Source organism: Marmota flaviventris, chromosome 17 (genome assembly GCF_047511675.1).
Source record: "Marmota flaviventris isolate mMarFla1 chromosome 17, mMarFla1.hap1, whole genome shotgun sequence".
In the NCBI taxonomy this organism is placed as follows: domain Eukaryota; kingdom Metazoa; phylum Chordata; class Mammalia; order Rodentia; family Sciuridae; genus Marmota; species Marmota flaviventris.
In genome coordinates, this window is record NC_092514.1 from 52,931,165 (window position 1) to 53,001,180 (window position 70,016).

At 53.5% G+C, this 70,016-nt stretch overlaps 1 protein-coding gene and 1 non-coding gene across 2 annotated transcripts; both read right to left on the bottom strand.

Annotated features, from left to right (window-relative positions):
• Positions 1–2,390: 2,390 nt before the first annotated feature.
• Positions 2,391–2,463, bottom strand: Trnaa-agc (transfer RNA alanine (anticodon AGC)). Its single transcript has one exon. It is a non-coding gene; the product is annotated as a tRNA-Ala (tRNA).
• Positions 2,464–8,014: 5,551 nt separating this feature from the next.
• On the bottom strand, positions 8,015–27,062 carry Ngfr (nerve growth factor receptor). The gene is made up of 6 exons (XM_027924814.2): positions 26,920–27,062; positions 20,068–20,209; positions 16,463–16,822; positions 12,637–12,889; positions 10,821–10,981; positions 8,015–10,208 (listed from the first exon to the last, which is right to left on the bottom strand). The coding sequence occupies exons 1-6, from the start codon at positions 26,983–26,985 to the stop codon at positions 9,907–9,909; spliced, it is 1,284 nt and encodes a 427-aa protein (XP_027780615.2). The 5' UTR covers positions 26,986–27,062; the 3' UTR covers positions 8,015–9,906.
• Between the last annotated feature and the right edge of the window lie 42,954 nt (positions 27,063–70,016).

Genomic DNA, 70,016 nt, shown 5'->3' on the forward strand with positions numbered 1-70,016 from the left:
ATGTTAATTCCCGTCCCTGGGTCTTCAGGCCCCTTCCCTTCCCTTCCCTTGAAGCCAGACTCTGGTAACTGCCCTTTTGTTCTCTATAGAGGGTCTTCATTGATAGAGGGCTGCCTGACATTGAGCCATCAGCTGCATTTTGGGCTTGCATGGGACAGCCTCTATGCCAGTCTGCCAAGATGACTTTGCTCCTGTCACTCTTCCAGATAGGTAAGCCAAGCCTCTGCCCCATGGAAGGTACCTGCCCACCATGTTCCTTCCCCTGTCCTTTGGTTAGCCAGGCACTTGGTGGGGTGGGTGCCACAATCTGGCCTGGCTCAGAGCCTTCCCTCCCCTCCCCTCCTCCACCCTTCCCTGAGTCACTCTTCTGGGTTTGCCCAGCTCCAGGGCTTCTGGCAGCCTCCCTGGAGAAGCGTGAGGCAGGCCCTGGCCTGACAGGCATGTGGCACTCTCTGGACACGTGCTCAACCCATGTGTTACCCCAGGCAGGGGGAGCTTGGTGCCCAGAGCTGCTGAGGTGGCTTCTGCATGAACCTGTGATCCTGGCAGCTTTTTCAGTCCTGCACTGGCTTCCGGCCAATCATCCACCCAGAAGAGATGGCATGAACACCTCCCGGGCTGGCAGGGCCTGATGGCTGCTTATTCAACCTCAAGTCAAGTCTCTCTCTTTTTTTCAAATTTGGTGCTTGAGATTGAACCCAGGGCCTCATGCATGCTAGGCAAGTGCTCTATCACTGAGCTACATCCCCAGGCCAAAGAGGTAGGCATTTTGACAGGAGATCTAGACCATGGTTTTCTTGGCAGACCTTTAGGTGATTTTTCTCTGTTTTAAGTGAACTTGGAGCTCATTGCTGCAGCAACAGCTGTGAGATGGACTTGAGGGAGGAGCGGGCAGGGTGTGGTGGCTGGGCAATAAGAGGGGTAGGATCCTGAGGACCAAAGCCACCTGCTTCCACTAGCTGAGACCTTGAGGCTGTGGAATTTCATAGACTGCAGAGCCAAAAAGAGAGGGTGTGGCTCAAGGTGGCCCCACTTTACAACCAGAAGTTCCCCGATTATCAATCCCATTCTCAAGGCTCTCCATAGTGAGGTCCCTCCTCCTCCTCCCAGGGAAAGCCCTACCTCTCTCCTTCTCAACAAAGCTTCCAGAGGGAGACTTATACAGGCATGCCTCCACTGTCTCACCAGTCACTCTGTCCCTGGCTCCAATATCCTCTTCACAGGACAACCAGTGGGCTCATGAAGCTCTCTCCCTCCTGGGCCCCTGTCTTCCTGCACTGAGGATTGCCCTCTACCTCCCTTAGAAACTTCTCCTTTGCTGCAAGATCCAACTACTGCCCAGCACTTTGTGGTCACCTGCCCTGTCTTTTTCCTCTGGTTACCTAAGCAGGCCTATCCTAATGTAACAGTATGGAGGTGACATTTGTTGCTTGTGGGGGGACCCCTTTTGGTAACCTTACCTCCTCTGTCACATGGAAACCTCACCCAGTGGCTGGAAGATGATTCAAAACTGTTCCACTGGAACCCTGGAACTCCCCCTGAGCTCCTGACAAGGCCTCCTGCCCTTGTCCCCTGCACGGCCCCCCAGGCCCCTCCACCCCAAATTGGAATTCCTAGTCTTCCCTGAAAGCCTGCTCCTCCCCAGGGCACCCTGTCTCTCTGAACAGCTCCTCTATCCCCTCCATTGCCAAGGTTGGAACCTTTGCTGCTTCCCATTGGAGCGGGTGCCAAGGCTAGTTCATTGCCTCCTCTTAATGTTTCCTGAATGGCTTCCCTGCCCTCCTCCCCACTGCTGGCTCCTGCGCCTGAAGCACCAACCTCACAGCTGGTTTCCTGCCTCTGCTCCTTCCACGCTCTCTTGTTCAGACAACCTCAACAGCTCCCATTCCTGTCTGAATTTCCCAGCCAGGCTGGCTAAACCTGGCCCCGTTCCCGCCCCATTCTCTCAGGACTCTTTCTGGGGGTCAAAGCTAGCCCCTTCCTTCTCCCTTCTCCTGCCTTTGTTCCAGCTGTTTCCTCTGCCTGCTGTCTTCTCCCGACTCTTGCACTGCACAATCCAAGCCCTGACCAACCCTGAAGGCTCGATTCAAGTGCATCCCCTGCAGGATCCTCCCTGGGTCCCCCCAGCCGTGACTTCCTCCGTCCTTGGAGCCCCTGTGCCCCCTCGGTGCTCTTGCACCACTGTATCCATGAGGTTTCCTGGTGATTCTGATTAGAAATTTGCCTGGTGAGGAGGAAGAAGTCCAAGTGTTCAGCTAGGATGGGGGCTACCCTTGTGGTTTTGGGGAACCCCTTTTGGTAACCTTACCACAGCTTCTCCTTTTTTAAAATACATTTTTAAAAATTTTAGTTATGGGTGGACACAATATCTTTATTATTTTTTTTCTTTTTGGTGGTGCTAGGGATTGAACCCAGGACCTTGTGCATGCTAGGCAAGCACTCTACCAACTGAGCTATACCCCCAGCCTTTTATTTTGTTTATTTATTTTTATGTGGTGCTGAGGATCAAACCCAGTGCCTCACATGTGTGAAGCAAGCATTCTGCCACCGAGCACAACCCCGGCCGTTTCTCCTCCTTGCAGTTCTCAAGCTGTGGGTGTGATGACATCCCAGATTCAGGGATGGAGTGTGTGATTGCCACCTTCACAAATTGGTGATCACCTTCTCTGGTCCCAGGGATGGGCCAATCAGAACCAAGCACACATGGGTATTTTGCTGGGATTATTAGGACCAACCCAGTCTCTTCCCCACAGCCTAGAATTTGAAGCCCAGCAGCCTTCTTGCCTCTAAAAGGGAGGAGCCTCTATGAGGAAAGGGAGGCTAAAGATGGAGAAAACCCCATGGAGTGAGAGAAACTGGGTCCTGGGGATGCTGTTTGACCCAGCCTGCCCTGGACTTTCCACTTCTAATGAGCAGTAGATTCCTTCAATTGCCCTGGGTTGGGTTTCCTCCTGTTGCAACAGGAAGAGTCCTAACTAGCATGCACGGTGAGGGGAGGGAAGCGCCCCAGCTTCTGGGCTCTCCACAAGAGGTTCATGGAGTGGCCTCCCTTGGCTCCAGGACTGAAAAATGGAAGCCAAGCTGCTCTGTGCCCTGGCCTGCACATCCTATGAGGACAATGGCATCCCAAGGTCAGTCGGAACCGAATGAGAACCATCTGGTCTGCTGAGGGTAGGCCTGGGGCCCCAGAATGTGGACGCTGAGCCCCAAGCCAAAGGCTTCTCGGGCCCTTGAATGCTGCGTGACTCAAGAGGACCCTTAAATTCTGAGAGTTACCAGAATGTGATGGGGGGTGGGTGGGAAAATTCCTAGACTTTTCCGAAGGGAGCACTCCCAGTCAAGGGAGGAGACCCAAACCCACTTCTCTCAGGCGCCCCTTGGGGATGTTGCTGGAAACAGTTGGAACAAAGATTTCTGGGAAGGGAGCACCAGGATTGGAAAGTGCCCAGATGTGGTGGGAAGAGGGCAACACCGAGTGTCCTGGGAGAGAGAAAGGGGATGTGAACTGGAATGTTCCTGAACGTTCTTCCAGGAAGGAAACTCTGGGAAAATGTTCCTGGCCTCACCTCTTGGGTGGTCGTGGGGATAGAAGAAGCAGATGCCCCAGCTAGAGCACCGCAGAGAACGGGGATCACTGTGTAAAAGCTGTTGGGCCTGGGGAGACACCCTGTGTGGGGGCTGGTGAGGACCCCTCGGGGGCTGAGCGGGGTACCGCACTGGGGTGCAGTAGGCTGTGTGCTGAGGCTGCTGGGCCTGATCTGTGGAAGATGGAGGGCAATCTGGGTCCAAGGTGCAGACTGCAGAGGGGAGTCTGGTGTAGCTGGGAGGGGTCAGCAGGAGGGCAGTGGTATTGGGAGGAGCTGGGGGAGGCGTAGGGACAGGCGGCTGAAGAAGCTTTCTTTGCCTCAGCTCTTCTATAGCCAGACGCCTGGAGGCCCAGCCTTGTCCCCTGGCCTTCTGCCCACCAGCTGCCACAAAGCTGGGGAGGAATCTGCTTTGAATTATCAGAAGAGCTGCCTCCCCCAGGCATATGGTCGGCAGACCCTCAGTGCAGAGCATCATGGGAGATGTCATCTCTTGACCCCAGCTCTGGCCCAGCTCCTTCTTCCCCTGGAGCACAGGCTAGGGTCCCTGGGCCCCCCACCATGGCCCTCCCCTCTGGATGCGGAGGCCATTCACACTGTTCCAAAGCTCATCTCAGCTCCATCTTCCTGACTGAGGGGAGAAGGCACGGGAAGGGATGGGGCCCGGCGACCAGCAGAGATGAAGAGCTTTGGCCTCCAGCCCAGAGAATGACAGAGGCAGAGAGCCAGGGGAGAGGTACCTTGTGGGTGGCGGGCAGGAGGCAGGGAAGCCAGAGGAGAGGACTATTGGCCTGAGGCCTGGGGACCCTGATGACACAGGAGGAAGCAAGGGAGTCTCCATCTGTTCACTGAGTGCCCTGAGGGCTCAGAATAAGTCCCTGTCCTGGGAGGGACCAAATCAAACCCTAGAGCTGAGCTGCCCAGTATGGTAGCCACCATGAGATGTGGTTGGTGCAAATTGAGATGTATTTTCAGAATCAACACACAGAGCACTTTGATGACTTGTGGGACAAAATAAATATCTATGGCATTTCATGAATGATTTTAAAATATTGATTATATGTTAAAACAATACTTTAGATCTATTAGGTTAAATTTATTAGTAAGTTCATCTGTTTCTTTTTACTTGTGTAATGTGGTTATGAAAAAAGAATTTTTAAAAAAAATTACATGTCATTTGCATTATATTTCTACTGGACAAAACTGCTTCAGAGCACACTCATTCATTTTTTTCAGCCTAATTGTATGGAGTGCCAGCTGAATGCCAGGTAAGGTGCAGAGGACTCAAATGTGAGCAAAACCAGAGCTTGTCTCTGGTTTCCTGGAGTTTGCAGTAATCAAATAATCACTCAGAAGGGTGCCTGATTACAAAGAGTGAGTGGAACACAGTATTCTCTGAAGCTGGAATCAAGGAACATGATTTGGGCCTAGGAAGCGCTGGACTGGGCAATTTGGGGGAGAGTTTTAGACAGAAGGGCAGCATGGGCAAAGGTCCTGTGGCTAGAAGGAATAGTAAAGTTTTTAGATTATATGAAAACTGGTTTGGGGGCTGGGGTTGTGGTTCAGTGGTAGAGTATTCACCTAGCATGTGCGAGGCCCTGGGTTTGATCCTCAGCACCACATAAAAATAAATAAATAAAAATAAAGGTATTAAAAAAAAACTTAAAAAAGAAGAAGGAGGAGGAGGAGGAGGAGGAGGAGGAGGAGGAGGCTGGTTTGAGCCAGGCACAGTGACGCATGCTTGCAATCCCAGCGGCTTGGGAGGCTGAGGCAGGAGGATTGTGTGAGTTCAAAGCCAGCCTCAGCAAAAGTGAGACACTAAACAACTCAGTGAGACCCTGTCTCTAAATAAAATACAAAATAGGGCTGGGGATGGGGTTCAGTGTTCGAGTGACCCTGAATTCAATCCCCAATACCAAAAACAAAGAAGAAGAAGATGACGATGAAGGCTGGTTTGGGGAAGCAGAGAGTGAGGAGGATGGCTGGAGCAAGGCAGTGCTAAGGTTAAATTTATTAGTAAGTTCATCTGGGGAAGTTGGCAGCCCTGAAGACTACAGCAAAGATGGGAAGGTGACAAAGCATTTATCTATTGAGGGGAAACTGAAGGAGGGATGGAGGTGAGGCCGAGATGGGCAAAGAGGGTTTCTTTACATGTTGGGGAAGGGTGAAGAGGGACTGTGGTAAGATGTCTTTAAGAATCTGTCCCATACCCATGAGAGCACTGGGCCAGTGTCAGTCACTTCCTGCCCTCTACCCCTCACTAGCTCAGAGGAGCTGTCACATGAAACCTCTGCTCCTTGACTTCCACTCCCTGGCCTATCTTGACCCACCCCTCCACTCTGCAGCAGCAAAGGTTTCCTGAAATGCAAATCTGGGGACTGGGATATTGCTCAATGGAAGAATCGAGACCCTGGGTTCAATCCCCAGCACCAGAAACCAAAACCAAACCAAAACAAAAAACAACTAAAGAGTGAAAAACAAAACTCAAAAAAAAAAAAAAAAAGGCAAATGTAAGGGCAGCAGCTCACAGCTTGAACCCTTCGTCATTCCCAGTGTTCAAAGAATGCAGTCCAGACCCCTCAGCCAGACTCCTCCTAAGCCCTGGCCCATCTGGCCCGCTGCCCTCCCTCCCTTCACTCTCTGGGCTCCAGACACAGGAGCCTCCCCAGGCCGGCTCTGTCCCCTCCACCTCCAGGGCTCTTGCTCCAGCTGTTTCCAAAGCCAGAAACACTCTCTTCCCCTGGCTTGTTAGCCCACTCATCCTCAGGAGCTCAGCTTCCATGTCCCTTCCCTGACCCTGGGTGTGGGTAGGTCTGGACCGGGACCCCCAATCACCCTAATATGGCAGTGCACATCACCCAGGGCCCGTCTGTTCTCTATCCTCCTAAAGAATGTCCAATCATAATTTGGGCTTGTTGGTGTGTGCCTAGCAACTTGGGAGACCAAGGCAGGAGGATTACTTGAGCCCAGGAGTTCAAGGCCAGCCTGAGCAACATAGCAAGATCCCCATCTCAAAATAAATAAAATAATAAATAAGCTGAGCTGCAGTGCCTTGCCTGTAATCCCAGCAACTGGGGAGGCTGAGGCAGGATGATGATCACAAGTTCAAGGCCAACTTCAGCAACTTGGCGAGGCCCTGAGCAACTTAGCCAAGACCCTGTTTCAAAATTTAAAAATAACAAACAGAGCTGCACATGGATGTAGCTCAGTGATGAGGCACCCCAGGGTTCAATCCTCAGCACTAAAATGGAAAGGTACAGGCAGGGTTTGTATCACTTTACTCCACCAGTCAGCATCTGGCCATTCCTACCAAACAAGAGGCTCCTTCAGGGCGATGACTGTATTTCTTTCATCTGAAAGTGGGTCTCTCTAAGGACAGGAGTTGTGCCGCTCTCATCAGATCAGAAATATCCTCAGGTCTGAGACTGCCTCCTCCATCAGACAGGAGGCTCCCTCAAGACAGAGACTCCCATCACACCAGGGGCTTTCCAAGTACCAGGATCATTTCTCTTCGGTCCTCTGAGTCCCTGCCTGCCACACCCATGTCTTCCTCACCACTGTCTCAGTGTGGCTGAGGTGGGAGACAAAAGCCTTCCCCTCCATCCCTTGGCTGGGCCTTGCTGGCCCCTCTCCTTGGATCTGGAAATCAGGAAGGCTGTGTTGTTCTTCCTGGGAAGAACAAGATTCCTATAGCCTTTCCCTATGACCACAGCCAGTCCCATGAGAGGACCTGGACAAACAACAGCAGAGACCAAGCAGTTCTGACCACCTGCCCAGCCAGCTTCAAGTGGGGCACAGGCCTGGGACCAGGAACCCTATAGCCCCAGGAGCTCCCAGGTCTGAGCCAGGCAGGTCCCACAGCCAGGCAGGCAGCAGCCTGGGGTTAGGACCTGCCCAGGAGAGCCAGGAGGGAGGGACCTGCCTGTCTGACTCCAGGCCAGGCCAGCCAGCCTCCCACCAGGCCATCTGGAGCCAGATTCTGTGTGTGCGTGTCTCACAGGCCACGTGGGTGGCTGGGAGCTGTGAGGTTGTGACCTGGCCTTCTTAGCAAGCCCCTGGCTCTCCTGTGGTCAGTTTCACTTCTGACATCTGGTCAAGTTCACAGCTTGGCCAGCTTCCTGTATGGCCATTTTTACTTTCCCTCTCTACAGTCTGGGGGCGAAGGGCCTCTACTCCTCCCCACCCCCACTTAAATGAGCTTCAGGGCTGTATATGTGAGCTTGCTGGATTCCTGATAAAGCCACCCCCCCGCCCCCGCCCCCAATTTCTTGGAGGAAAAAGTAGGAGAGGAATTCACTGAGTTAGAAATGATGCCCGGGGCCCCAGACATCCCACAGCCCCAACCAACTCAAACCACGGGGATTCCCAGAAAATCTCTTTGCACTATATATATTTTTTTCTCTTTGCTATTTAATGCTCATCACTTATGTTTTAGGTGTAGGTTTCAGGAGGGCCCAAGAAATGATTACACAGGATGCAAAGAGGAGGTGACAGGGAGGGTGACAGGGGGGGTCTGGAGCTCAGTCCCCAGCTGTAGGGTCAAAAGGGTTTAATCCCAGCCCAAAGGGAGGCAGGAGGGGCTCCAGAACCAACACATGCTAAAACATACTCGCGGCTCCCCACCCCCTCCCCTGCCGCTGGGGAGGAAAATAAATACATTCGGACTGTCCCACTCCCCAGGTGCTCAGGTGAGGGGCCAGCAGGTGGGGTCCCTCCTCTCATCGCAGATTAAGGTCGACGAAATGCCATCACGTGCAATGCTCCTAGTCCTTTACGCAGGGTTGGGAGAACCCTGGATGAGGGAGGGGTGGCGGTCCGAGCACACCTTGCCTGGGGCTCCTTCATGCTAAATATAGGGGGAGCCGCACTCATTCCAACAGCAAGCAAAACACAAAAGGCCAGGGAGGGGGTAAGACGTCAGTGAGACCTTGTGGTCCCTTTCTGGCTATGCTAAGGAAAACATTCCCTCACAGGGTCCTCCCGGTCCCACTGTGTCCCTTCTTGTATCCTAACCCCCACTGGCCCACTTTTCTTCACTGCAAGCTTCTGGGCCCAGCCAAACCCGTGCTTTGGAAAGGGGAGGATGGGGTGCATTCCTCCACGCACAGGCCCTTGGCAGACAGACGCCAGCTCAAGCCTCAGCGGTCGGTCGGTCCATGGCCCGCCAAACCTGGGGGCGAAGGAAGACCGCCCCAGCAGAGCTCAGCTCCCTCTCCTGCTTCTCTGGCAATGGTCCTGACAGAATTCAGTCTCGGCCCGAGAGAAAAAACTTGTGGAGAAAAGCAAAATGACCCATCCCCGGTGTGCATGTGCGCGTGCGCATGCGTACTCCTGTGCACACTCACAATGCGAAGTGGGGGGTCCTTAGTCCTTGACCCCTAGGGCTGATTCTAGGGGCCAGTGTTGGCTCCAGGTCTGTGCTAGGGCAGAGGGCACCAATATACTAAGGCCACTTCCCATGGATAAGCCTGAGTGGGAACAGGAAGAGGGAGGTGGAACCCCTTTCCCCAGCCCCAGACCTGACTCCATCAGGATGTCAGTGGGCCAGCTGAGGGCAGGCATCCATCTCCACAGGGGTTAGGGGCCTGGAGATGGTGGAGGCTGGAATGAACTTGGCGTCAAGACATTTCCCTGAAGGTCACCTGATCCCCCTCACCCAGCCTCAAGAAAAACCTAAGGTCCCTCATTTCAAGAGGATAGTGTCAGCCTGTATTTGACCTCACCATTGCTGGGTGCTTTGGGAAGTCTCTGCCTCTCTGGGCCTATGTGTAAAAGGAAGGGGGTGGACTGGCTTTCAAACCTGCTTCCAGCACAGACAGGACTCTCTGATCCTCTTCCTCTTAGGCCAGAAGGGAGGAGCAGGAGGGTTGGAGGGGTTTAGGCCACTAGAATGCTCCCTCGTTCCCCAAGTTCACAGTGTAGAGTCCATGGCTCTGGTTCCTTAGTACCTCTTTCTGAGTCTCTGGGGGCTTGTCACCACTGCCAATACCATCCCTGGCGTCAGACCCCCAGATAGGACACCTGCTAGGTGGGAGGGGCTGGCCCACCCAGCAGTGGGGAGAAGGAAGGAGAAGGCCCAAGATGGCGAGAGGCAGGGGTGGGGAGGCTCCCTTCTCTTGCTTGAGAGGGAATGTGATCAGAAGCGAGGGGGCCACACAGGAGCAGCGACAGGGCTGTGGTTTGGGGGCCTGGGCTCGAGGCCCTGCCCAGAGGAGCTCAGCTCTGCCAGGCTGGCCCACCCCAGGGGGGATGGGCTCCATGGGGGTTGGCTGGAGCATCCATCCTCAGAACGTGGGGGCAGGGCAGGGACTCCCTGGTGGGCTCACACAGGGGACGTGGCCGTGGACTCGCTGCACAGGCTCTCCGCAATGTCGGGTCGCTCGATGCGGTGCAGGGCATCCAAGAGGGCATCGAGCGTCGCGCTGTCCTGGGCGGCCCAGCTGGCAAGCAGGGCACGGACAGGGCAGGCCTCGTGGGTGAAGGAGTCTATGTGCTCAGGCTGGTAGCCCAGCTGGCCTGCCAGGTGCCTCCAGGTGTCCCCAGCAGAGCCGTTGAGCAGCTTCTCCACCTCCTCCCTTTTGGCTGGGGGCAGGCTGCTGTAGAGGCCTCCATCACCCTTGAGTGCTGCCAAGAACCCAGAGAAGTCAGGTCCTGCCCCCGCCCCCGCCCCAGTGGGCCCAAGACATTCTCACCACAATCTGGGGCAAGAGGCAGAGGGATGGCCAAGATGAGTTCGTTGAAGGAGGCAGGACCAGGTGGGGGCTGGGGGATGCTGACTCACCGTCCCTCCCTCACCCATAGCTCCCCTGCCCCCTACACCCCCCCACCCCGCAATTAACCAAAGTAGAGCCCAAGGCAGAGCAGGAGACGGGGCTCCTCAGCTCCAGACAACTGCAGCGAGTGTCCTGGAGTCCAGCTGTGGGCCACTAATTAGGGTACATACTTAACCACTTGTTCCCCAGAAGTCCAGGGCAGGAGGCTAATTGCAGCTACTTTGGGCAGTAATTAGCCCCCAGGGGGGATAATTAGCTTGATGAGTCTGAATGTTCAGCTAGTAAAAGCCTCCATTTCCCAAGATGCCCCGTTGGAAAAGACCTCTCTTTCCCATTCCCCTCTCCCAGCCTCTCCCAGCCTTCTACAAAGGCAGTTTAGCAGTTTAGCCAGCCCCTCCTATAGCTAATCTCCATCATGCCCGGTGTCCTGCCTCAGTTGCGCCTGCCCTGCCCTGACACTTACCAGGGCCTGAGGCCGTCTGCGTGTGGGGCTGCTGGTCATGCAGGCTCTGGCTGTCCACAGAGATGCCACTGTCACTGTGGAGTTTTTCTCCTTCAGGTGGGGGCGTCTGGTTCACAGGCCGGCTGTTAGCACCCTGCTTATTCTGCTTACAGCTGTTCCACCTGGAGCCAGGGAACAGGCCAGGTCTCAGAGTGAGTGGCTGGACTAGCCAGTGCAGCCAAGGTACCCTGATGTGTGGGGAGGGGCCTGGGGGGCATGGAAGGTCCCCACAGTGTCTTGTTGCCTTACATATCTATACCCCCTGCACACAGGAAAAGCTCCGTATGGGTAGGGGACATTTTGCAAGTGGGCAACAAACATTCAGGAATCCATGGGGCTCATAAACAACTTTCCAGAAATTCCACTTTTCCCAATCTACCCTTCTAAAATACTCCCACATGTGAGCAATGATATGTCCAAGGATCTCCTCTGCACTTATAAGCAATAACAAAAACCCGAAAACAAACCCAGTGTCCATCAGGAGGAAAATGACTAAACAATGTCCATCCAGATTATCGGATGTGTGGTTCCAAATGTCCAGATAATCTATGTCCCAAGGAAAGTTCTCCTGAGGAGGACGGAGTGAAAAAGTACCTCATAGACTACGAATAGTGTGATCCCCTGGGGCTTTTTTTTTTTTTTTTAATCAAAAACCCTATGTGTTTACATGCAATTTTAAGAAGTTTTTATATATATATTTATATAAACAAAATGCACAGAAAATGGTTGGGAAGGGTACATTCCAAACAGATTCCAGCGAAGAGAGGAGTAAGATTGGGGGAGATAATGGAGGCGGGGGTTACTCTTTGTTTTAGAACATACTGGTCTGGGGGTGGGGGTTGGGGTTGGGACGGAGCCCAGTGGGGAAAAGCTTGCTGAGCATGAGGGAGGTCCTGGGTTCCAACTCCAGTTCTATGAGGGAAAAAAAAAGATATTGGTCTTTTTTGCAGTTTTGTAAACAAACCTGAAAAAATGGAAAATAGGGCTGGGGTTGTAGCTCTGTGGCAAAGCGCTTGCCTAGTATGCATGGGGCAGGAATCAGGAATCAGGGTTTGATCCTCAGCACCACGTAAAAATTAACAAATAAAATAAAGGCATTCCGTCTATTTACAACTACAAAACAACATTTTTTAAAAATGGAAAATATATTTAATGCTTTCCAGGAGTCCTTGTTCATCCTAGGTTCCTGGATATGGGCCATAGGAGCCCAAGGGTGACATAAGAAAGGGAAGAGACACACACAGGCATACCCAGGTAGCTTTGGGGTGAGCGGGATTGAGAAATAAGGACACAAGCAGTTGGAGTTGAGGGGAGTCAGGGAAGGAAGGGAACAGCTTGGGAGTGGGGTGGGGGTGGTTGGAGCCAGGACAACACAGGGCATATTTTTTCCTCACCCTCCTGACCTACCATGTCCCGTAGTGGGACAGTGGTGGGTGAATAAGGGTGAGCCTGCTTTGGGGTTGAGCCAAAAGGGTTCACGTGCCAGCACCATGGTACATGCCTGTAATCCCAGCGATTTGGGAGGCTGAGAAAGGAGGATCATAAGTTTGAGGCCAGCCTCAGCATCTTAGCAAGGCCTTAAACAACTTAGCAAGACCCTGTCTCAAAAAAAAAAAAAAAAAAACCCTGGGGATGTGGCTCAATGGTTGAGCACACCTGAGTTCAATCCTCAGTTACCCCCCCCTCAAAAGGGTGTGTGTTTTCAGGTCAAGGAAAGGGAAAAGCCCTCCTTGAGGACAAATGTCCTTGCTTTCTGTCCCCTTGGTGCCCCTCTTACCTCTTGAAGGCAATATAGGCCACAAGACCCACAACCACAGCAGCTAGGATGGAGCAATAGACAGGGATGAGCTTGTCAGTGGTGCCTCGGGTCAACACGGGCTGAGAGCTGCCCATCACTGTGGTTGCCACATCTGCCACCGTGCTGGCTATGACGTCTTGTTCTGGAGGGACCTCGGGCTCCTGGGTGCTGGGGGCCATGCTGTCTGAGCCCTCCGGGGGCGGGGACCGTGTAATCCAACGACCAGGGATCTCTAGAGGAAAAGGGCGCAGGATGAAGGCCCTCTCCCCTCCAGACCCTTCCCCTCAGGTCTGGCCCACTCCATTGCTTCTTCCTGAGGTCTCACCCCCAGGTTCTGGGTGCTCGGGCACCAAGCTGTTGTGCTCCAGATTGGGAGCTGGGAGTTGTGCATGATGTCATGCTGGTGGAGGACAGCGAGAGCTACAAGCCAGGAGACCGGGATCCCTATCAGCTCTGTCCCTGGTGGGACCTCAATTTCCCCATCTAGAGTATGGGACTATTATTAGGAATGGTCTCTAAGCTCCCTTCCATCTTGGGCGGTGGACCTAGACCTCTATTCTGCCCCTCCTGAGCACCCTGTAGCCTGGTGTGGGGCAAACATGCAAAGATGCCTGAGCCATAGGGAAACCTCAAGCCGGCCCCAGAGTGTCTAGATGACCACAGCCCTAAGGAGGGACAAGGGCACTCAGGCCTGGTCAGAGAGTTGCACGTCCCAGAGGGGCACGCTCAGCTTCCTGTCTCTCAGGCCTGGACTGGGGGTGGAGTGCAGCTGGCTTGCTTCCCTCCTAGCAGCCCTTTGTCAGTGAGTAGCCTGATTCCTGCCCTGTTCCCATACCACCTGGCCCTGCCACCCAGGGAAGACTGTGTCAGATAGCCAGGACCCTCCTTGGCAGGAAGCAGGCGCTGGTAGATCGAGGCCTGCAAGGCAGGTACTGTCCACTGCTCTAGGGGAGAGAGACTGTGCCCAGCCACCCACTTAGGTCTTCTCATGCCAACTAGGTATTGCCAGCCTCCCTGGCAGGGGCCTTGGCACCTCCTGGCAACAGTGGGTGGGACTTTCCATTCTACCCCCCATCCAGGGGCCGTGCTAGGGGTTGTAGCTCTGAATGGCCTGGGGGTACTTGTCTGGGCGAAGGTACCTACCCCATCCATCCTCACTTCCCACGCCTGGGGCAGGGAACAAAAACAGACAGGGCATGCCAACAAGGTGAAAGCGAGGGCACCTGCTTCCCAGCTCAGCCCCTCCCAGCCCCCAGTGTGCCCACCCAAGTTGGAGTCTAAGCTGTCCGCCAGTCTTCTAGGCCTCCTAGGCTCAAGACCAAGATGCTTCAAAGGTCCTCATTTTCAGCACCTTCTCGGGGGTAAGGCCTCCAGATGTGAGTTTGGGATCCATTTGACTGGCAGTGGGGACAGGGTTGCCATCTGCTGCTCCACCCCACCCCTCCCCCACCCAGTCCTGGGAGTGGGTGGAGGGAGGAGGGGTGGGAAGTGGAGAAGACACAGCCCCTCTTCTGGGAGCCCCAGACAGGGTACTAGACTGGGGAGGGTCTTCTCATAACCTGTTAAGGGACTGGGCAGACTGGGTGGCAGCTGGAACCCAGAGGCTGCAGATCTAGCTCAGCTCGGATGGATACCCGGGACCCAGAGGCTGAAGGGGCATGGGTGGGGCTGGGGGGTGAACCAGGCCCTTACAGAGACAAGAGTAGCCGGGAGGGGGCAGTCAAGGGGCAGGCCAGGCTAAAGACAGAGCTGAATGCCTGGGGCCTTTCCCCTCACCTCTGGGGTCCCTCATGATGGGGGTGGGGGATGAGATCCAGATGTGGCCAGTCCACTAGCATTCTAACCCACAGAGCCCTTGGCAGGTCCTGACAGCCATTTCCGGAATTGAAGCTATCAGACTTGGGGGTGGAAGGAGGGACCAGGTTACCTCTTCCTAAACTTCACAGGGAGACTTCTGCCCTGAGGGTGGGTGAGTCACCTTGTTGATACCTGAAATGTCTAGGCAGGAAAGCGTGGTGTACTGGAGGGGAGGGGGTAACCCAGCCGAGAATCAAGTTCCATTTCCTGAAATGGACCCTCTGCCCTGGAGTTAACATTTAACCCTGTAGAGGCCGGAGCTGAAAGGGGGCCAGGACAGGGGTAAATACACCCCTCAGGGGTACCCGCTCCCTTCAAGGCTGGGAAAGCCAGATGGCATCTGGGAGGACGCTGTGAATGCCCCAAAAGGCAGAGCTCACTCCTCCTCCCACTGTCACCTTTCTTGGCTCTAACCGCACCCTGGACTATCCCCGCTGCTAGCCCAGACTTGCCCATGGAACTGTGCTGCCCAGTGGCCTGCTGCCTGGCTGCAGAAACGCTCCCTGCTCTGCCTGGAGCCAGCTGCCAGCTGCCTGTCTCCTGACCCCTGGCAGTCTCCACCAGAACTACCCTGGGGTCTCCACCCCAATCCTCCTTCACCTGCCTCCCTCATGAAGAAAGCTGCAAACACATTCCCTGCCTCTTCCCATTTTAACTGCTCAGTGAGAAGACTGAGGTCCTTCTCCACCCTCCTCCCTGGGGAGCTCACGAATCCCCGGCAGTCCTCCCAGAGTACTGGGTATGTCCGAGTCCTGGTCAGAATGGAGTCTCCCTGGGGCCAGGGTGCCCAGCTCCCATCTGACTGGGAATTCTGAAGTTGGGACTCTCCTCTGCCCCAGCTGGGAACTTGGTGCTGGGCCCCTGCCTGCCTCATCCAATGGATGGGAGCCCCAGCTAGCTCTCTCCCATCCAGCTGGAGGAGACACTGTGTTGCTGCTCAGAGTGAGGGCAACCTGAGGTTAGCTCTCTAGGGGAAGCAGCTTAATGGGTGCGTGGCCACAGGATGATGGAAACAATGTAAAGGCACTGCCAATCTCTCTTGGCAATGGAAAAGCCTCCCATCTCCCCCTGCGGTGAACGTTACCAACAAAACAGTTCTGCCCTGATTCCCAGGGTGCTTCCTCCTCCTATCTCCTTAAGGCCCCAGACCTGGCCAAGGCGGGCACACCCAGCTCCCCTCTGTTTGTACCCTACCTTGTCCACAGACTTCCACACCCCATGCCTGCCTCAGAACCCTTTTTTCTGCCACAGAACTCCTTCCTCCATGATCTTATTATTCTCTGTATTCAATCTCAACCTTCAGAAAACCGCCACAGGGACTGTTGGGTGCCCCCGGACACAATAAGATGAAGTGGGCCACCCTCACCAAGTGTTCCCTAACCTTCAGTGACCCTGGCAACCATAGGCCAGTGAGAAGACTGAGGTCCAGAGACAGGAGTGACCTCCCTGAGGTGTCAGGGTGAATTCTATCCCAGGTCCCAGAGCCAAAAGCCACCATGGACCTAGCCCAGGACTCACAGCCAAAGGGTCCCAACTCCAGTTTCCAGTTCAGAAAGCCTGCCTCAGCGTGGAACATGCCCTGTTTTGGACTCTGAAGGCGGTGGCCCCCTTCCAGCCACTGTCTGCTGCCCATCCAATTACTGGCCGGCAGCCACAGATGAATGAGGTCCCAGAACACGAGTTACAATGTAGTAACTGCGCCCTAGAAGATGAGAATGCTGGCTTTCCCAACACTGTGCCCAAAGAAGAAAATAGTGAAAGGGGTTCTGCGGTGAGATAGGATCGGAATCACCTCCTCCCTCAGGTCACAGGAGGGACTGAGGCTGGGGAGGGTGCCTGTTGGCTGGAGGTCACAAGCCTGCCCTAGAAGACCAGGCGGGGCCCCTCGCGACCTCCAGAGGGCGCCCTTCTCGAGACTCCCCCAGCACCACTCGCGACCTGCGCTCACCCTCGCACTCGGCGTCTGCCCAGCGCGTGCACTCGCGGACCTGGCGCTCGGTGTCCTCGCACACGGTGCAGGGCAGGCACGGGTCCACGTGGTTGGCCTCGTCGGAGTACGTGCCATCAGGGCACTCCTCGCACACGGTGTTCTGCTTGCCCTGGCAGGAGAACACGAGGCCCGAGCCCGCCTCGCAAACGCTGCACGCCTCGCAGAGGCCGGTGATCTCGTCCTGGTAGTAGCCATAGGCGCAGCGGCACACGGCGTCGTCGGCCTCCACGCACGGCGCCAACATGCTCTGCAGGCCCACGCACTCCGTGCACGGCTTGCACGGCTCGGTGGCACTCGCCACGTCGGAGAACGTCACACCTGAGGGTCGGGGGAACCGGAAGGGAAGCAATGGATACTAAACTTAGTCATCTGCTCTTTGGGCACTTGGGATGCAGGATCTGGAGTCCCTCCCTCTCCATCGCCGGCCAGGTGCTTAACTCTCTAGTTCTGAGTTCTTCCCTTTATCGATTCCCACCCTCTTCCCTAGAGACCCTGATCCTAGCCCTAGAAAGCTGGTGACAAGGACTGGGAAAAGGGCCAGGAGCCCCATCCTCCAGGGCTCAGAAGCGCTGGCCCTGAGGAGTCACCTGGTAACCCAGCTGGTGCCTGTAAATTCCTTGGCAAATCATCTTAGAGAGTTCTCAGCCCTGTATCTCTTCTTCCCAGCATGATTAAAGCATTATCTGAGCCTGGTTCCCACCCAGCCCTCCCCGCAGGCCAGAGTTAGGCTGTGAACCCAGCCCAAGCAGGACAGGCCTTCCACTGGGGAGCCTGTGCTTCAATTGCCCTTCCATCCCTCTCCGCAGGTGGGGGCTCAGGTGTGGCATGCTGGGAGTGACTAGGGTTAGACAGTGGAATTTCCCACCCATGCACGGGCTTGGTTCTTGAGGGTGGGGATGGCACTCTAAGCAAGAAAGTTCAAATACAGCAGGAGGGATTGGAGTTAAAAAGCAAGAAGGACTTGCCTATACGGTCCTCCACCCTTTTAGCTGGCGTAAAGGGAGGTTTCCAAACTCACTCTTGACTAACGCTCACTTAACAAATGGATGTGAGCTTCAGAATAAGAGGAGGTGGGGTGTGCCAGGATACTTGCCTCCTTGTGTGGGGGTAGGGGTGGAGCTGGGTGGAGAACTCTGTGCCAGTTTGAATCCAGGAGCACCTATCCTGATTCCAAGGGTAGGGAGAGCATAGATTGAGGAACCCAGAATCAGGGAGGGACAGAGTCCTCAGAATATGGAAGCAAAAGTAGAAAGGCTATGGGAGGGAAATGGGTACCCGCTGGAGGCCGGGTCTCAATATCACCCAAAGGCATCAAGAGACTGGGTGCAGCGCAGAATCATATCTTAGATCAGGGATGGGGACACAAGAAAAGAAAATCTGGAGAGAAGTGAAACAGACACTTTCACTTGGGACAGGAGAGAGAAGAATGGATGGAGGGAAAGAGTCAGTGGGGATATTTTAGTTTCCAATCAGTTCCCCCAGAGGAACCCTGTGTTTCTCTTCCTGGGAAGCAGGAAGATCTGATTCAAACTTGCTTCCTTCAGTTATTAGCTGTGTGACTCTGGGTGTTTTACTTAACCTCTCTGAGATTTTTTCTTTCTCTATAAAATAGGGAATAATATCTCCATGCAAAGGGTTGTAGTGAGGAATAAATGAAGCCCCATGGTAAAAGCACTTTATACATATAAGGGAGCCTATAAGGTTGGGTCCTGTGGGTGGGCAGTGATAAGTTCAGTGAATTTGGGTGGCAGGTAGCAGAAAGGACTTCTAACCTCAAGGCAGGATGTCCCATGTGTACACATAAGAGGGTCCTATCTGGCAGTAGGTGGGGGCAGGTTCTAGTCACACTGGAGAGGAGGAGGAGAGCCCTGCTCCTGGTAAAACACAGAAATCAGCAGAAAACTCCTGGGAGAGGGCTTTAGGTGGTGTGAAAAATGTGGTCTTTTTTGGCACAGCATGAAGGCAAGGGCTTAATAGGTTTCCTTGTAGAAACGTTTTGAGGGTAGAGGGAAAGTCCACTGGGGTTTCCATCCATAAAGTGGGCTTGTAAAGGCAGCCTGTTAACACAGCTGGAGGAGGCAGGGGGTGGAGGGAGGGGAAGAAGGGCCGGGAGGATGGGAAGGTTCCTGCAATGTCTCTGAACTGCCTGTGCTCCCTTCACAAAGACCCCGGACTTCCCGGTCCTGTCCCCACCTGACCTCTTCTGATCCCCTACAGAAGGAAGTGGGGTCCCATCCTAGGGGATGGGTCCAGAGAGGAGAGCCCTAGGCTGGTGTGTAGGCAATGAGAGAGAGGCAGACTTTGGCTGTTCTAGGACACCCATGTGACTAACCCTGCCCTGGAATGGAGACCCACTGTGTTTGACCAGGCTTAGGGAAGGTGCCAGATGGCAAGGTGGCAAAGCCTTCCCACCCAGGTCGGGTGTCCCTGTGCTGGGGATGGAACTTGAGGATCACAGAATTCATAAGCACAGTAATGGAAAGATAGTGTGTTCAGGGGAACACAGGAGTTGCCTGGAAGATAGACCAGGGGAGGTGGCATCCCAAGGTCAGACTAGCCAGCAGATGGCCTTAGAGGTCCCAGCTCTGTACCCTTGTTCCCAGGGAGTTTAAAAAGTAAGGGGAGGTCCCCTGCAGTGGCACATGCCTGTAATCCCAGTGGCTCAGGAGGCTGAGGCAGGAGGATTATGAGTTCAAAGCCAGCCTCAGCAACTTAGCAAGGCCCTAAATAACTTAGCAAGAACCTGTCTCTAAATAAAACATATATATATTAAAAAAAAAAAAAAGGCTGGGGATGTGGTTCAGTAATTAATGCCAAGAAGACAGGAGGATCTAATTGGCAGCAGATAGGAAATGGTCCTTGAGTCTGTGGGCCCAAGGCAGTCACTGAGCACAGGGGTATCCAATACAGACTCAGACTTCTGACTCAAAATGGCACAGAATTCAGACCCTGGACAAGACTAGGGCCAAGGGACCTAGACCCATTATCCCTCTGTCTCTCTCATCCAGCAGCCCCGGAAAAAAAGGTTCTCTTTCCTCCTGAGGGAAGTTCCAGGAAGGAATGGCCACAGTGCCCTACTCCCCTGCCCCCCCCCCCCAGGCCATCATTGGAGCCTCCAGCCCCCATCCCTGCTGCCTCAGGGAAGCTCTGCTTCCTTGGTCAAAGCTGGAGAAACATTGTGGGGGAGGGAGGCATCACACCTTCCCAGGATCCCCCAAGGTCAGTCTCCAGAGCAGCCAGGATTTGATCCTCCCCCCAACCCCCGTACATGGAGGGTAAGTTGCAGCCATTGATTCTGCAGTGCAGAAGTTATTTTTAGCTGGTCTTAGCATCAGCTTCTCTTGGATGCCTGGCCACACTCTTCTTCCAGCCTCTCTGCTTAGAAGCTGGGAAGGAACACCCCCCGGGGGTCCCCCACCAGGCCTCCCTCCTCCCTCAGTACATTTCCCTCACCCAGTCTCAGCATCTCCTCTCTGCTCTACAGTGGTGGGCAGGGGCCCCCACGAGGAGGCAGAGCGCTCAGACTCCCCTGGGTTGCTCTCCTGGCCACCACCCGTACTCACTGTCCAGGCAGGGCTCACACACAGTCTGGTTGGCTCCGCAGGGCTGGGCCACACCCTCCCCCACATTGCAGGCTTTGCAGCACTCGCCACTGTGGGTGTACAGGCCTGTGGGACATGGCTCCTGGGCACCTCCGAGGGACACCTAGGTTGGGGGAGATCAGAGGGTCAGAATGGCAAGAGAAAGGCGGGTGTCTTCCAAGGGGGGGATCAAACGGCCCCCTCCTAATGCTTTCTATTGGAACCACCTGGGCTGGGATGAGCTCACCAGGGAAGCATTAGGCACATCAAAGCTGGTGGGAAGGAAGGCAGTAGGGGACAACGCTCCCCTACAGGCTGCTGGAGTGTGAGGTCAGAGCCTGGGATAGGAACCTTCTGCAAAGTTCACTTTGGGGTTACAGCCCCACCTGGAATCCTAAAGACACACCACATGGGGAAGGTGGCTGGAGACTCAATGGAGGGCCTTCCGGTAGGGTGTCATGGATGACTGGACAGGTTGCAGCTTGCACAGAAACCCCAGCCATGGGGGTGGGGCAGGGGGAGCAGAGCTGAAATCTGGCCCAGACTCTACTTGCTAAGCTTCACACCTGCAAGGCTGCATTTACCCAGAGGAGGACCTTTTTCTAACAAAGGCTAGAAACACCTTCCTCAGGGTCTGAACTCCACATATTAAATATCAAAGGGGAGGTGTTTGAGCCCAAGAGCAGAAGCCAGAGGTCTAGGGTCTTGGGTTCAAATCCTAACTCTGTACTAGGGAGTTTTGGCCTGGCCGGATCTCCCTCTTGGAGTTATCATCTCTCCATAGATAGAGATGGTGACAGCTTGGTGCCAGGGCAAAGGACCAGCTGACGGGTAGGAGTCTGGCGCCAAGATACAGAGAAAAGGATGCCTGTCATCAATGAGACAGTGACTGCTCTCACCACCCAGCAGCCCTACCCCACCAGGGTTTGATTTCCAGCCAGCAGCCCTCCCCATCTCTATTCCTCCCATGTGACCACTGGGAACAGAGCTGGAACTAGGGGAAAGGGGAGTCAGATTCCTGCCACTGAAGCATCTTTGCTCATGGATGGAACAATTTAGCACTACACTCCCTAGGGGGAGGGGCTGCTGGAGGCTTGCTTTAAATTTCTGTTACTTTAAAACAAAATAAAAAAAGCAACTTATTCCAATAAAATTCCAAAGCCTGCTTTGCTGGCTCCAGACTGGGCAGCCTCCATTTGATGCTGAGAAGCATAGGCTCTTGGATCATGGGACCAGAGGGGAGCTTTACAAGGTCATTTGGGGCATTCCTCTGCTTCCGTGTTGGTCAGATCAAGGTCAAGAAACTCCATGACCTGCAGTCTTTTAAGACATCCTTTGGTCTCACAAGGGTTTGGTAGGAAAGGAAAGAGAAGAGGCAGAGGATGCACAAGCTAATCAGCCTAAGAGGTAGCCATGGTCCCCAGGAGTCTGGCAGTGAGGACACAGGCAGCAGAGAAGGGGACTCATGGGTGCTGCCACCATCTTTCCCCAGGTGTCAGCAGGGGAACAACTGCAGACCTGGAGTCTGGGGTAAGATGCAGGCTCCAGAACAGTCTGTTGTGATTTCATTTCATTGCTTAGGGCTCTGCTTAAATGTCACTTTCTTGAGGAAGAAATGGTTCCATTGGCCCCACACACCTCTCACATGAGGCAGAGCTGCCTTGCTCACTGTGACACTTCACAGACTCCTTTGCTAAACCACCGGCTTCAGGGGATAAGTTTATCCCAGTGCCTGACACAGCTCCTGGCACATTTATAGGTACCCAGTGTATATGTTTATGGAATATAAGAATATGAAAATATCATTTGACTTCAATTCACTAGCACTCGGGGGGAATTCTCAATGGCTGAGTCCCCTCAGGGTTAAGGTTTCTGCTGTAATCACCTGAAGTTTTTCATCCTCACAGTAGCAGCTGCACACTTCTTTGTGTCAGGAGCAAACCTTTATGGTTTCCCCAGGACTCGGGGACTTGATAGCTATTTACACCAGCAGTTATTCTAGGCTTTGGTGCCCATGATGCTCTTTGTGTTCTTTATCCCAAATTGCCACACTTTTGTCTTTTTGAGTTCCCCTGTCAGCTTTTTCATAGTTTTTTTTTTTCTTCCTATCTCTTCCCTTCCTGACAAGGTATCAATTGCACTCCTAGCAGCTACCAGGATGTGACCTGAAACAGCTCCTTCCCACAGGATCCTAACTTGTTAGGCCTAATTGAATTTGTAGAGTCCCTCCACAGGCCTGGGGGAAAAGGTGTGCAGGAGGAACTGAGCAGGGAAGGGCAGTTCTGTGAGCCAAATGTGTGAGCTGTAGGGCCTCCCTCCTCTGCTGTCTCCACGGCTCTGAATCCTAGCTTGTCACTTAGGGGCTTTGTGACAAGGGACAGGTTTTGAATTTCTCTGTGCCTCTGTTTCCACACCGTTTGGTAATCATGACAGCACCCGCCTCATGGGTTGCTGCAAGTAGGAAATGATGAGGTGTCAGTACACTTTGGGACCCCTCTTTTCTCTTTTTGAATGTCTTTCTTGCTGCCTTTTGTAGCCTCTGGCTGTGTTTCAGTTAATTGAGGCCAGTAGGGACCTGGGCTCTGGATAGCTGAGAGAGATCTGTCTATGGTACTTGTGGGTGGTGTGTTAGCTTAAGACAAGCCTTTCTTCCAAGAAGCCTGCTCTCCCTATACTTGGTACTCTCTGTCCTCTCAAGACTTTGGAATGGGCCGCGGGGGGGTGTGTGTGTGTACATAATTAGTGGTTATGTGTTTCCTGTGCTTGTTTTATGTTCCCTATATCATAAAATCCTAGATCTGCTACTTATAGCTCTGTGACTCTGGGTACATTACTTAATCTCCCTAATCTGGGCTTTCCTATCTAAAACACTGGGTTCATGACTACAGCACAGGGTTGCTGAAACATGCTGAAACAATGTATGCAAATATGTCTAGTATATGGTGGGAATTCAGTAAATGCTCCTTATCAAAGAAATAGCTTAGCCAAGCACATTGACACCTGCTTGTATTCCCAGTGGCTTGGGAGGCTGAGGCAAGAGGATTGTGAGTTCAAAGCCAGCCTCAGCAATTTAGTGAGGCCCTAAGCAACTCAGTGAGACCCTGTCTCTAAATAAAATATTAGAAAGGGCTGGGGATGTGGCTCAGTGGTTAATTGCCCCTAGGTTCAATCCCTGGTATCAAAAAAAAAAAAAAAAAAAAGAAAAGAAAAGAAAGAAAAGAAAAGAAAAAGAAAAAGGAAATTAAAAAAGAAACAAAAATCTTATTTTAGTGAGTTGAGTTGCTGACCCTAGGCAGGACACAGTAGGTGGGGGTGTTTCCCAAGCAGGGTGGGGGTGACTAGAGCTAAGACCACGTGCTCCAAAGTCAGATCCAAAATGATTGATTAAAATGACGGACACATTTGTCTGCAATTTGTTTTATGACCCTTATTCATTTCAGAGTTGATGGAAAGATTTACCATTATCCAGAATGTATACAACCTTTCATTTCTGCCATTTCAGGGCATTTTTTTAAAAAAGATTTATTTCTTAGTTCTAGGTGGACACAATGTCTTTACTTTATATTTATGTGGTGCTGAGGATCGAACCCAGTGCCTCATGCATGCTAGGTGAGCACTCTACCACTGAGCCACAACCCCAGTCCCCATGTCAGGGCTTTTGATAACTAAGTTGGAAGTGCCCTTAGATGAATTGGCTTTTAAGAACCTTAATTTTAAAAATTGGATTAAGAGGAAACACAAGAAAACTGTTAAAAGTATATGCATGCCACACCTGTCATCCCAATGGCTGAGACAGGAGGATCGCAAGTTCAAAGTGAGCCTCAGCAAATTTGCTAAGGCTCTAAGCAACTCAGTGAGACCCTGTCTCTAAATAAAATACAAAATAGGGCTGGGGATATGGCTCAGTGTTTGAGTTTCCCTGAGTTAAAAAAAAAAAAAAAAAGTATATGGATGCTTCCTTGTGGTCAGTCCTAATCACCCAAGAGCTCCGCAGTCTAGTGGAGCATAGCTGCTGCCAGGTCTGGGAGAGGTTTTCAATATCTGGAGGTTCTGTAGAAGGGAGGCTCTGGCAGATGCCCCTCATCCTCTGTGCTAGTGGTTGAGCTGTGGGTGGTAGATAAGAGTTAATGGCCTAGGATGACGCTGTGCGGAGACTTGAGGGGGCAGGAGTGCTGCGTGGGGCTCTAAATTCGTGGCACTAAAGACTTAGAGGCTCTCCTCACTAACTGGGGGAGCCTGGTCTCGCCTGAAAGTCTGAGAGGTTCTGCTACCTCAACTGTAAAACGGAAACGACCAAATGTACCTTGCTGGCACCTTCTAAGGATTGAATAACGTAGGACAAAGTATCCAGGGCAGTGCGAGGCACGTAGTAGGCACTCAACACATTTTATTATCCCCACCTCCCCACCTGGACCACTAGGGAGGAAGGAGGCGCTTGAGCCAGACTGGGCTGGCACAGAGGGGTTGGCGTTATTTCTCTCCCAGAGTCGCCTCGCCACCCACCCTCCACCCGAGCCGGGTTACTCACGCCCGCTCATTTGCTGCGCTCCTTGCTGCATCCCTATTAGGCACATTAGCCAGCCCAGCGTCTCCAGTTACAGACGTCTGAATGACAAAGTGCCTCCATTACCGGCGCGGCCGGCCAGCAGACCCGCCGGGACGCGCTCTGGTTTCAGCACTCTCGCCACGGCCCAGGAAGAAACTCGGCTGGCCGCGGTGCGCAGAGCCCGCCCATACACAGCAGCCCGGCGTGGAGGCCAAGGAGACAGCCGCCGGGCCGCAGGTCCTGCGCGTGGTCCACCTTCTCAAGCCCCCAGGACTCCAGCTCCCCTCCCTCTGCGCCTCTTCTTTCCACCAGGGCACTTTCTCCAGCCCGGGTTCACATCCTGCGCCCTCACCCTTCGGAGATCCAGACTACAGGCCGCCCCAGTCCTTCCTCCCTGCCTTTCCACCTGCCGTCCCCGCCTTCGGACAAGAAACACAGCGGCGTTAGTCAGCAAAAGCGCCTACAGTCACTCCCTCATCCCCAGACAAAGCCACAGGTACTGACAGCTCCAGGTAACTGGGGCTGAGCTTTAGGAATAGGGCCAGAGCTGGAAGAGCATCTCTGTCCACCCACTACCACATTCCACCGCCTGGGATGGTGTCAACCCTACCCAGCCATGAAACTCAGCTCTTAGGCAGAGCTGGGACTTCGGGCTGCCTCCTGAGAGGTGGGGGTATCAGGCGAAGAGGAGTCCAGCCATGACTCTAACCCAACTTCCTTTGAGATCTTGGTCAAGTCGTTTAAAGTCTCAGAGCCTCAGCCTCAGTAAAATGGGCACTTGGAGGTACAAGTGCTCAGATAAAAGATGAAGGTGGCAGGGAGAGTGAGGAAGACACTTTGATTGCCAACCTTCCAGGGCATTCAGTTCATGGCTACGCACCCTGTCACATCTCCTGAAGATCTTGTTAGAACTACCCTGAGGGCTCAGGTGCTCCTGAGGAGAAGTTGACAACCTTTGCCAAGTCAACGCCTCCAGACACAGTCGTCGGAGTCCCCCTCCTTGTTAGCGGCTCAGCGGTATCCAAAGCTGCGCAGGGCGCTGTTAGGATCCCGATCCAGCTGTGCTCAAGAACCCAAGAAACCAGGTGGGCGCGGCGCTGTAGTCTTGTAACTTAATGGAAATAGGGGTGCGGTGCGCAGCCCTAGGCGCGCTCACAGCTGCGGATGTCAATCCCCCGCCCCGCAGTGCCCCCTGCGGGCCACCTCCTGTCTGCGCAGCTGGGAACTGCGCGCTCCGGGACCGTCACCGCCTTGTGCTTCCCAGCACTCCGCACCCCAAGATGTGACCGCGGCCAGACCGCGGATAGATAAGGGGGATTACCTCTCCATCCCACCCAGTCCGGCACGCTGCTTCAAACTGCCTACGCGGTCGTCGGAGTCCGCCGGCTGCAGGGGAACGCGGGGAGCGGGATTGCCCAGACGCAGTGGGCGCTCCCTTCCCAGCCCAGGATACCCAGCCGCAATTCCCGTACTGGGCGAGGCCGCGGGAAAGAGCGCTGGAACACGCGGGAAATGTTCGTGCCTCTGCTCTTTTTCTTCCCACTGTCCGTCAGTGGGAAGGCAGCCCGCGACCACTTTAGAGTCCGTGCTCGCTTCTCCCTCCGATTTCCTTTTTGCTTCCATCTCTCTACCTCTCTTTTCGCTGTCCTTTTTCTGCTCTCCTCGATTCACTTCTATTCCTTCTTCAAACCCCTCTCCCGCTCCGCGAACCTCTCCTTCCGACGCCCCTCCCCCCCATTGTCTGGCCGGTCCCCATTGTCCATTCCCTGTCCCCTCTGCTTCCAGTCCCTCTAACCTCCTCCCCCATTGTTCCATCCCTTCGTCTCCGGTCCCCGCCCCAGCCCCGCTCGCCCCTCACATCTCTAGTCCCCGTCTCACTACCCCTCCTCTCGCCTTGGTTTGGTCGCACGACTCCCCAGAGACCTTGATGCCGAGGCGGAAAGACCCTCGGGATCCCAGCATTCAAGTGACTTCTTCCAAAGAACCCAGACATCCGAGAGCCCCATGACTTCCTCCTGAGAGACCCCTCCCAGCTCCCTCAACACCCCCCACACACACACCGCCCACGGTACCCGAGGACCGGCATCCGTGCGCGGGTCTTGCCCTGGGACTCAGGGTCGCCTCTACACTCAGAAGCCATGGGTCCCGGCTTCGGAGCTCCTCCCCCGCCTCCCACTCCCAGCATCTGGGACTCTAAGGTTCTGTTCTGTATCCTGGGTGGTGGCGCATGGCTCCCCTTGGGGTTCCGATGCGGGGAAAGGGAGTTGGCTTCCCTCCGACGCACTCACCCCTAGGAGCAGCAGCAGCAGCAGACGCGGCCAGTCCATGGTGCGGCCGGCAGCACCTGCCTCCATCACCGCCTTTCGGCGGCAGCGCTAGGCTAGCAGCTCAGTTCGCGCTAGCGGATAGGGCTGAGCTGAGCTGCGCTGCGCTCCTGGGCCCGCCGCCTGCCGGAGCTGGACGAGGCTCTACTCGCTCTGGCTGCGAGCGGGAGCCGCTTGGTGAAGCCAATGCCGCGGCCCCGCCTCCTCCCCGCCCAGCCCGCCCACCCCCGGAACCGCGCCCGCCCGCCCAGCAGCCTCCGGGTGGGGAGCCTAGAGGAGGGGAGGGGAGGCTTGCGGAGAACCGCGCCCGCGAGCCCCGCTGCTGCTTCTCCGCGCCCCGGCCCACTTCACCCGGGCGTTCAGTGCCGGGGGTGGGCTACTGAGCATGGGTCTCGGACTCTGTGGGCCCAGGGGCCAGGGCGTCCCCAGTGCGGCTCACATTCCTCTCCCTCTGGCTGCGGCCCGCCACAGGGTTCACTCTCTTACACGTCTCTCCATCTCTGACTTCAGTTTATTCCCGGGTGCCTGGTTCCCTACACAGCCGTCATCAGCAAGAATGTCCACTGACCTCCCTGCCCTTCACATCCAGGTCCACTCTCTACCACGCCCCTCCCATCCCCTTCCCAGGGCAGGGATCTCTGGGCAAAGGCCAAGAGGGAGGGAGGGATGCAGGTGGCCTGACCAGATGATGCGGGGACATTCAAGCTGGAGTCCATCCCAACATCATTTGAATTCTCAAATGATGGGTTTGAAGGGGTCACAGGTGTGCACACAAAATCCAGCAGTATGCACACACTCTCATGCTCACCTGCATATGTGCTATGCACTCACATATGCCCACACTATCCTCATGCACACCTGTAAACCTGCATGTCCTTCATGGGCACCTCCACAGGCATACAGATATGCACGTGTGATGTGTCATTCACATATCTACACACATGTGCACATGTCACATCCACATGAGGTCTCACGTGTACAGTCACATAAGTACACATACATTCATAAACACACCTATACATAATAAACAAATAGATGTATTCTCAATAACAGTCTTCACTAGACTGTTTCCAAGAGTTTTATAAGCTTCCTGTGGGCAGGAACTGTCTTCTTATCTGAAAGCCTGGTACACAGTAGGTGTTCAGTAGTGTTGTGTAGAATGGAATCAATGGGAAAGTGGTTGAATGCATTTATGTCCATGTGCTATGTAGGTATCCCTAGCATTACCCTTGTAATGCTCTAGAAATCTTGGTAGGTTAAATGACATGTCCAGCCAACCTAGTGAGTGTGCCACCAATCTTTTGTGGAAAGCACCCTACCCCCAGAAAGGCACCCTTTGCCTGTTCCCACCCTTTCCTGGTTCTGCCATCAAGGCCCTGAAGCACAGAGCTGGTGGGGTAGGGGGTTTGCAAAGCCCCTACCAAATGATAGAACAAGGGGAAGACCAAGAGCATTTGCAAAGTGGGCCTGCTAGCCATTGGGAGGTGACTTCCTAGATCAGCGGAAGCTATTCATCCACAGGGCCAGGAAGCAGGACTCTGTCTCTTGAATTTTCCATGTGTAACCAGTGAAGTTGAAGGGAAAACACAGGTAGACATCGTTGTGGCTTTGAACGTTCATGTTCACAAGCCGCCATGGCTGGGCAAAAGAGGCCAGGCAGTGAGCACCTCTTCAGAAGTCTCTGAGGATGCCCTCCTCCCGGATGGGGAACTCTTCTAAATGTCTCCTCCTCCCACTGCTTTTATGGACCTGCTTTCCTCTCAGCTGAGTTCATGGAAGGCAGGAAGGGGCAACATTAGTACTAACAGCAGCATTAAGCTGCTTACTACCATGGGTATTGACAGTGTGGCATTAATTTAAATACTCCTGTTATTAATTTATGATCCCAGTTACTATTATTGCCAAGGTTATCCATCTCAACACAATTTAATATGACCCACACCACTATGGCTGGGCCTGGGTTATTAATAATTTCCATGGTCTTGATCATTTAAGCTTTACTTGAACAATTACAAACAGCAATTGTTACTATTATTAGCAATATTTCTATGATTAAGCCAGAGCATAAGACTGAGATGTACTGTTGAGCACTGGTGGGGAGAGTGGCTGGGAAGTGTGTCGAGGAAAGAGCCCTACATTGGAGACCCACAGGCCTCCATAACTTATCCCTGTGTGGTCGTAGGCAGGTGATATCATCTCTCTGGCCTCAGTTTTCTCATCTAGGAGATGAGGATCGTGAAATGGGATGGTAGGCGTCAAATGAGGTAATATAGTGTTCATCGTGGAAGTGACTCAATCCCTTCTTCATTCCACGTGCATGTATTGAGCACCTACTATAGGCCCCGCAATCTTCTAGACACTGGGGATTTAGTGGTGATGAAAAGCAGCTGCCCACGTGGAGCTGATGTCCTGGTGTGTTATTTAATGTGAGGGTTATTTTTAATGGGGCACTTTGTCTTGATTGTAGCATAGCTGTGATCAGGATATGCTTTTTCTGGGACACCCATGTCACCATGACCATGACCTCCTATACTGAAACCAGCATCTCTATGACAACCGTCATCATAATTACTATCATTACTACCACTGTCACCATCACAGTCACCTATATCAACCCCTGCCCCTCCATGGCCACCACCACCCACAATTGCGATGACCATGAGTGCCATCAACATCATCACAACCACCTACCTACACCTACCCCAGCACCACTATGACTACTATCACCGTGCCACCACCCTCAGCATCACTACCAGAATCACCCCAACTACTACTACAACTGCTATGACCATGGTCATACCGTCACTACTCTGACACTTGATCGTTAGTTACTACCATCACCACAATCACCGCCATAATGATGACGACACCTGTTTCCTACATCTGCACCGCCACAAACTACAGGGATTCCTGTTTCTAATGAAAACTGGATGTTTTGGCTCATCCCTTTTCTTGGGATGCATGTTGGAGCCTCACGGAGCCACTGCCTGACGGAGCCTGACTCCCCAGTGTCACGACTTCTGGCTCCAAACAAGTAGTTTTCAAAAATGTCTCCTCTGGCCCAACAAAGGACCCTCTCCTCAGCTCTTTCCCCCCTAATCTTCAGCTTTTGCAGCCACAACTAAGGGATAGGGCAGAGCAAGCAGCCTCTTAGGAGGTAACCAGCAAGTGGGACCAGGCAGGAACACCAAGGGAGCCTAGTTTCCCTGGAGGGTCCCCCAGAACAGACTCCTATAACAGAGCTGCACACAGAGAGGCCCTCTCTCCCCACAAGGGCCCCTCAGTCTTCCTGGACCCACAGGGGCTTTAAGGGAAAAGGGAAGAGAATATCCATGCAGTTCAGCAGGGAGCTGGGAGGGGTCGTGGTGGGTTAGACTACAGCAGTTCAAGTAGGAGGCACAACACCTTCCCTATTCTGCATACCCCACTGTCACCCTGGTACTCCAGGAAGGGAAGCTCCCTAACTCACACTCCCTCTCCTCCCCTTCCATTCCAGCCTCCTCACCTCAGTCCCTAGGCAATGCACAGCTTGCAGCTCCCTGTGCCTGTCACATGTCCCCAGCAGCAACTGGAGAACCAGCCTGCAGCTGCAACCACTTTCCAAGCAGAAATGGAGAAGAGACAAGAGAACTCCTACTTCTAGACCATTCTGTGAGCACAAGATTCACACAACTATCTCCCTCGTCCCCACTGCAATTCCACAAAGGCAGCATTGGGGTCACCATTTTACAGATGAGGAGACTGAGACTTGAAGAGGTTTGCCATCTGCCCAGAAGGAAAACATGGTCCCTGCTTCTGCTGCTGCCCCACTCTTCTATGCATGGCCCTCCAGTGTCCCTTCTCACCAGCACCCCACCATTCCCAAGTGACTCCTGCCCTCCACCCCAGCTCCTTTAGCCTTCTCCCCACTGGACCATGAGCAGTCACTGTGTGGGTCAGGAGAGAGAGAAGCTCATCTCAGAGGGACTGAGCTCCGCCTCCAGCTGCCACTCACAGGTTCCCTTGCACTTGGGGGCCTGGTGGGATGGGTGGAAGCAAGGCAGGAGACTGATCTTTGCCAGCTCTCCCTTCTCCTGCCTTGAGGGGATCACTACTGTCCCCCAATTCCCATGTCCAACCAGAGAGGGAGTGAAGGGAGGGGGGTAAGGTGACAAGGATTTCTAAGGGAGAATAAGAGGGAGAGGGACAGAGGAAGTGCTGGGCCTCCCCAGCTGCCTTCCATCTGCCCTGGGCAGGCGGCCAGGCAAGGTAAGTGAAACCCACTCCCCCTGTCCTCCCCATGAGGAGCCTGCTTGGTGGCTTTGAAGCATGATGCAGAGATTGCTCTGAGCTGCCTCCTTCTGGGCTATAAGGCAGAGGCAGATGTCCAATGAGTGGCCGCGGAGGGGCCAGGGTTGGTTTGGGATCAGCAGGTTTAATTCTGGAGCTGAATTAGTAGTGAGAGGGGTGGGAGGAGTTAGCAATTTTGGAGTTCAGTTAACTTAACTTGAGTGTCAAAGTGGGCCAACTGCGCAGTGCGCTTCTGCACTGTCTGCTCCAGTCTCAGGCCAGTGCCACCTTCCTAGGTCCATTCTGTCCCGCAAGGAGCCCATCCAACCCACATTCCTCGACAACATGTCCTATGTCCATCCTGAAGCTTGCATAACGTACGCCCCCCTGAAATTGACCTCTCTCTTCCAGTGTCATAACAGTAGAATAAGTCAAGGTCTTCCCCTCTACCATTTTTCCTTCAAAGGCCACCTCCTGCCTCCTGCTGTACCCCTGCATACTGCAAAGGAACAGCAAGATCTGATTGAGTCACTCAAATATAGGTGAGAGGGATTCAATTTTCCCCAGACTTGAAGAGGGGGTACCTAGAGTGGGCAGTGCTATCCTGAGGCCTTGAATAGAAAGTTCCAGGGCTTGTGGTAAGGGCACAGGGAAGGGATACAGGGGCCTTGTGGCCCAGACACTCTTTCTTCTCTGAGCACTCATTTCTTCAATAACAGCCCTCTACTAGGGTGTTCCTCCCAACTCTCACCTCTGATCCTTCCCAGCCCCTGAGATCACAGGGTTGCTCCGGAGTTCTGAAGGATTCAGTCCTCTTCCTCGCTTTTTTCCCTACATTCAAGGGCAGGTAAGATGTTTTAAAGACAAACTAGGACTGCCTCATGGTGGAGTCAGCAAGTGGGAAGGTAAGAGGATGAACCATTGGAAAACTCAGCCTTCCATTTATTTGCTATATGGCTTTGGGCTCGGCCCTTCCTTGCCCTGGGCCTCAGTTCCTCATCCATAAAATGGGCCTAAGGTAGGAGCTTCACAGAATAATTCTGAAGAATCAAGTGAGCATTGAGTACAAACGTGTTTTGAAAGTCAGGGAAGCTGGAGAGATGTCAATTAGTCTCATTGTGTTAGATGCTATTACTGATTGGCGGCTTCTGGCCTGCAGGCTGGAGACCGGATGAGGGGTGAGATGACATTTCATCACTGGAGACTGGGCCCAGGGTCCTTCCTGCTGCAGATAAGAACCAGAGCTGTGGCAGGCCTTGGGCTCCAGTGAAATTCCCACGGGAATTTCTGGGGGAGGAGATGTCCCAGGCTCAAGCTTATCACACTCTAGTGTGTCTGGAAAGTGGGGTCAAGTGCAATTGTCTGGGTTGGTTTCCAGCAGGGGAGGGCAGAGGGCATGGATGCAGAGTCTGGACAAAGTCATCTCACCCCTCTCCATTGGAGGGAAGAGCCCTTGGCGGCCGGAAAGGGAGAAACTGAAGGAGGAGAATCACTTCCCAGTCCCACCCATCACAAGGCAGGGTCTGTTCTTCCAGGAGACCTGAGAGGCAGGGCTAGGAACTGCAGAAGAGCAGATTTGAGGCACCAGTTTCTCTTGCATCAGTTCTTTTGGTGTCACTACTGCACATGCTGCCTGGCCACCTTATTGGAGGAGGAAGAAGATGTGTGGCTCTAGCCTGGGGGAAACTTCAGTCTGGGGGCTAGGGGTACAGCTCAGTTAGTAGAGTACTTGCTTTGCATATACAAGGCCCTGGGTTCAATCCCCAACACTGCCAAAAAAAACCCAAAAAACAAAAAACCAGAGCCCTTGCCCGGAGGCTCTGAGGAGGAAGGCACAATCTCTAGGCCCATAGGAGCACAGAGGTGGTCTGGAACATGGAGAAAACTTTAACATCACTGTACTTTCCTCTCTTCTCTCCTCTGCTGGGACAGGACCAGAGCTCATGGCCTTGGGGATCTCCTAGTCTAAGGGGTTCCTAAGTCAAACAGGGGTGTTTCACACCTGGAGGGGGGACACAAGGTTCCCAGTTACACATTCTAGGCCACCGGTTGGATTTCAGAAATGAACAGCCCAGAAGGCTGGAAGTGGTGGTACATGCCTGTAATCCCAGCGGCTTGGGAGGCTGAGACAGGAGGATTGAAAGTTCAAAGCCAGCCTCAGCAATTTAGTGAGGCCCTAAGCAACTCAGCAAGACCCTGTCTCTCTAAATAAAATATAAAAAAGGGGCTGAGGATATAACCTGTGGTTGAGTGCCCCTGGGAGTGCCCCTGGGTTCAACCTCCAGTACCAAAAAAAAAAAAAAAAAAACAGCCCAGAGGTACCTATAGTTGGGGAAACTGAGGCCAGCAGCGTGCACTGTGTATTCCGTCTCTCTTAGAGGAGCAGATGAGGGGAAGGGGCTTGTAGAGCAGTTGCAGCTGTGTGTGGCAAGATGGCCTTGAGTAGGAGGCAGGTGATGGGTTCTCCCTCAGCCTTGCCCCAACTCCCTATATGACAGGGACCACTCCCTGGGCTCCTCCAGGCCTGTTTTTTCACCTGTAACCAGAAAACCATCTTTCCCACACTGGCCCTGTCCTGCTCCTGGGGTCTGAGTCCGGTTCTTGTCCAGCCCACTGGGTGCCCAGGAGGGAGGTGGGGGGCGCCTCCTGGAGGATCCTGCTCGCAGGGGAAGTGCTGTGTCGGCACTCTGAGCCCAGCCACCTCCGCCCCTGCTCCATTATTCATCCCTGCAGAGGCTCCCCCTCCCCCTTCCGGACCCAGGCCCAGATCAGCAATGCCTTGGCCTCCCCTCCCCAGCGCTCCCCCCTCAGCTGGAAACTCTTAAGCAAAAAGGTCGTCAAGATGATTAAATGCGAACAGATTTTCAGCTCTTTTTCCACTTTAATTAAAAATGTGTTCTCCTTTCAAAGGAAGCTGGAGACGGAATAGCGGCTCCCCAAGGTCGCTAGGCTAAAAAGCAGGGGGAAAACACTCGGAGGTGTCTGAGGGTTGTCCCCTGGTGGCCCAGGGTCAAAGGCCTGGTCTAGAGCATTCACATACCCACAGGCCCTGGCCAGAGAAAGAAGCAGGGACCTGGAGGCCACTGGGCACAGAGGATACAGGCAGGTGGGTGGGGCATAGGGCAGGCTGGAGTGAGGAAAAGAAGGAAGGCCATTCACACTCTGACTATTGGGGAGTCCTCCATTTCAGAAGGGAGGGATCAAGTCACTCTCCTTAAGGAGGCCTGAGTCTAACAAAATTCAGGACAGAAAATAGATAAGTAACCCCCTGCACCAACACAGGGGTGGCTCAGGGTACCAATGTGTAGAGGTGGGTGGCTGGAAGAATGGGAGGGCCATGAGGCTGCAGAGTAGGTGTCCCTCAGAAGGACTTTAGATGCAACTGGGGAAGAGGCCAAGTGCCTGCGAGGGCAGGGGGGAGCAGTGTGCAGACACAGCACACTGTGCTAAAAAGATGAGGAGTTGGAGAGCAGGCAGAAGCCAGCAGCAGCAGAAGGCCCCACCTTTCTTCCTCCCCTTTTCCCCCCTAGGAATTAGGAGAGGAGAGAAAAGGGGGGGGCGGGGAGTGGGGGGGCGGGATTTGGTGGAGACACCTGAGAACATCCGCAGGGGACGGAGGGAAGGAGGAGGTGGAGGAGCTGGCACCAGCCACAGGAACAACAGGAGCCTGTGGCCCTTGGTCCTAGATCCCATTTCCGGTCTGGCTTGAGTCCTTGGCAGGCCCTAGAGTGGAGCTTCCCTCTGAGAGTGTGAAACAGGACATTGGCGTTTGAAGTTCCTCTCCATGTTCCGGACCACCTCTGCGCTCCAGTAGGATTATCGGAAGCTGCCCGGGGAGAAAGACCTCCCACCACTTCCTGTACCTGTGCTGGGTGGTCCCACCTGCTCTTCACTTGGGTGGAGAGTTGGTCCTTGTCTCTGCCTGGGGAACCATCCTGCTGTCAGAGGGCTGCCCTGAACCCAACCTACCCACAAGCTCCCCTCCAGGGAAGGTGCCAAACTCCACAGAGAGGTCTTCAGGACCCTTCAGAATCCAGCCCATGTTTCCAGGCACCTCTTTACCCCCAGCTTCCCCCAACACCACAAAGAATTCTGCCAGCCATAGTTAGGGGACACTAAGAAAAGGAGGCCACCAATTCCACAGAGCCCAGAGGAGGTAGCATGAAAACTGGACCTTGAGCAAGGGTGACCCTCAGGAGGGAGTGCAGATGTCCCCAGCAGAGGGGGCCGTTCTGGTGGTGAACATGGCATAGGGGTTCGGGAACATGAACAGGGTGCTGGGGACGGGAATAGCCTAGAGGTGAGGGGAGCAAAAGAAGAACGAGCTGCACAGACATGTTGGGGGCAAACTCTGAAAATCCCTGTCCCTTATAGGTAATGGGTCACTCCTTCCTCTCAAGACTCCCTCCCTACCCCAGGTAGGCAGGAAGTTCTGCATCAAAGCCACCCCCCACCCCACCCTGCTGCAGTCCCTCCTGTTCTATCTTCTTTCTCTTTCCAAACCTGGTAGCTGTCTGTCCACCTTAGTTAGTTTGGCCTTTCTCTCCCTGGCTGTTTTGGCAGAGAGGGCATCTCTGCCCAGACCTCAGGTACAGCTTCTCCAGCACGCCCCAGTTCAGTGGGCTACACTGCAGAATATCCACCCAGACCAGCAACCTAGTCCCTGCTTCTCCAAAAGGACATTTGACCAAAGGAGGAGATGGGCATCAGCCTGATGCTAGACAGGATGGGAGACCTGAGACATGATTCCCCACAAAGCCTGAGTCCCCTAGGGCCCCATGCCTTTGGCCTTCCCTCTTTTGTTCTACTTTTGGAAAACCCAGGGACTCAGGGAGTAGCCTATTTTGACAGAGTCCAAATGGAGCAGCACGGGGCGGGGTAGCCGTCGGGGCGGGAAGCTGTCTCTGTTGGCGGGCACTGAGTTGCCCGGAACTCGCTATTCCTTCCCAGTGTTAATTATCAAAATTAACCGAACACTATAAATAACTCAACTCAGAGACTTGAAGAGCCTCACTTCTAATTAATTCATTTCCAATCAAGACACTTCTACGCCCCCCTACCCTAGAATCCGAGGGATGGGAACCTTATTGTGCAGCTTTTCAAATATCGAATCCCACCGTTCCCCTGGCTGCTCCTGAGCGGGGAAAGCTCAGAGAAAAGAGAGAGAGGAGGAAAAACCAGGCTGCCTTCTTAGAAGGGGGTAGCCTATAAATAACCACATATTGGTGCATTTGATGGACGACATTCGAGTCTAGATTGGCTTTTGTTGGGGATGAGGAGATGTGGAGGGTGGGGGTGGGGTGGCGGAGACTTCCATCTGCTGCCTCCTTTACTGGGCAATAAATTTTAAAGCAAGACTGTGAGCACTGTCCAAGGCCTCGGTGTTGGCTCCGCCGGGGAGACTGATCGATGGAGGAGGAGGAGGAGGAGGAGGAGGAGGAGGAGGAGGAGGAGGAGGAGGAGGGATGGGGCAGTGGAGAAGAGATGGAGAGAGAAAGAGAAAATGCAAGCTCAGGAATAAATGAGGGGGAGGGATGGGGAGGGGCCACGAAGGGAAGTGAAGAAAGAAAGGAGGTAAGGAGGTGAGAAGGGAGGGAGGAGAGGAAGAAAAGAATGACTGGGAGAAGGGAGGGCAGCCATTCCCAGCCTTGCCTTGGACCTGAACTTGCCAGGAGGCCCCTGGGCTGCTCCAGTCTTGTGTCCTGTCTTGTGCCCAGCTGCCCCCATTCAGATCCTCCCTGGGCTGTTGGTGTCCTTTGAAAAGCCAGGTGGCCTCTGTGCCCCACCCTAGTGCCCTGGCAGCCCCTAGCATGCAGGCCCTGGCTCCTGCTCCCAGCCCTGCAGGAAGGGTCTCAGGCCAAGAGCACACAGGTCTCCCAGGGGTCAGCTCCTCTTCTTCCTGGACAAATTGACCTGCTGAGTGTGGACTTTGGGGAAAGAGAGGAGGGGACAGAGACTGAGTGAGAGAAGAAGAGAGGAGGAAGAGACAGGGAAGGAGAAAAGAGAGAGAAGAAAGGGGCCGTGGTCCAGGAGGGAGGAAGGAGAGAAAGACACAGACTGAGCAGAGAAAGGAGGGAGGGGAGGGAAGAGATGGCTCTGGCTCACTGGTCCTTGGTCCTTCTGTATTCAGATCCCAGGCCCAGCTGTTGCCCAGGCCTGGGAGGCCAGTCTTCTGTGGGTTCCCCAAGGGCTATGACCTTGGATGAGTGACTTCCCCTGTAGCATCTTTGACTGACCCTTCTGCAGAGCACTGGGAATGTCGATTCTTCCCTCCTCCTGAGCCGGTTGTAAAGATTAAATGAGGTTAAATGGGTGCAAGACTCTTAACCAGGGGTCTGGCATGAAATGAGCGCTCAGTTCAAGATTGCCATCGTTACTGGCAGTACTGCTAGTTACTAGCAGTACTAGTAGCAGGAGTGCTAATCCCGGTAATAATGGCAGTTTGTCTTCTTAATCTCATTCCTTGTGAGTGCTTCCAGGTGAAAGGCACCCCCATCTCCCTCAGTCAGGTGGACCTTTGTTCACTAGCCTGGTAGGGGGAAATCCCTGAGGTTAGGGTGTGTCCCCCAGCCCAGGATGGGGGCTTCCATCAGGTGAGGATTCCCTGGGGATGCAGCCTAGGTTTTTCTTCTTCCTGTAAGTACCCCGACCCCAGTCTCTGGTCAGAGACTGCATGGGGCAGGCTGCCGATGGACAGACTGAGTGGCCACCTGTGTGGCCTGAGGCCTGTGGGGCTGACTATTAGGCTTCTAAACTCTCCCCACCTCCAGCCTCCTCCGTCCGGGTGCATAGGTCCACCTGCTCCTCCTCCTCCAGCTTCAACTCTCTTGACTCCAGCAGAGATTAAGGGATGGCCCAGGTGGGGAGAGTGGCCCTTTCCCACCTACATCCTGTCCCTGGCCTCTCCTTTCAGCATGTTGGAGAGGGGCTGCTGGGAGCCAGCCCCTGGGCAATCTGATCTCCATTAGCCCCTTTCTGGTTCTCATTACTGCAGCCCAGGCGGCTTCGGAAACATGTCATTTCCCCCAGCAGCTTTTCTCTCCTTCCTCAGCCTTTTGAGGTCCTTGTCCCATCCCCTTCCTCCTTGGAGGCCCCTCCTCCAATGGGCCAGCAACGGGGGTATACAGTCACCCATGCTTTGTGGGGGGCCTATGGTGAGACCATCAGTCTCAGCCCAACTCCATCCCAATACCCAGAATGCCGCCTTTCCTCCAGGGTCGTCGAGAGCGTTCCCCCCACCCTGGCATTCCCCTTGGCCTCCCCTCTTCCTTCCCCACTTTCAGACACACCCTGAGGGAGGGCTTCCCCACAGCACCCACAGCACCCAGCACTGAACTGAACAGGGCAGGGAGGAATGAGTGAGCTGATGGACAGTCAGGCAAACCAATGGACGAAGACGTGTCAACTGGGGGCAGGGAACTCTGCCAAATAGAAAACTCCCAGCCCTATCTGTTCCTCCAGCCATACCACTCACTCGTCTTGCCACCCTGGAGGCTGGCTCCCTCCATCCCTCACAAGGCTGCACTGGGCTCACCCCCTCCAGGAAGTCCTCCATGCTCTCCAACTTGAAGGGCCCATGTGAACCTCAGGAACTCTGCGCTTGTGCCTGTCACCAGCACAGTGGCATGCTCACTGCTTTCCTTTCCTCCCTTCCTGGGTGCTATGAGCCCTCCCCCCCAACCCACCTACCGGGGAAGCGTGGCAGTTGTGTCTGTTCTCTGGTGTCCTCCTGGCCTGGCGCAGGCCTGCAGGGCCAGTGCGCAGTGGCTGTGTGTAGATGAACATGTGGATCAAGGGATGCAAAGGAGCTGATGAACCAAGAGCAGCTTGAACAGCCGCCGGGGAGAGTTGTGGATGCAAAAGACGGTGTACCTCTCTCTGCACTTGGTGCAGCCACAAACTACCATCGGGAAGCAAGTGGCAGTGTGGAGAGAGTAGTCAGAAAGAAAAAAAAAAAAAAGAAAGTGAAATTGCAACTCTATCTAAACTCATTATGCCATGTGCTCAGAGGACCAGGAGGGAGCAATTGTATATTGTTTTTCCTTTTTAAAAAGCTCTCCTTTAATGTTGGATTATTATGTTTACAATTCACAAGTGACTTTTTAAGGACCTCCTGATGTCAATGTGGAGAGGGAGGAGCCCCCAGAGGACTGAGAGAGATTGCCGGCAGGGCCCATCATCCCCTTCTTCTGTCTCTGTCTCTGACTTCTCATTGCTCCCACCTCCTCCCCCTGAACTGGACAGTGGCATGGCCTGGCCTGGCCCAGATCTGCTGGGGAAGGGAGGAAGCACCCTGCTTGCAGGGGAGGGCAGCTACAGAACCCAAACAGCCTTGATTAAATGTCCAAATGGACAGACCTGGGCAGTGCCCAGATGGAGCATGGTAGACATTATCCCTGCCCTCTGGGGCTTCCAGGATGATCCAGCCACACAGCTGGGGACAGACACGGATAAGCAGCCAGAGATGAGGATAAAACAGGATGTGAAATCAGACTCTGTGTGTGTGCACAGGCATGTAAGGTGACCTCTTCTACCTGGTGAACTCCTATTCACCCTTCAAGACCCAATTTATTTATCCAATCATTCATATATTCATTAGTCCTGGCTGTCTGTAGCCCAGCACCACTTTCCTCTTTTTCACTTGTGGGAACCCCCTGCCCCCTGTCCCTTCTCTTTAATGGAAAGCATCCCTTATTTTCACTCAATCTTCATTTCTTTGCCCACTCCAGGTGTGATCATGTGACCAAGTCATATACCCAACCCCTGCCCCCCCCACTGGATGGTTCAAGGATGGGCACATCATTAAATCTACCTAATAAGAGTCAGCCATTAAAAAATCATTCAATGGCTACCCACCCATGCCAGCCTCAGTGGTCCCTCCTATTGTCCTAGACTCTGCCTGTCTCTGCCTCTTAGATTGTGAGCTCTTTGATGATGAGCACCAGGCTGGTGAATCCCAGGGCTTAGGGCAACACCTGACATGGGCTATTTGTTTGTGTCTGTTGAATGAATGAAGGAGCCTGTGTCTGTGTACTCGTGCATGTTGGGGTGAGGGAGTAGACATCCAAGAAAGGCACTATCATGGAGAACTCATAGCACAAAAGAGGGTCCTGGAAGATTCTAGCTAAAGCTCTTCCAGAAAAACCAGCCCACTGCTCTGATCAATTTGCAAAGTCTTCCTGCAGAAGCATCCCACATCGTCACACCAGAGGCATCCCTGTCTCAGTACCATTCCTGTCCAGTCTGCCTCTGAATAGCCAGGCCTTCTCCCAACCCCATGCCTAGGTCCCACCTGCCACTGCCTGGACCTGTGTAAGGGGTCCCACAGATTCTCCCTCACAAGCTCATTCGTCACACAGCACTCTCAGCAACGTAGAGGGGGCTTCCTCGGCGTTGCCCATGGGGGAATCCCTGGACCGACAGCCAGGCCTCAGGAGAGCCAGAATTCCCCGCCATTCCTCTGACTCTCCTGCTATTTCTGCCATCAAAATCCCTTGAAGCTGGGCTGGGGTTGTGCTCAGTGGTAGAGCGCTTGCCTAGCATGTATGAGGCACTGGGTTGACCCCAGTGCCACATAAACAAATTAAATAAAGAAAATAAAGGTATTGTGTCTATATTTAAAGAAAAAGAAATTGGCTGCTAATCTTATTTAAAAAAAAAAATCCTTGAAGCTGCAGTTTCCAACAGTGTTCCAGAATTAATTCTTGTAGGGAGTAAGATGACCAGAGTCCTAGTCCCATCCCTGCCATCATTTGAGGGTGACCTTGGAAACACCATCTCCCCTGCCCTGAGCCTGGGGTTCCCATCTGAAAACTGGGGGGCTAGTTCCCCACTAGATATCCTCTCCTACCTTGCAAATGCAGGCTGGGCAAGATGGAGGTGGTCCATGCAAACCCTCAGCACAGGTTCTGCAGATGCTGAGTCTGGCCTTTCCTGTCCTAGGGCTGTCACCTCAGCAGGGGAGAGCCATAGTTCAGAAGCCAGCCCTCCAACCTGCAGAGGACACCCCTGCTCTCCCTTTGGCAATGATCCTCCAGGATAAGCCTCCCAGTGGTCCTCCTGCCTTCCACTGTCCGCACTCCTCTGAACCTGGCTGGGCATCAGTGTGGCCTGGGTCTGGCCGTTCTCTGGGCAGCATGGCCCCACCCCTCTCTTCCCTCCGGCCTTCTCTGTCTCTGCCTGCTCACTCCTCCTTTGCTCTGCCTCTAGACTCTGCCCAGGGCCCGCTGCCCTCTGTGGTTGGTTCTTCGCACCCCATCCTCCTCTGGTCATCTTCCTCCTTCCTCTCTGTCGTGTCCCTCTCTTCTTCCCCCATCCCTCTTCCCGACCCTCCTTCCTCCGTTCCTCCCCCTTCTCATCTACATCCCCAAATATCCTGTCTTCCCAGTCCCTGTCTGCATTGGGTAAATTTCTATAAACAATTAAGTTTGTAATACATTCAATTATATTCCATCCTTATTAGGCACTTATAGCATTGGCAAGGACTTGGGCGGCTAAGAGGCTGATGGCTACTCTGCCCCCAGAGCGCCTGAAAGTGGAGTGCTCCCATTTTCAAATTAACTTGAGCTCTACATATTTCATTATCTCCCCACATTTCCCCGGTCAAATGATCCTGAGCATTTCTTTCCTTCCTTTCCGCCAGAGAGTTTCCTCCCTGCCTACCTTCCTCTAGTGCCAAGAGATAAGCTGTTTCACCAGGAGGATGCAGATCGTACAGCAAGAAGGACTTCCCAGCTGACGATGCCTGAAAGAAATCCTAGGACAGAAGGAGGAGAATGGGGGCGTGAGAGTCTCCATCAGTGGAGAACTGTGGCCATGGATGGGCAAAGGGAAAGCCAGACTCCTCAGACCCAACCTGAGCATCTGGGACCCACAGAGCAACTCCAAGCCCACGACTCTGGATGGGGAGTGGGAGAAAACAGCCGCACACATCTGGAAGAAGCTTGCCCAGCTCCCTTAGCCCAGGCACCCGTCGGCAGCTTTTGATGTTTGATGTTGCCCTCTGCTCAGGGAGGAAGCCAATGAGATGTCAAGGACTACTCATGGAGCCGCCCCTACCACCAGCCAGGCTCCCCTTCCCAGCTCCCCTGACAGCCCACACCAACTTCCAAGGCATAAATGAAATGCCAGAAAACCCGAATGCTGACACCCCACCCCCCATCCCCACAACAGTGGAGCCAGAGCCAATTCCCTGGGGGTGGGGTGGGGGTGGGGTGCGGAGCCTCCTGCCAGCCAGCGTCCCTCCTGCACGCCTTTCTTGTCTATCCCAGGCCCAAGGAGAGAGGCCAAGTGCCAGACCACAGTCATGCCTCATTTTGGTTTTTTTTGTAGAGAGCAGGTAATTAATGGAGATATTTTTTTTAATGGGGAGGGGCGTGAATCCTCAAGACATGTTTGAAAGAGCAACAAGTAGGACTGGAATGTAGAAAAGGGAAAGCACATGTGCACTCATCCAGCGCCTAGTCTATGTGTCCACACGGAGGTGAAGACGTTGGTCCACCATGGGGGGAGGGGGCAGATATTACATGTGGACATGAGTGGGGTGACAAGGACAGTAAAGTCACCCACACAGAAAATAGAGGCATTAGTTCTTCTAGGAGAAGTGGAGGCTTCACTGAGGTGGGGGATACCTGAGCTGAGAAGGATGAACAGGAGCAAGCCAGGTAGAGAGGAAAGGAAAGGGATGGGAAATGACATAATATTAGTGACCTGACAAAGAGTCGTCAAGGTGTTTGGGGAGAGCTAACTTACCCCCAGACTGCCTCAAGCAGGCAGGATCAGAAATGCTCCATCTGCAAACCCTTCACAATTTAAGAAGCTTTTCGGTCACTCTGGTATCCTCGCTGCAAGCCAGGGGAGGCAGGTTTTAGATGCTGGTTGTAGGACTGAGGAGATGGAGGCTCAGAGACATCAAGTGATTAACTAAAAAAATCTTGCCACTGCTTTCAGGGCTGCATGTGAACTGAGTGTCTGTCCCCTGATCAGTCTTTGGCCCTTGTGGAGTCTTTACGCTGAAGCAGGTGAGATGGGGTGGGACATCCAGACAGACACACCTGGCAGAGGATCGAGCATGAAGGTGACAGCTGGGCAGGCTTCCTGGCAGAGGAAGCCATTGAGTTGGGTTGGGGTGCAGAGGCAGAGGCGGGTGTGAGAGTGAAGGGCTTGGTTACCATACTTGGAGCATTTGCCCAGCACAAGGAATCAGACTGGGACGAACTGGGGGTGGCAGTGAGCAGTCCTTAGGCAGACACCAAACAGGGTGGTGGTGATGGCGGCTGCCTGTGGGAGGAGGTGTGGAGAAGTGGTGAAGTGCAGACTTTGGAGTGGGAAGGAGCTGGTTTATAGTCCCGACTTCACAGCTTTGTAGAAACAACCACTTCAGAGGAGGAGTGAGAATAAATAGACGCATGCTTGGCACAGTCCTTGATGGCATGTGTGTTCATTATGTGGTGTCCTGTGAGAAGATAAGGGTGGAAACAGAGCTTTTAGGGGGAAATAAAAACATTTATTGAGTGACTATTATATACAGGGAGCTGTAGAAGAAACTTTTACAAAAGTTAGGGTTAGGGTCAGGGTGATCCCAGCGAGTTGGGAGGTGGAGGCAGGTGGATCGTGAGTTCAAAGCCAGCCTCAGCAACTTAGTGAGACCCTGTCTCTAAATAAAAAATTTAAAAAGGGGGCTGAGAGTGTGGCTCAGTGTATAAGCACCCCTGAATTCAATCTCCATCCCAAAAAATAAAATAAGAAACAAGTGGGCTGGGGATGTGGCTCAAGCGGTAGCGCGCTCGCCTGGCATGCATGCGGCCCGGGTTCGATCCTCAGCACCACATACAAACAAAGATGTGTCCGCCGAAAACTAAAAAAATAAATATTAAAATTCTCTCTCTCTCTTTTAAAAAAAATCCTCTCTCTCACTCTCTCTTAAAAAAAAAAAAAAGAAAAGAAACAAGTAAGTGAAAAGCTGAGTTGTTTTTTCTAGTAGAAGTTTGTTTTTTTCTCTCTGAACTTCCTCATGTGGAGAATGGAAACTGGGAAGCTACCCGCCGGCCCAGGTGGGCACCAAGAAAACCAACTATTACATGTTCCCTGGCTAGCAGAGCCTGGCTAAATGTACATTATATGGATCTCCTGGCTTTTGTTTCTGTAAATTGTAACAGCTTTTATAGGACCAGCAGACATAAATTAGTCACGTTTCTCCAATTTTGGCCAAACTGCATTAAATTCATTTTTACTTTTTACATCGTGAAAAAGTATTTATTTCTTCTACTTCTTTTTTGTACCAGGATTAAACCCAGGGGTGCTTTGTCACTGAGCTACATCCCCAGCCTTTTTATTTTTTGTAACATGGTCTCAGTATGTTGTTGAGTCTGGCTAAGTTGCTGAGGCTGGCCTTGAACGTGTCATCCTCCTGAATTGCTTAAGCCTCCTGAATTGCTGGGATGACAAGCCTGCATGCCATCTTGGCCTGCACATGTGTTTATTTCTTATGTGGTCAGGTGACCAAATTCAGCCAGCCAGAATCTAGGCAGATCCTTCAGTTTGGCTGTGAACAGAAACCCCATCTCAAAAAAAAAATTTTTTTTAAATAGATAAAAAGGGCTGGAGATGTAGCCCAGAGTGCCCCTAAGTTCAATTCTCAGTACTGCCACCAATAATAATAATAATAATAATAATAATAATAATTCCAGAGCTACAGGATCATGAGACTGGCTGTGGAGCTCAGACCTTCTAAGGAGACTATGGATTGTTAACAGAGATCCCGGGTGATTGTTGGGCTCAGGCAAATTTGGAAAGCACCAACAGGTGAGAAAAGCTAAAGAAAGCTAATTCTTCCTTGAGGCCAAACCACCCTCAGTGTGCCTCATCTTGTCTGATCTTGGGTGCTAGGCAGGGTCAGAGATGGTTAGTTCTTGGATGGGAGAAGGCTGGTTCTAACACTGAAATGGCAAAAATTGGACAGAGGGTGGAAGGTCCATAGATGAGGAGGGCAGCTGTCAGGGTGGGCCAAACCAGAGGGATGGTTGGGGTCTATTAGTTACCTATTGCTGCAAAATAAATTAATCACCTCTACAGTTAGGGCGTGAAGAATTTCAACCATTATCTCAGTTTCCATAGGTTTAAGATCTGGGAGCCGCAGCTTAGCTAGATAGTTCTGGCTGGAGGCCTCTTAAGAAGTTGTCACCTGGGGCCCCAGTCACCTGAAGACTTGATGGGTGGAGGATCCCCTTCCAAGACTGGGGATTCACCAAGATGGCTAGCTGATGCTGGCTCTTGGCTGGAGGCCTCAGTTCCTCAGCATAGAGGCTTCCCCATAGAGTGCTTGAGTGTTCTCAGGGCATGGCCGGTTGGTTTCCCCTGGAGGACATGATTGAGGACAGAACAAGGAGGAAGCCACATGTCTTTCACGGTCTGACCTCAGAAGCCACACACTGCCATTTCTGCAATGTTATTAGTTATACACATTGCCCCTCTACAGTGTGGGATGGGACACAAGGCACTGATACCAAGGTTCATTGGGGGACGCTATTGGTGACTAGCTGCCCCAGGACAGCTGTTAACTTCCATCTTACAGATGGAAAACAGAAGCTCATTAGTTACTCCAGGCCACCCAAAGCAGAGGCTGGAACCCTGACCTTCTCCCTCGGAACCCAGCAACTCTCCACACCCCCAAATTCTTGGGAGAAGAAACCGCTGGTGGTGGAGCCTAATCTATGTGACCCCAGCTGGGAGGAGGGGAGTGGTGACAATCAGGCCTCCCAGGTCTGTGAAATAAATATAATCACATGCTTGCCTTTGCAGAAAGCAAGCTCTCAGGCGGGTGGGGGAGGGAGAGACTCTCTTCATCTAAACAAGCTTCTGCCCTGACGGCTTGTGTTTTCCATTTAAAACCACACTCAGATGGCTGAGAAAATATGCTTAGTCCTGGTGCATTTTTTTTGGAAATTCAACCTGTTAGGTTTCTTGCCCCTTCTCTGATTCCCCAAGAGTGGTCTCGGACCTCCCCACCCCAACCTTTGTGACTCACTCTCAGGGTGGTCCCAGACCCGGGTCTCACCCTTTCTGAGTCCCCAGAAACTGGGGCGGCTGCCAAGTCTCCTAGTGCTGGTGAACTCGGTCTTCATGACTTACTGTCAGTAGAGTTGGGGGGAAGAGTAACCCGAGGCCAGGGAGACCTCTGCTTTCACCAGGGCCTGAGATCAGGGCCTCTGCCACGAAACTGGGGCTTTCTGAGGGACAAGGGCCATGGCTCCCAGCACCTCATGGCCCCAACAAGAGGGGCCATGCCTCCTTCCTCAGAAGATAGTGAGTGGGGGAGTGACGGTCAGTGACTGACAGAGAGGGCTGGGCACGTAATGGGGGGGTGTCCTCCCATTCCCCGCTCCTTTGCTCTGAGGCCCCTTTCCAGCTTTCCTTTGCCCAGTTAAAAGGGTCAGTCATGAGGAAGGAGAGCAGAAAAGAAAGAAAATGAAGAAGACCAGCAAGTGGCCAAAGTGCTAGATCTCAATATGGTACAAGTCTTCTCCCCGACCCCCCTTGGGGGTATACCCCGTCCCCTGTGTGTTGACCCCCTCCCCCACGTCCCCAGCTAGATTGACTTCATAGAACAAAAAGCTCAGAGCTGAATGAGAGTCTTGGGCTCACTGTGGTGCAAATGGAGTAACTGAGGCTCAGAGAAGGATGAAAATTTGCCTGAGGATGCCCGGAAGTGAGCAGTCTCCCCCACGTGCTGGCATTAGGTAGAGCCAATAGTGAACACCTCAGGGTCAGAGGTCACCACACTCCTTCAGGAGTCCCCACCATCCTGAGGGAAGAAAGAGAGAGAGGGCAATCTCAGTGGCCCCCCCCCTCCCCTGTGGGGGGAGCTTGAGGAAGGTGGAGCCCTCACCGGGAGGGGAAAGCAAAAGCAGCAGGAGGAACTTTGTTTCCGGGTGACTTTGGACAGGTGGACCCCCTTATTCAGGCCTCCGTTTTTTCTTTCAGAAAATGGAGATTTTTTTTTTTTTCCCTCCAGTCTGGCCCCATTTCCAGTTGTAGATCAGAACATTTTCTTGTTGGTCCTGACCTCCAAGCACTGAGGACATGAACTTGGCCTCCTCTCTTCCGACCCCTAACCCCTGGCTTCCTCTGTGCTGGAGTGGGAGGAAGAGAAATACATCCCGTGAGAGGACCAGGGTCGCTGAGGTCAATGAGAGCTCAAATTGCAGCTGGGTGAATGGAGACGAGGTTAGAGAGAGGGGCTTCTGGGCCCAGCCGGCAGTGGCCCTGAGGGGAGCACCGGGCCCAACCCTCTCTCCCAGGACAGCCTCCTCTCACTCCTCCTCCTTGGGGGCAGGGCCTGGGGTGTGGTAATGAGGAGCTTCACAAGCCCACCAGCCACATGTCCCATTACAAAAGCAGAGAGACCCTGAGCCAGGAGGAACAGCCACCCTCCCACCACAGTTCTGGGCCCTGGCCAGTGGGGTGAAGTGGGGAGTGGGAGACAAGGTAACTGTGGAGAGAAATCAACCAGGAGCAGAACTCGGGTGGCAGGGCTGATGGTTTCTGGGCAGAGGGGACAGTAAATGCAAAAGAAATCCCTGCACAAGAGTGAACTTGGTAGATATAGAACCAGATCAAAAAGAGGGGTGTGGGGCTGGCTGGAAACAGGGTCTGAGAGGTAGCCAGGGGCGAGACTACATAAGACTTCTAAAACGTAAAGCAAGGAGGTTGAATTTTCTGGTAATGATGTGATTAAAGCCACAAGAGGAATTTCAGTGGGGAGGGACCAGACCTGGTTTATGTCTCTGAAGCATCCTTCCGGCTGGGAGGGGAGACTGGAGCCGGGCTGCTGCAATGTCCAGCCGAGAGCCTTGGTGGCAGTGAACACAGTAAGAAGAGCCTATTCTGGGCTTGGTTTAGAATTAAAGCCAGCAGGCCCTGCTGACAAGTGCAAGTGGCTGAGGGTCAAAGGGGGGAGTGGAGCTGACGCCTGGGCTTTGGCTGGAACTGCCAAGAGGCTGGCGGTGCCTCACTGTAGACTGGACTCTCCATTCATCTTCTGGTGCTGTAAGCCCGGGTCTCCCTCTGCAGAAGCTGCAAGACAGCTGTTCATTCATGGATTCCGGCAGGAGATCTTTCTTGAGCTTCAGCCAGGCCCCTTCCAATCCCTAGGCCTGCCCTGCCCAGTCCCTGCCATTTTTGACAGTGGGGTGGCTGCTCTCCCAGTCCAGCCTGGTAGGTATGGCTTCACATGCTGCCTCATTCAGATGAAGGGAAAAGACACGAAGGGTCTCGAGGAGTTTGAAAATCAATATGCATGCTGAGATGCTCTGGAGGAGAATGGGGTGGGGGGTCCTGCCCCAGGAGTGGGGACCCCACCCATCCTGGTACCCAGAGGGCAGGCACCAGTAGACGCCTATTGTCATTGTGAAGTGTGATAAAGGAAAGACAATACAGGGGGTCTGGGGTGCTATACCAATCCTAGGGTGAGTCTCTTCCACTATAGGTTCTGAGTGTGGAGGCTCAGAATGGATAAGTGACTTAACAAAGGCCACTTGACAATTTCTCAGACAAAGCCTTAGGTCTCTTTTATTACCTGCAATTGAAGATGAAGCTTCACCTGCTCCCAGAGTCATCACCTCATCTCTCACAGCCCCTCTCTTTTTCCTAAGTCTGTGTCCAAGCCCTTCTTCCTGGGCCCAGGGCTCCTCACAGTTTCCACCTGCATTCCAACTCCCCCTCCTCTGTGAAGCCACCCCTACCAGCTGTCTTTTGGGTCTCTCCATAGGACCCAGCCCAGGATCCTGCTGTCCTCAGATGCTCCTTGGAGGCTGGGGTGCCCAGGTGGGGTTGGAAGTATTAGATGGCAGCCCCAAGTCGTCGTCCCTGCCCCCACCCAGGAGCCCCAGTCTGTCAGCAGTGATGGATGCTGGGCAGCAGTCCCTTGGAACGGATCCTGGATCTAAAAGCCTCACGCAGCCATCCTGGGCGGGAGGCGGGAGGGTGGAGGGACACCGGGGTCCCCCAGAGCCCGGCTCCCTGCTATGAATCAGTCGGCAGGCAGAGCCAATTAACGCAGACAAGAGCCCAGTGATGAATCATGAGCCCATTAGTCCTGCCGGCTCCCCCCTCCCTGCCACCAAAGTGGAGTCCTGCCCCTAGCAGGGGTGCTGCCTCTCTCCGGACAGGCTTCTTCCCCCTCTCCAAGGCCCCTCCTTCTCAGAACTGCAGAGAAGACCCTCACGCTGGCTGGCAAGCTGCGGTGGGCAGGGCCGCACTTGGCTGATTTGCATATAATTTGCATGGTGCCAGGGCACTGGACACTTCCTGATGCGGTCCCTCCCACCTCTCCCGGCCCAGCACACCCACCCTGCCAGACTTGCTCAGCTGGAATAAACACCTGGCCTGTGACCCTTAGTCCTACACCGAGCAGGACTGCCTGTCCTTCCAGGGGGAAGTAGTGAGGCAGGTCATATGAAATAGAAGCACTGGACCTGGCCTCCAGGGCCGCAGAAGCCAACCCTACCATCCAAACGGCCCATCTGCCCACATGGTAAGGGGCTTCTGAGAGACCTGGCTCAGTCAGGTAATGGACAACCACACCCACTCAGTCTAGCCAGTGCCCAGAGCCACTCCTTGAACCCTCTTGTGCCATTCACAGCAAGCCGAAGCTCCAAAGCCGGACTCCAATGATTGGTTAATGGCCGGCACCAAGCGCATGCTGGGCAAAGGCAGGGGAGGAAGGGAGTCTAACTGGACTCTCAAAAGTAGAGGCAGAGTTGGAAAACCGGAGGTGTCTCTGCGGGAGTCAAAGGTGGAGGAAGAAGCAACCAGAGCTTGGAATACTGCGTGACAAACACTGGCCAAAGAGGGTGTCTCATTTGTTCCTATTACTTTCCCCATATTATAGACGAGACTTGTTGTTCCTGGAGAGGCTAAGACACTTGTCCAAGGTCCCAGAGCAAGAACATGGGAGCTGGGTTTGAACTGGGTCTGTCTGGCTTCAGCACTTGAGCAGGTAACCTCTGAGCCATACAGCCCCACTCTCCCCTGAACTCAGCTCATTTTTCAGCTGCCTCCTTGACATCCCAACCAGCTGTCCCACAGGGGCCCCTACACAATATGTGGAAATCTGAGCCCATTATACCTTGCTTCCCAGCCCTTTGCTAAGGGCAAAAGGTGCTCTTAGCTACTGATTGTCCAAGCCTGCAAAATGGGAATATTCCAACCCTCTCCACTTCCTTTTCCATAACAGACCAGGCACGTAAATGTGGACTCTGATCAGTTTTGTCATGAAATGGGTCCCTCTTTGGACCCCTACTGCCCAATTATGTCAGCTCAGGCCATGACCTTTCTTACCTAGAAAATTCTAGCACTTTCCTAGTAGGCTTCTGGGGTCTTAACACTCAATTCTTCTTCAGTGTTGCTGCCAGAGCACACGTCCTTGAATATGATCTAATCTTTTATTCTCTATTTTAAAAGGTGGGCTCCTCATTACTTTGAAGATGAAACATTAAAGGACTTTCCACAGGTGGGCCTAGACTACCTCACTTAACCCATCCCTGGTCCCTTTCCCCTTACTGTCCAGGAAATTAGTGGATGTTGGCCTCAGGAGATTGCTCATCCTTTACTAGGATCTACCAAGGATGTTCACTCCTCCTGGCCTTTGCCCCTGCTGTCACCTCTGCTAGGAATGCCCTTTTCCCCACCTCTATCTGGCCAACTTGCACGGTCCTCCCGTGAGCATTAAATGTCATCTCCTCCCGAGGCTTGCCCTGCCCTGCCCAGGCAAGATGGATGGCTTCCTCCTCTGTGCTCCTACAAGCACTTAGCTCAGATTGCTAACCTTGCACTTCCTCACACGGCAGCGCTGTTATCAGGTGTCTGCCCACTCCTTGCCTGAGGCCTGGGGCAGGGGCCATGACATGCTCAACTCTTCTTCTGCCCTCCTGTCAGGCCTGTTAGAGATGTTCAATAAACGTCTGATGGATGAATGACTGCTCTCCTTCTCTGTTCTCCAACTTCCTGTGCTTCTTTCTGGCTCTGTCCCCAGTCGAAACCATCCCAGTGAAGGAGTCTTGCTTGAAAGCCATGCTGGGAATCGGTCACGGTCTCTGTTACCCCTGGACTTACAAGTACCCGATCTTGACAAACACAAGAGTAGAGTCAGGGAATCCAGATTCTGAACCAAACTGGAAGACTGAATAAGTTACTTCTCTTCTGTGGGCCTCGGTTTCCTTATCTGTTTGATGAGACAGAGGGCAGATGCTTCGAAGGTCCCTTCCAGCTCTGATGTTATGAATGTATTGCTGTGATCCCACAGCCCCTGGAGGGCCTCGGCCAGACAGCGTGGTGTGGAAATGAGAAGTAAGAGCTGTATCTGGGAGGTGGGCGACCCTGGGCAGACATCAGCTCTCCCAGGAGATGGCTTTCCAGAGAATAAGGGACTGGCCAGAGAGGAGGTCCGGCAGACACACCCCATCAGGGCAGCTCAAGCTCTCCTGAGTCAGCTAATTGTGAAAATCAATGTGCAGCCAGAGGCAGAAGACAGGGGAAAGGCCTGGGGCTGGAGACTCCCAGGGAATGAATGGGGGGAGGTGACATCTTTTCTATACCCTTTCCCAGGGCTGGTCAGGGGTTAGGAGAGACAGCAAGGCCCAGGAGAATTGAGGTTCTGGAAAGGAGCAATGCAAGGGGAAAGGCCTGGTATTAGAGTCTTTTGGAGAAGGACAGGAGAATTTGTGTGCAATGAAAATGTACACGATATGCAAATTAAAATTCCATGGTCATGCATTTAGATGGACACATGGTGCTGGAGACAGCCCCTCACCCCAAATCTCAAATCCAGACTTGGCTTCTAGCCCCAGCTCTGCTACCAACTCCTGCAAGGTTGTGTGACTTTGAGCAAGTCCCTGTCTGCCTTTGAGCCTCTGTTTCACCTTTGTACACTTGTGAGTTGTTCTTGATCATCTCTAGATCCCATCCCATGAGGTCACCACCTCCATGCAGGTGGCCACCGCCAGACCCTGGGCTCCTTCCATGACTTGCTAGCTTTCTCTGGGCTTTTCCCCAAAGCACCCCTCTCTGTCCTTCTCTGCTTCCCAACTTCCTACTTCCAGGCAGGGCTTCCAGCCTCTAAGATCCTGGTGTGTCAGGTTAAGGCGGGAGCTCAGGGTGCAGGAGGCCGCCCTCTCCCCTTCCTCCTCTCCCAGCTGATGACCCATCCTCATCATTCCACAGGAGGAAAGAGACAGAGGCTGGAGGGTCCTGGGGAGGTGGAGGAAGCAGACTCCCCCCCCTGCTGGGGAGTTCAGGGGGGGGCGGACCCTGTTTGAAGGTTTGTAAGGAAGGGGGAGTAGGAGACTGGGATAAACCACTGCCAGAGCCCGTCACCTCCCAGTATGAAATGCTCTGTTTGTCGGGGCAGAAGGGAGGCTCCCACATTGACCCCAAATGGAAGGAGCCGTTCTTGCCCGAGCCCACCCCTTTGATCACCCTCACCCTATTCCCTAGGAGGCTGTTAACATCCTTCTTTATGGTTTGGGGACGAAGCCAAGTCTCTCACCTCATCTGGGGGCCCCTGGGCGGCTGCCTTTGTACTTCTCACCATGACCGGCGCCTGCCAAGGGGGACCAGCCCCCCTCCACGAGGACAGTAGGTGAGCAGTCCTCAACCGCAGGCTGGGTGATCTGATTGGACGGGTAGCCTGAGCTCCTAGGGGGCTTCCATCTGCTGGAGGAACATGTAGAACACGTTCTTCAGCTGACATGTTGGAGAGACAAACAGTCCAGGAGGGCCTCTGGTAGGCTTCATGGAGGAGGAGGCAAGGAGAGAGCAGAGCAGTCAGGCTAAGGGAAACGAGGGGGGGAAGGCCTATGTGAGACTGGAAGGTGGAAGAGAGGGGCTCATGGGGTGTATGGGGTGTGTTCGTCCATCTGAAGCCAAAAGCCCAGGCTGAGGGTGGCAGAGGTCGTCACGGTGGGGAAGGTAGGCAATCTCAGAAGCTGAACTGGTACTACCAAGCCTCAGTTGATTCATCTGTAAAATGGGTCTGTAAAATCTACCTCCTGCAATTGCTGTGAGGATCAGCCAGGCCCCCTGTACACAATGGCCCTGGCTAGAGATCACAGTCCTTCTCAGTCATTTCCTGTTCTGCATCCCTCTCCCCACCCGCCTTCAAGCCCAAAGGGACAAGCCCCTTCCCCATTTCTCAGCATCTGGTCTCATCCAGAAACATCTGCTTCTGCTGCAATAGGTCCCCACTAAGCCTCTGAAGGAAAAACTGGTGGAGGCCAGGATGGGGGAAGAGGTGGGGGGCAGCAGCTGGGTGGAAGGAGTGGAGGTGCATCTTCCTCACCCCCGCCTCCCCCGGGCCTCATTCAACACAGATTTGCCATTAATCTCCTCCTGTTTCCCTCGCCGCTGCGCTGCCCCCAACACACACCTGTTTTTCCTCTCAAGTCCTCAGTGTCCCCTCCAGGGCCTCCAGGGCCGGCCTCTGCTTCCTCAGCTCTTCCTTCAGTGGCGGCCCCAGGATGGATTCTCCAGTCCAGTTTCCAAAACTCGAGCCAATTTTGTACTCTCTCCATAACACGTCCATGTTGTTTCTGCGTGAGGAGATCTGCTCTCAGTGAAGTTACCAAGCTTCTCTTTGAAAAAATCTTCGATTGAGAAGCAGCGTGTTTTTTTTTTTTGTTTTTTTTTTATCATTCACCTTTGCCTGGTAAAGACACCTGTGAGAATCTCGGTCTCCCATTGGAGCCATGCTGATAGGGCTCTGTTCCTTACCCAGAACCACCAAGAGAGGAAGGCACGGCACCAGGCTAGAGGATTCCTGAAGCCCTTGCACCAACCCTGGTCTCAGGAGCGGCAGTGCTCCAGCCCAGTGGGGCGTAAAGGGGCTTTGGGGAGCATCTGAGTTAAAGTTGGGTTTGGAATAGGCAGGTGTCACTCATGGCAGGAGAAGGAGATGAATGGTCTTCCTGCAGTCTGACTTCAATCCTTCTTGCTTTAGGGATAGATCCTGGGCTCACAGAATGTCCCCTCAAGAGGACTTTGGGAATTGTATGGTCCCCTCCCTTTGATTACAGATGAGGAAACTGAGGCCAGACCAGGGGGTCACTTCATTCTTCCCAAAAGGACTTGTTCTCATCTTTTAGGGTATGATGAACAGAATGATGATCCCTCAGAGATGTCCATATCTTGATCCCCAGAACCTGTGACAAAGTGATCTTCCATGACAAAAGAGACTTTGCAGATGTGAATAAGTTAAGGACCTTGAGATGGAGATTGTCCAGGTGAGCCCTCCAGGAACCCTAAGGATCCTTATAAACAAGAGAGGGAGGAGAGTCAGAGGTGTGGGGGGGGGGGAGCCAAGGTGGGAATGACATGAGGACAGGACCATGAGGCAGGGGATAAAGGCCCCTCTAGACTAGAAATGGAGGGAAATGTTCTTACCTCCAAAAAGAGCCAGCCCTGCTCACCATAGTAGACTTCTGACCCCTGAGCTTGGTTGGTTTTATTTGCCATTAAATTTGTGGCAATTAGTTATAGCAGCAATAAATGACTCATTGCTAATTACTAATTTCCCAGGGGCTTGGGGTGAGAAGCTATAAAGCTTCTTAGTTTATGGGCTCCAGTGGGCGCCCCCCCAGCCTTCCCTATGCATTCTTTTGTCCTTGCTCATTTAGCATTAATTGAACACCTATTATATGGCAGGCTGATCCATACGAAATGGAGTGTCACAGCCCCTGTCTTCAAGGAACTTCCAAACTAGTGGGACGACAGATGTGCAAAATGCACATGATCCATATACTAAAAGCGTGACTTTTAATGAAGGTGTATAATGCTGCAGTCTGCCTGGAGACAGGTGTAGAAGTGGGTGAGTACTTGGGTCTGGGGTCAGGAAGAAGTGAACCTTACTCTTGACTGCTTAGTCTTGTGACCACCGCAAGTTACTTATCCTTGCTAAGTTCCAGTGTCCATACCCATAAAGTGCAGAGTTGTCACACCTACCTTGTGGGGTTGTGAGGATTGACTGATGGTATGTGGAGAGTGCTTGACAAAGTGCCTGGCACACAGTAGGTGCTTAGAAAACAAGAAAGGTTTTTTACAGAGGACAAAGAAATTGAGCCTAGACTCAAAAGTCAAACAGGAACAGGAGAAAGCTCTTTAGAGCAGAAAAATAGCCTATGAAAGTCATGGGGTGGGAGACATGGACCTTTCAGGGAACCTCAGTGAGATCTGGGAAATGGGAGCCTGCTGTGGTTGAGAAGCAGAGAGGCCCTTGGAGAGTAGGGAGCTGGATAATCAAGGACTTTTTATGCAGTTCTAAGGATGGGATTATCCCGAAGCCAATGGGAGCCACTGAAGGTTGTTGAAGAGCAGAGTAACCCAATCAGATTTTATGTTGGAACACGAACCTGTCACCTGAGTTGGTTTTAAAAAGAGAAGAGAGAGGGAAGGAGGAGATGCCATGCTAATTCATGGGTGGGGGATGGGGGAGAGTTCTAATGCCCCCAGCTGTGAACCCAGAGAAGATCTCTAGGGGATTTCAAGATCATAACAAGCCAGAGGACCAGTCCCAGTGCCGTAAGAGGAAACCGAGGCCTAGAGAAGGTTGCACAGTAGGACCAGATCCCAGGATTCCTGGATTCCCAGCCCCTGGTTCCAAGGTAGCCTGGCAGTCCTGACAGCTGCCAGAGACAGGAGTGTACGCAGAACGGGCGCCTCCCACATCACACGCTGGGGAGCCGGTGAAGCGGGTGGTGAAGGGGCCTGGGCTCTTGCCCAGTCTTTCTGGGGACCTGGTTGCTGCCTGATCAACCTGGAGAGGTGGAGAGGCACTGTATTAGCCCATTTCCCCATGACCTGAGCTGCAGAGTAGGTGAGGGACAGGGGCAAAAGCCAGGGAGAGGGGATGCCCATGTTACTATGTCCTGCCTCCCAGCCTGGCTGACCCTGAGCCCTCTCAGTGCCAATGGCTTGGAGTTTTAGCAATATAATAGATTAAAAATAGCCTAGGCACAGCCATATGAACCTTAGAACCCAGTCTCCCCACTTGGCCCACAAGATCCCGGCAAGATGGCAGGTTGACCCCATCTCCCTTTGGGTGATGAATGCTAAGAACATCAACCCCATCAATGAAGGTAAAAGAAACAGCCGAGTGCCACCTGACCTAAACTCAATCACTTATTGATTCCTGAAAAGAGAAAGGAGAAGAGGCTTGCCAAAGAAGTCACAGGTGCCATTGAATACGTCATCGGGAGCACTCTTGGATCAGGCCTGTGGTCCAGCGGGTAGCATTTAGCTTCTTCAGCTGTGGAGAAGAGTTCTGGGAAGGTTCTCACCCCGCTCTTGACTGCAAGACCAGTGAGGCCAGGGACCTGATTTGGCCTGGTACATAGCCAGCAGCAGGGTTCTGCTCCACCCCCCCCCCCTTTTTTTTAATGATAGTGGGGATTAAACCTAGGGGTGTGTAACACTGAGCTACATCCCCGGCCCTTTTTATTTTTTGAGACAGGATCTCCCTAAGTTGCTCAGGCCGACCTCAAACTTATGAACCTCCTACCTCAGACTCCTGAATTCCCCTCTCTTTCTTTCCTTCTTTTTTTCTTTGGTACTGAGGGTTGAACCCCAGGGGTGCTTAACCACTGAGCCACATCCCCAGCCCTTTTTATATTTTAGTTAGAGACAGTTTGCTGAGTTGCTTAGGGCCTCGCTGAGTTGCTGAGGCTGGCTTTGAACTTGTGGTCCTCCTTCCTGAGCCCCTGGAGCCGCTGGGACAATGGGCATACGCCACCCCGTCCTGCTCTGCTCCTGTTTTCCATTCCGCCTTCTGAGCATCCCCTCTGCCTGTCTGGCCCCTCCAGCTCTCCTAGCAGTCTTCCTCTGACTCTGCTTAAACACCTTCAGGGAGTCTTCGAGGCTACAGTTGTCATTCCCCAAGTGTGACCTAGAGCTTATCGATGCCAAGAGATGGTTCCGTGGGTTTGGGAAATGCTCCCCACTCCTTGGGGAATTCACATTGCTCGTGAGCATAACAAAGGCTCTGAAAAGTCCTGCCAAGTGAGCGGGCAGCCAGGTTAGCATGCTGGACGCAGCTTTCCAAACTTGTTCCATCACACGCCATCTTTTCTCTTTTTCCAGAATTTTCTATGAACAGCACGAGACAAAGTTCCACAGAGCGTACTTTGGGAAGCAGTGAACTGAAGGTGGAGTCCCAAGTGCAGGCAGGGAGGGAAAGGGCAGCTGCAGGAACACTCAGGGAGCAGCGCTGGCCCAGGGTGCTGAAGGCGGGTGATGGAACAAGTTTGGAGATCTGTGGGGACAAGGTCTCATTGACCCCTTTCTTCTGGAAGCTCAGTTACCTCATCTGAGCCTGGATGTCCTGGGCAAGTGTGAGGGTTGGTGGACGTGGCACATCCTGAATGGACCTTGGCCTTTGGTGGGACCCAGCAGCCCTCAACTAGAGTCACTGAGATGCTGTGAAATTGTGAGAACCTCCCCGCAAAAAAGAATATTCCAGACAGCGACTAGTGAGGGAGGCCAGCGCCCTAGTGAGTTCCCTGGCAGGAGCTTTCTGTGGTGGGAAGAACACAGGCTTTGGACACAGAATCCAGGATTCCTATCCCAACCCCATGGCTGTCCAGCTGCTGTGGGACCTGGGGTAAGTCACTCAGTCTCTCTGAACCTGCTTCCTCATCGGCAAAATGAAGAAATACTAGCGGCCGGGCCCCGTGGTGCACGCCTGTGATCCCAGCAGTTTGGGAGGCTGAGGTAGGAGGATCGCAAGTTTAAAGCCAGACTCAGCAAAAGCGAGATGCTAAGCAACTCTGTAGACTCTGTCTCTAGGTAAAATATGAAATAGGACTGGGGATGTGGCTCAGTGGCTGAGTGCCCCTGAGTTCAATTCCCAATAACCACCCCCCCCCCCGCGAAAAAAAAAAAGAAATAATAATAGCTGCCTTCAGGGTTGTTGGTGGGGTCAGGACTCAAACTAGGGTCTTGCTGCTTTCAAAATTAGTTTGGTTTGTTGCCCTGTCGTATAGGTCTCACCACCTACAGAGTTCTAGAAGTTCCCCTAGGGTAGGATTAAATATCCTCATTCCTTCTTTCCATCCGTCATTCACTCATTCATTCTAAATATCTATCTAGCATCAGCAAGAGCCAAGAACCAGGGAAACAGTGCTATGGAAAAGCAAGTGGGTCCCTGCCACTGGCCACTGGAGCTTGCAGCCTGTGGGTGGCTGGTTCATTCCATACCGAGCAGCCGCTGCCGGCCAGGCACTGTGCCGGGCTCAGGCCCTTCGTGTGGTGTCTGCAGGGCGTTTCTCCATCATGGGTTGCTTGTTCCTGTGACAATCTGAGGAGACAGGAAGTAGATGGAGCACTGCCCCAGGTGGAGACACGAACCAGAGGTTCAGGAAAACCAGGTAGAGAGCTGGCCAGGGGACCCAGAGTGCTCGCCTCCCAACAGGTGCTCCCTGCGGCCCATGCTGCCAGGCTGCGTTCACACGCCCTCTCTGATGCGTGAGCTGGAAGTCATTTGTTTGTGCGCCCATTGACTGGCCCCTATTCCTCTCGGAGGCTCTGACCTTCCCCCCACAAAGCCCTCAGCCATTATTCCTCCAGCCCTGTTGGCAGGGTCCACGGGAATCGATTCCTCCCATTTCAGCCCTGCGCCTGTCCTCCTTGATAGCCCAGGAAATCCTTCCTGCACTTGAACTTGCACATCTTACGGACCAAGGCTGTTCCCTCCCAGGGGCTTCCCTGAGGAAGGCCTAGAGGACTCAGTCCTCCCCAGGTGCCAGGGTGTGAGCTCAAGGCTCAGCATAGCCTGCACCCCCAGCCCAGGTGGGGAGAATCACTGTGGGGGGGCGGGCGCCTGGGCCAGGGGAGGAGCAGGGTGGGCGCAGGGAGCCCCGCGCACAGGTCTTCCACAGCCAGTGGGGCAGAAGTTGGCATGAGAAAGGAGGGAAAGGAATGAGGGGGTAGAATGATGAAGCCCCCCATCATTTTACTGGGGTGTGGAAGCTGATGGCAAGATGGGATTCTGGAGGGAGGTGGGTGGGGAGCGATATCACCCAACATCCAACTTGCTGACATTTTAGATGAGGGTGTTCCAGCAGGGGTAGAGAGAGGGACAAATCCAGCATTCTCAAAGCCTGCTCTGAATGTTCCCTCCTCCCCTCCCCCTCCCCTCCTCCCCCTCCCTCTCCCCCCTTCCTCCTCCCCCTCCTCCTCCTCCAGGAAAATTTCTCAGCTCACCTCCACTCCCAGGAGTATTCCCTGTGTGTCTGGCCTCTTGGTCCCTCTGTGTCCTCATTTTCTCCTCTACCAAACAGGCTACAGGAGGGGGAGGTATCTGAGGAGCACCACCCCCTACAGCCTCAGGGTGCAGAATCTCCTTTCATGCTCCCTCCACCTGGGTCCCCCCCAATCCTGGGGCCAGTGCCTGCTCCACTAGATCCTCAACTGTTGCCTGAGGTGTCCACGGCCTTTCTGCCCTGCTCCAGGCACAGAGCCCTCCACATGGACCCCGCCTCCTTTTTCACCCCCGGCCCCCATGCTACCAGCAGTGTCCCTCCAGCCCTGTTGGCAGCAAACAATGGAATCTAAATGGTGCTTGGCACAGTTTTAAGTGCACATGTTCTCTCTTCTCGGTTCTGCAAGGATATGGGTGATATAGAGGATCTGGGGTGGATCCAAGGCACAACCACTGACAGAGAGAGGAAGCCATGCTCCTCTGTCAGCTCCCTCCGTGGCTCCCTCCATTCATCTGTGGCCAGGAGAAAGGAGAACTGTATCTTCCCTCCTTACAGGTGAGAAGCCTGCGAGCAGGAATCCAGGTGCCGTCCTTGATGCCATCCATCCCCCTCCATATCTAATCCCCTGCCACCCCTCCTTCAAGCCTGGACCACTGCTATGGCCTCCTGGTAGGTCTCCCACTTTCCTTGCCATATTCTGCTCCTAGATGAAGTGTTTCTGTTTGTTTTGGTACCAGGGATTGAACTCAGGCACACCTGTAATCCCAGCAGCTCAGAAGTCTGAGGCAGGAGGATCTTGAGTTCAAGACCAGCCTCAAAAACTTAGCAAGGCCCTAAGCAACTTAGTGAGACCCAGTCTCAAAATTAAACATTAAAACAGCTGGGGCGTGGCTCAGTGGTTAAGTGCTTTGGGGTTCAATCCCTGGTACAAGAAAAATTATTTTTAAACATGACTAAGAAGGTCCTGCAGGGTCAGTCTCTGCCCACCTCTCTCTCCATTGATTCCCTTGCTTTCTGTACTCCTGCCTCATCTGTCTTCTGTAATTCCCTGATGCAACAGGGTCTTTGCATATACTGTTTCCCCATCTGGACAGTTCTTCCATCCCCTCAGATTTCGGCTCAACCATCCCTTCCTTGCAGAAGGCCTCCCAGCTTCCTTGGGGCTGGTCAAATCCTCAAATATACTCTCAGGGCATCATGTTCTTCCTTTTCTTCTCACTGGCTGCACTTGTTATTCTGACTACATTTCTGTGGCTGTTTGATGTGGCTGTTCCCCACAAACTGCAGACTCCGTAAGGAGAGAGGCCAAGCGTGCTTTGCGCTCTCTGTGTCCAGACTAGCATGGTTTCCAAAGCACAGAGTGGACACTCCATAAATACTTGTTGTTTGAATGCACGAGGGCCAGATGCAGGTTCCTGGTGGAAAGTCACTCAGTGAGACCTGAAGGAAGCCAGGACCCGGGGTCCAGAGCCTTGGTTCCCAGGGGTGGGAAGATGATCAGCTGCCACGGGCTAATTGGGGAAGCCATAGTCCATGCCCTCCTAGAAGAAAGCACCTCCGTCTCTGTGCGCGGGCCAGCAAGTAGACACTATTTGAAAAGAGAACCTACTACACAGCCGGAAGCACTCCCAGGGCTAGGTGTGCAGGAGGGGCCCTCAGCACAAAAGGGTCAACCACAGCTGCTCTGCTGAGCTCCCCTTTCCCTGGTCTGGTCCCGGGAGCCCGGTGTTTGCTACTCCTTTGCAAATGGTCCTCCCCAGGCTCACCCCAGAGAAGTGGGAGGCTCCAGGCCCTGCTCTGAGAGTGGATATCTAGCAGGAGAAGGATGCAGAAGAAGGAAAGAGAGGACAGACACATCTTTGAGAAACTCAGGACAGCAGGAGAAAGGCTCTGGGGAGGCAGGATGTTGCCCCAGGGGGACACCACAATCTTCCTCTTCAGTGTCCCTCGCCTGGGAAAGGAGGGGGGGGGGGAAGAAAGGGTTATCTATTCTCCAGACAGAGCCAGGCTGGCTCCTCTGAGCAGTCCTGGAGGACTTCCTGGAGGAGATCTGTAGATTTGTAGGAGGGAAACAGTCCAAGTTCAGGATCACAGGGAGAGAGAACCACATCGCAGAGTAGCTGGGAAGCAGAAGGAGGAAGGGCAAGAAAGGCAGAGTGGTTGGGGGGAGGACAGAACTCGAGGGAGACACCAGTTACCTTGTTGCATGAGGTGTCCACCTGGGTCACTCTGCTCAGATTCCTCCAGAGGCTCCCATCTTAGAGAAGAATGAGGGACCTTCCTCCAGCTCTCGTCTCCTCCTCCTGCCCCTGCCCCCTACTGCTCCAGCCACATGGGCTTCCTTCGGGCCCTGTAGCACATTGCTCTGCCCCTGATGCTGTCCCCTCTGTCTGGTACATCTTCCTGACACAGCCTCAAGCCCACTCCTCACCTCCTGCCAGGTGAGGTGTTATTTCAAATCTCTCCTCTTCCCAGCCCCACCTGCAGCTCTCCCCATTTCCTCAGCCTGCCCCTCCCCTCCCCCACAGGACCTATGCTCTCTCCCAGGGGAAAACAGGCTCCGCAGGGCAGGAGCTGTTGGTTTGCTGGCATAACATCAGCACCTAGGACAGTACCTGGTGCTTGGTAGGTGCCGGATAAAAATCAGTGGAATAAAAAGGTTCTGTAGAAGGGACAGCGGGGCTGGGAGCCTGGGAATAGAGAAGAAAATAATTCTTCCAAGCTCCTTGGTCGGCTGTGGGGAGGGAGGCCCAGGGTGGGTGAGAGCCCCCAAGTAGCCACCCACGCATGCCAGGAACAGAGCCATGGGTCACGGCTCTCCCTCCTCCCTCCCTTCTGAATCCTCCCTGGGTGAAGGCTCTCCTGGCATCTGGCATCCATCAGTCCCTTCCAGAAGTCCTGTGAAACAGAGGGGGTGGCTAAAGTGATCCCAGATTGGGGAGGCGGGAGTGTGTCGGCAAGCTGCCCCCGTTCCTGACCCCCTGCCCAGCCCTGCCCAGAGCCACCAGCCCGTCGGCTCACTACCCCTCACACCCCTCGGGCCTGGGGGAGGCTGTTGCCAACCACACACAATTCCTGGCTCCAGATGTGAGGAAGCAGGAGGGGGGCCGGCAGGGGGAAACAGGGGCGAGCAAATGGGATCTGACAGGGGCTGGGCACCTCGGGCAAAGAATGTAAATAAAAATCAGTAAATATTTAAGGGAAATGGAGTGGGAAGTGGGAGAAGGAGGGGTTCGGGGGGCTGTTGGATTTCCAGCAACATCTGGAGGGCAGTTCCCTCCCCCCTCCAGCGCCCCTTCCCACCCCATGTGGGGCTTGCAGTGTGAGAGAGGGTGATGGCTCCTGAGCGTGGGGGTCGGTGGCTGTGCCGGGCTGTCTGGATGCACGTGTGTGTTAGGGGACGAGCTGATGATATGGGGCGTTTGCCTGGCCAGCCTTCACCCACACGCCCTCTCCCAGGAGCCTCTCTCTGCATGAGCAAGATGGTGGGGATGCCAGGATGGAAAAACAGGACCTCTGCCATCAACCAGGGTCTTGATGGAATTGGCCGGGTTGGGGGTGTCGGCTGGGGATAGAGACAGAAAGCGGGGGACAAGGAGGGCTTCCTGGAGGAGGAGGATTATGAGAGGGAGGGAGGCAGGAGTGTGGAGAAGTTCACTTCCAAGGAGGGGGTAGGAGTACAGGGACAGGGACACCCGTGGGCAAGCAGATGAAGAAGCATGGAACAGGGGCAAAGGGAATGGAAGCTGTCTGCCCCCCACACTCGACCTGGAGGAGCCTTTAGGTAGAGGCTGGTGGAGCTTCAGAAAGGAGGAGCTGGGGGTGATGAGTCCATTGTCCTTTGTCCCATATGGGCCCCAGACTAAAGCATCCTAAGAGTCCTGGGTTGGAGACCCCATGAAGGGAGGATCCTGGGGGAAGATTTAAAAGTGTGTCCAGCAGGTTTGGGAGGCCTGTGGCCCTTGCAGGTGCCTCGGGGGCTGCTGAAGAGCAAGGACGGGCACTGACCGCCTCCGTCTTCCCCATGGGTCTTCTATGGTGAGAGGCCCCATTCCCTGCACACTCATCTCCATGAGGGGAGAGGGTTCTAATAGGCGCTGTAATTCCTTTACCCAGACTGCAGACTGTCCTTCACCCCGATGAATTCAGACCTCCTATGAGGGAGAGGAGAAGACCTTACCCTGGGCGGGGGGAATCTAATTTAAGGGCCCAAATGGAGTGGGATGAGGGACAGGGTGAGGTGCTTGAGGAGGTCTCAGCCTATGTACCCCACCTTTCCTGCCACCCTAATCAAAGTCACCTCCATGTCCATACTGATCAGATTTCTGGGAAAATCTCATTCAAAGAGTCCCCAATACTATCGAAAACAAGTTGAAAACTACTGCTCTCCCAGGGAATAGAAGAAATGTCGTCCCCCTCCCCAAACAGAGGCCAATGTTGGAAGAAAAGGAAAGCAGAAAACTAAGAGTGTGGGCTTCTAGTCTCACAGCTGTGGGCTTAGTGTGTGAAGACTGAGGTCACACCCCAGGAAGGACTTCCCAACAGGTATTCCCAGCTTTTCTCTTGCCATCCAAATTGGGACAGCCTCCCTCACCCTGGCCTCACTGCCCGCCAGCCCACCCCATGCTGGGGCCCCATGGGCAGCAGAGCAGGACTCTAAAAAGGACCCAAGGATTGGAGTGTCATCCTTTCGTCCTGCTTCCAGGCTGGAAAACAATTGGCCTTTTGTCCAACAGAGGATGCCCAAAGGGTGAGGTCACCCCCAGTATGGCTTTCTTTGTCCCAGAGCCAGGGAGCCACCAAGGCTCAGCTTGGGCTTGCTTCCCCCATCCTCTGTCCCGAAGCCCCTGGGCACCAACCCTCCCCAGCCACCACTAAGGACCTCCCCAAGGTCACAGAAAGTGGCATTCAAAGGAGCATTCAAAGGCTGAGGTGACAGGCACAGGCGGGATGAGGACAGTAGAGGGGATAAGCGGGGAAGGGAACAAATTCCCCAGTTCAGTGGGTGACCTTTCCTCACAAGGAGCTCCAGCCACAAGTGTGGTGGCCTAACCTACAGAAGTGGTTCCAACCCCAAAAGGAAAGGCCAAGGGTCTGAGTCTAGAGGCTCCAGATTTTTTTCTCAACTTTGAACCATGAGGCTCCGGGAGACAAGAACGAATCCAGCAGGTACAGCCAGAGGGAGAGTGGGCTCCAGCAGCCTCTGCCCCAGAGGTGAGGGGCTCCCCCCGGAGATGGGGCCTTCAGGGTCCAGAGAGCAAAAATGTCTGTGGCCTTACATTACAGAGGAGCTGAGAGGCCCAAGGGCCATCAGGAGTCTCTGTCATCAGTAAGGGCTGAGGAGGGACAGGCCAGAGGAGGGATCATCTCAAGGCAGCTTGGAGGTCATCTGGTGCCAGTGAGCATTTGACTGGGAATCAAGGGCCCCGAGATCTCACCTGGCTCTTCCCCCAGCTGTGGAGGAGTCCAGCCTGACTGCCCCTTTCCCCTCCTCTGCAATGGGATTTTCCTGCAAAGTTCAAATAGTCTGGGCTAATGTTCTAGGCTGCAGGGTGCCAGAGAGCGGAACAGGATGAGGGGGGCCCATGGGATCAGCTGGTGGGACATGGTGGGACATGGTGGAACTTGGCAGGATAGGAAGGATTCCCCCCAAAAAACTGCAGCTATTAGGGAGGAAGCAGGAAAAGCTACCGAATGAGCCAAACACAACAGTCTGGGCAGGGAGAATCATGGTGCCAAAGGAGGGGAATCCGGCTGCCCAGAGGCCACCAATGCAGAGGGGTGGGTCCACCCACAAGGCTGAATGGGCCAAGAGAAGACCAAGAGGATGCTGGGAGCACAGGCCAATGACAGGACACGATCTGACCAGGTCAGCCTCTAAATGCGGACTCTCAGACTTTGAACGCTTCTCTCTCATACCCTGTCCCCTCCTTTGTCCCCATTCATTCTGGACCAGACCCACCCCATCTCACTGGAATGTGGTGTGAGCTGAGAATAGCCGTTGCTGGGGTCAAGGAAGGGAGGGTCGCTGGGGACTAATTGCCCTAAATAAATGAGCAATTAAGGTCGTTAGAGGAAGTATCTAGAACCCCACCATCACCACCCTGAAAGATCACCATGGCAACCACTGTCAGCTCCGCCCCAGGAAAAGTTGAACCACTTGGTTGGCCCCCATGGCTGTCATTCAAACAGCGGAGGATGGAGAGGGTGTGGTTTGAGTAAAGAAAGCCAGAAAAGGTAGAGAATAAAGACTGCCCTGGGAAGGAGGCCGCAGGGTGACTAGGGTGGCTTCTGGCTGAGGTTTCTGGGTGATTCCTCCAGGAAAGGTACGGTGCACACCCCACGGCTACTTCATCTGATCCCAGCAGTCTGCAGGACAGCAGCCCCTGTGGTGGGGGCTTGGGGAGGTGGATCTTGCCAGGAGTAGACCTTGCCAGGTCCCCATATCCTCTCAGCACCCCCGCCCCTCCTCCTACACTTCCTGTAATGGCGTCTCCAATGGGGAGGCCATTAGTCCTGCCCAGGGCAGCGGCTAAGTACTGTGGCTGGTAAATATAACATGAGCCCATCGATTAGAATCCTCCTAGTCCTGCAGCCGCTCAGCTCCCTAATGGCTCCCCCTCCCTTCAGAGCCCTGACTACCCACTGCCCCCACCCTGGGCTGCTTTCTTGGCTTACTTGGGACTGTGAGGCAGACCGCACTACAGCAGTAGTGAGGAGTGACACACAGGGCCCATTCTAAGGGGCCAGGAGGGTTTCTGCCCTGTACAAGGTGGAAGACACAACTCCTGCCTTTGAGGGGGCTCCTGGTGACTTAAACCTTGTCACCCCACCCTTTCCTTTCTCCCTCCCTCCCCCTGCCACCTTTCTTGGTGGTACTGGAGATTGAACCCAGGGCCTCATGCACGGTAGACAGGCATTCTCCCACTGAGCTCCGTCCCCAGCCCTTTTTATTTTATTTCAAAATAGGTTCTCACTAAGTTGCTGAAGCTGACCTTGAACTTGCAATCCTCCTGCCTCAGCCTGGAGTCAACTGGGATTTTAGGTGCGCCCTAACAGGCCCAGCACCATACCCTTTTCAAATCCCAGGCATCTTCTGGCCCTTGTCATGTGTCCTGGTCCAGCTGAGCAATCCCACCCCAGTTTCCCCCAGCCCTGATATTATCTGTCTTCATTTCCCCCACGTCCACACTCTCTCATCAGATTGGGGACCCTGAGGATCTGGGACCCTCTTCCTTGTTGCAGGGGCTGGAAGTCATGAGCTATCTCCTCCAGACTCCCAAATCCAGACAGGGGATTGCATAGGGTAGCATCTCACTCCATCAGGTGATCAAACCAATTAGGCCTTTAGACCGTCACCCACCAGAGCTGGGAGCTGAGACAGAAGAGCTTTGCACACCCTTCCCCCCACAGACTCCTTGACGCTCTGGCAGGCAGCTCAAAGACTTCTGCAGAGAGAGGCCCTGGCAGGAGGGGCCCAAACAGCTCCTGCCTGGGCACCAGAGGGGGCTTAGTGGGTGAGGGGGTGGGCAGGTCTGGGCGGTGAGGCTGTGGTTTCGCAGAGCCGTGTCTCTGGGTGGAGGCTGCCCACAGAATCCTCTAACAGGAAGGCTCAGCCAGGCTGGCTGCAGCCAGGAAGTTAAGCCTTAATGTGCCTCTGGTCTCCTGGCTGCGCAAACTCACCGCTTAAACAGGCCTGGTGGGGATGAGCCACAGACCCGAATTCCTCGGGGGAGGGCTTGGTGCCACGGCAAGCTGTGTACCAGGGACCCTGTTTGTCTGTGCGTGATGCCATGGGTACTCTGGGGTGCGCATCTGCCGGAGTAGCTTTGCGAGAGACCAGGGGTGGGTCTGGCCCATTCTCTGCTCTATCCCCCCACCTCTAGCCTGTGCCTCTCTTAACCTCTGGTGGGCGATCCAGCAAAGAGAGGTGTTTTTGTAGACTGGGGGCTGGGGAGCCATTCCTTTTTGCCCACCTCTCTAGCTGTAGAGGTGGTGGTGAGGTTTCAGCCAACCCATGTGCATTGGGTGCGGAGATAAGGATGAACAATATTTAGGAAAGTGGAAGTGTATCCGCCAGGGTTCTCAAAGAAACTGAACCAATAGAGATAGAGGTATAACTTTTTATTTTTTGATACCAGGGATTGAACCCAGGGGTACTTAACCACTGAGCAATACCGCCAGCTCTTTTTTATATTTTATTTAGAGACAGGGTCCCACTGAGTTGCTGAGGGCCTCGCTAAGTTGCTGAGGCAGGCTTTGAACTCGGGATCCTCCTGCCTCAGTCTTCTGAGCCATTGGGATTACAAATGCATAGCACTTGTATATAGGTATATCTATCTACACACCCACATGAAAAGGAGATTTATTATAAGGAATTGGCTCACATGGTCATGGAGGTAGAGAAGTCCCACAATCTGCTCTCTGCAAGCTAGAGACCCAACAGAGGCTGTGTGGTATGGCTCCAGTCTGCCTCCAAAGGCCTGAGAACCAGGACAATGGTAATGTGAGTTCCAATTGAACTGGAGTCCCAGTTCAATCATTCAGAAAGAGTGGATTCTCCCTTACCCAACCTTTTGCTCTATCTGGGGCCCTGATGGATTAGAAACAGTGCTCCCATGTTACAGAGAGCTGTCTGCTTGCTCAGTCCATAGATACAAATGTTCATCTCATCCAGAAACACCCTCACAGACATACCCAGAAATAATGTCCAGCCAACTATCTGGGCATCCCATAGCCCAGTCAAGTTGACATGTTAGAATTAGCCATCAATGAAGGATTTCTGGAAGAGGAGTTGTCTCTGGAAGAAATGGATAGACGCGTGATAAAGGGATGTGCAGACAATGCTCACAAGGTGCCTAGCTTGGGCTGCCAGGATGAAACACCATACACCGGGTGACTTAAACATCAACAAATCTATTTTCTCACAGTCTGGTCAATCAAGATTTTGGTGAGGGCTCCCTTCCTGGCTTGTAGATGGCCCCCTTCTTGCTGTGTCCTCACATGGTCTTTCCTTGGGGCATATGTTGAGGGTGGGAGAGGGACTGGGGAGGCTGGAGGGGGTTAAGGAGCACTTTCTGGGGGTCTCTCTCTCTTCTTACAAGAACACTAATCCTATCTATCCAATATGGATCAGGGACTTGCCCTCATGACCTTATTTAACTTGAATTACCTCCTTAAAGGCCTTATCACCAGATGTAGTCACATTGGGGGTTAGGGCTTTAACATATAAATTGCAGGGAGCATGGTTCAGCCCACAGCACAAGGTGAGGAATACGCTTTACGCCCCCATCTTGCACCCGACTTTTAGATGAGCTAGCTCAGATTCCCCTTTCCAGCTGACCAAGCAAACCATCCCTGCCTCTTCCTGCCTTCTTCTCCCCAGCTTCATCTCCAGCCCCTCTCCATTCTAGGTTGGGGTAGGGACAAGCAGGAGGCCTCAATAGCCTGAATTCAGCCCCTAGTCCAGGCTATATTTAGCTGAGGGCCTCAGACACTGGACAAAGCCACTTCCAAGGGGCTGATGGGACAGGGTTGACAGGGGGATGCCCTTCCTGCCCCTTACCCTTCCTGATATGGATACCCCTCAGTTGCCCTTCTGGGGTTACCAGGAATGCCGTTCCCAGGGCAGGGGCCAGGACGTCACATGAATTGCACTCTATTTCTAGATCATCCGCTGGGAAGGGAGCTCTGAGCTGATGTCCCCAGCCTGAATGGGCACATTCTGGAGTATCCCTTTCACATCCTCACTGTGTAGCCCGTCACCTAGGAAGCCTTAAAAACTGTGGACGCCCAGGCCCTACCCTAAAGATTTGGATTTAATTGGTCTGGGCAAGGCCCTGACAGCCCCACCCCCTCACTGTTAAACTCTCCCCAGATGCTGGACACAGTGGCATGTGCTTGTAGTTTCAGCTACTTGGGAGGCTAAGTCAGGAGGATTCCGAGTTCAAGGCCAGTCTGGGTGATATAGTGAGATGTTGTTTCAAAAATAAATAAATAAAGCTGGGCACGGTGGCACATACCTGTAACCTCAGTGGCTCAGGAGGCTGAGGCAGGAGGATTTTGAGTTTCCAAGCCAGCCTCAGCAATGGTGAGGTACTAAGCAACTCAGTGAGACCCTGTCTCTAAATAAAATACAAAAAAGGGCTGGGGGGTGTGGCTCAGTGGTTAAGTGCCCCTGAGTTCAATCCCTGGTACCCTAAATAAATAAATAAATAAACAAATAAACAACTTTAATGTGTAGTTTGCATAGCAAACCACTGCTCTACATCCTTATCACTGGAACTGGGGACCCTGGATCAGCAGCATTAGTATTGTGGAGGAGGAGGGACTTGCCTTGTTAGAAATAGAAACCCTTAGACCCTACTCCAGCCTGCTGAACCAGAATCTGCATTTGACAAAAATACCCTGGGAATTCTAATGCAGACTAAAGTTTGAGAATCACTGTTCTAGAACCTTCTACTACCATAGGCAGGACTCCAGATCTGGGCTTCCCAGGGCTTCTGCAGAGCCAGCTCACTGCTCCACTTCCCTGGCAACAGGACC

Coding starts and splice junctions, on each gene's coding strand:
- Ngfr (XM_027924814.2), bottom strand. CDS start 26,985: ATGGAGGCAGGTGCTGCCGGCCGCACCATGGACTGGCCGCGTCTGCTG. Junction 16,823..20,067: donor GTGTGAGCCCTGCCTGGACA/GTGAGTACGGGT, acceptor CCCGACCCTCAG/GTGTGACGTTCTCCGACGTG. Junction 10,982..12,636: donor GCCTATATTGCCTTCAAGAG/GTAAGAGGGGCA, acceptor CCCTGGCTCCAG/GTGGAACAGCTGTAAGCAGA.